Genomic DNA, 72,089 nt, shown 5'->3' with positions numbered 1-72,089 from the left:
GAATTTTACCAAAAAAAGAGACTAATCATTTCAGCAGGATGATAGAGATCTAAACTTGGTTATACCTTGTAGCATAAATGTTAAAAATGTACAGCAAAAATGACAGAAGTACAAGAGAAAATTGATAATTCACCATAATTATGGGCCATTTTAGTACATAGTCCTCAATATTTGATAGGTCATATGCACAGATAAGTAAGAATATAGAATATATGAATAATAATAGCAAAATCTTGCCTGATGGAAACATATGTCACCCCAGAATTGGAGAACACACATTTTTAAAACATATGTAGCATTTATAAACATTTATTATATACTAAATTATTAAATAAGCTCCAATGAATTTCAAAGACTTTTCATTATAAATAATGCATTCTTGGACCTCAGCACAACTGAAAAAAGATAAATTGAAATATCTAAATATAGAAATGAAATCTATCTATCTATCATTTTTGTAGAGAGAGAGAGAAAGGGAGGAAGATAAAGGGGGAGGGAGAAGGTGAAAATAACTAAGCAAATAGTGACAAAACCACCCTTTGAAAATAAAATGGTTATCAAAATTGAAAAACCGACGGAATCTATAAAAAATATTAGTGTTTATAAGAGAAAACATGATTATTTTATATAAAATCAGTATTATAAATTTGATTGTATTTTTATACAAGAGAAACAAAGTTAGAAAACACAATCTTAAAAAGACCTATCTACAATATCAAATATGTATTTTTATACATAGATAACTATATAAATATAAATATAAAAATATTTTCTAGAAATAAATCTTTTAAGATACATGCAAGTGGTAAATCTTCACGGGAAGATATTGAAAACTAGGTAACGGGGTTAACAGGTAATAAAGAGACAAACCAGGCACCTAGAATCAAATGTTCACTGTAATAAAAATACAAGTTTTCCTCAAATTAATCTATATATTTAGTTAAATGTCAATCAAGTGTTCATGCCCCAAAGTTGTTTTTTTTTTTTTTTTTTAGAAATCTGATAAACTAATTTAAAATGCATATGGAAAGACAAAGGGAAAATTCTAGCTAAGACAGTCCTGAAAAAGAAGAACAAGGTAGAGGGGATATAAACTAGTTAACAAAACTAAAACATTTATTTTGTTAGTAACTTAGCAATTTACTAATTAGTATTTTATTGGTTCAAAAAAATAGATGTATGGAATAGAATGAAGATACACAAGGTAGAAAATGATCTATGAAGAGTTGACATTATATTTGGATAGTGAAAGATTTTAGAATTCTCCAAATATTGTTGTAACTTACAGATGGAAAAAAAGATGCACTTCTATATAATATAAAAGTTAGTTTTCATGAATCAGGGACTTAAATGAGATAGGTAAAAAAGTGTTAAAAGAGTTAGAATTATATCAAAGGGATACATTTTTACGATTTTGTGATATGGAATGATTTCAAAGATTAAAAAGTTCATTGATAAATTTAATTACAAATTAAATTCTATTTTTGTTAGTCAAAAAATTCTGTATTGAGAGCTTCCTTGGTGGTGCAAGGAGGTTAAACCTCAGCACTATGAAGCTATAGGCAGCCACTGCAGCACGAGTTCAATCCCAGGCCAGGGAGATATACACATGGCACAGCAGACCTCTCCTGTCTCTCCTGCTGCTCCCCTCAGCAGTTATTTCTGTCAATCTGCCTGTTCTGCTCCCCATTCTCTCTGATGAATCCTCTCACACCCCCCGCCCCATATATCTGGCCAATACCCACCTCTTGTATGCATAAATAAATAAAATAAATCTTTAAAAAATTTCTGTATCAAAAATAAAAAACAAGAGATGAATGAAGGAAAGCTCTTTCAACACATAAAAGTAGAACATTATTAGTATAGATGGAAAGACATGGGCAGGCATTAAAATCAGAACTAACTACAAATGACCATAGCATGTAAGAAGATGCATAATCTCATTAATTAATAGGTCTCAATTAAAACTGAGACATGAACTCAAGTTTTACTCACCTGACTTTATACACATCACTGGAAAAAATATAAATTTGTATATTCTGCCAGGAGAAAAAAAATAAATTGCTCTTGTCAAGAGCTAAAGAGGTTTTTGACTGCCTTCTCAAGGGAATTTTGCATAGTGACTAGCACCACCTGTTCTGTGGAGGGTCAGATAGCTAAAGTTTTAGGCTTTGTCCACACGTGTTTCTAGTATATATCTTTTTAAAAATCCCTTAAAATGTTAAAAGAAATCTTAGCTTCTATGCGGTACAAAAACAGGTTTTTGGCTGTTACTGGATTTGGCCAACCAGCTGTAATTTATAGATTTCTGACTAACAGATCCTCCAAGGATTATTTGATTCTGCTGGGGTGTGTATACTGGGTTGACTGTCTTTATACCATGCTATCTTACAGCCCTGAAAAGGTAGCCCTGGTTGGAAACTGACAGTAATACAAATGCTTTAGCTTAGGAATTAGTAGACAACTGATAGCATTGGAAATGATTCTTGTTTAAAACAATGCAAAATGAACTTTTTCTCCTGACAGAGATATTATTGATTTCCATTTAAAAGATAACCCCAAACATTACTTTTTTTTTAATCTAGGCCAATCAAAGTTGAGACTGGCCAATATAGTTTTGAAAAAAGACCTATATTTTTGCAAATCATTTTGGGAAACATTTTTATTATCTAGAGAAATTGAGAAAGCACATGATTCAGGTGTCTTTTTCTAGATACTCTAGGAAAACCCTACATATGTGTACCTGGAGATGTGTGTAAGACTTGATAGCAGCAATGTCTAATCATTGTCATAACCCTCCTCATCATTAACAACAACAACCTGAGAATCACACAAAACTCCATTGATGGGAAAATAGATAAAAATATTTTAATACTTCTAGAAAACTGTACATATATACATATATTATAATATATACATATATTATACATATACATATAATATATACATATACACATATATTATAATAGGCTGTAAAATAACTGCCTCTGAACAAACCAATATGGATGACTTAGAAAAATAATGTTGAGTGAAAAAGCAAGCCAGTCCTGTGCAGGATTGTGAGATACAAAGAAAACAAAAGCTATGATGATGATTTAATTAAGGACGTTATAGTTCAGTGGGTAAGAGAAATGCAAATAAACATTTTCAATATTACTTGATACTTTTCATAATTGAGTTAGATACAAATTTCATATGGAATATATGCTAGGGCAACATTTTGTCATTGAGTATATTAGAATGCTTCCTCATTTAATAGATTTTTTATTTATTTGATTTGAGGAATCTACCAGATAAAGGAGGGGATGAGGTTATTAAAAATGGAGAAAATTCTCTATGTCCAAATATTCTATGAGATACATTGCATTTTTTTAAACATTTATTTATTATACATACAAGAACTGGGGTACAGGCCAGAGGTGTGGGAGTGAGAGGATTCACCAGAGACAGAGTGGGGAGCAGAACAGGCAGACTGACTGAAATACACTGGTGAGGGGAGCAGCGGGGGAGACAGGAGAGGTCTGCTGTGCCATGTGGGTAGCTCCCTTGCTGACCAGAAGTCAAACTTGTGCTGCAGTGGCTGCAGACAGCTTCACAGTGCTGTGCTTAACCCCTTGCACCACCATGGAGGCCCCCAACATTGCATATTTTGATGTGTTCCAGTGGTTGCAGAAATACAAAAGGGATGGGGAAGGAGTGGAGAAGGAGAGCCCTTTCTTGATAGAAAACTGAAAGTTAGGAACCATGTAGTGAAGAAATTTGTATGTGCTCAAACCGTTTACATTTTTTCCCACACAACAGAGAGTCAAAGTAGAATTTGTGGGGGGAGCTTTAGGGCAGAGTTGTGCCTTAGGATCCTGTGTGGCACTGATGGAAATAGGAAGCATGCACAGGGAGGCAAGCAGGCAGGCAGAAATGTACTAGAAGTTTCCTGCAATAATTCTTATGATAGATGTTGTAAAAAGGAATTAATGATCGAAAACAAGTTTTTTGAAGTGGAATCCCCAGCAATTAAAGAAATTTGAGTTTAAAGTGTAAGGAATGTGGATAGATTCTTCCAGCTTTGGGCAACGAGATGGCTCTGACTTCACTGAGACAGGGACATTTGGGAGTGGTGGTGAGTTGTGAATAGGATGTCTCACATCTTGTTGAAATTAAAGCATTTCTCTCACATCATAGAACATAACAACGGAATGTTTATTGCTTCTGACAAATGTCGCAAAACAGCTAAATATTTGTTATGAGCCAAATGCAAAAATTAACTGTGATGATGAGACAAATCAGACTCAGAAATATTGTAACATCAAATCTCACTCACCAAGCAGCTTTTTGATGGACTATAGTCAACTGAAAATTAAATTTCAGGACATGAAATTGACCTTGTTCTCCAGTTAAGCTGTTCCATGTGTTCTGATATTGCCAGGCAGGAAAGTCCCATGAGGACAGGCTGAACTTCCCCTCAACTCAGCTACCAAGATGTGCTCATTCCCCATATCCCCAAGATGGTCCTGTGCTCCATCCTAACAACCTTCCGAAGTTCCTGTGTTGGGGCCTCCCTGGTGGCACAAGGGATTAAGCACAGCACTGTGAAGCTGCCCAGAGTCTCTGCAGCACAAGTTCGATCCCTGGCCAGCCACAGAGATATCCACATGGTGCAGCAGATCTTGCCTCTCTTGCCTGCTGCTCCCCTCAGCAGTTATTTCAGTCAGTCTGCCTGTTCTGTTCCCCACTCTGTCTCTGGCAAATCCTCTTACCCTCCCCACCTCTGGCCTGTACCTCAGTTCTTGTATGCTTAAATAAATAAACAAACAAACAAACAAACAAATAAATAAATAAAGTTCCTGTGTTGACAATGTATATAGACAGGGAAGGAAGAGGGCTTACAGCACACCTGTGTGGACATTTGGCATTCACAAGCCTGGAACCAGCTTTGGCTGAGAGGAAGGCTGTCCATGGCAAGCAGTTTGAGGTTGACCATTGCCACATAGCAAGCAACATGTGCATCTGATGCCTTCCCTTTAGACCTCCCCTTGCTGTTCCTGTGGACACATGTGGCTCTGACTCAGATAAGAGCAGGGAGTTGAGTAACAGACAACAGCAGTCACAGGAAGATTCCAGATTGGGGACAAATTGTTCAGTCTTAGTTTACCTCTAACATAGTTACCTCTAACTCTCTGGTTCTTTCTGACTCTGACCTACGGCAAGTGTGCAGATTACAAATAGTCAAAACTAGGACAAATAAGATAAACAATGTAGCTCCTAAGCAAGAACTGAGTGGGAAAGTTTGATCTCACCTTGCTATAATCATATTCCAAATGTAATCAATTCCCAAATTCTTTGGGATTTGTCATGTTTCCAGAAGAGTCAAGTGAAAGAGAAATATCTTGATTTTTATACTCGAATGATTTCTACTTTACACCACATAACTTATTTGCAAAGATAAAGCTTGTCTTTAAGCCCAGCACTCTTAACCCTTTTCATCACACACTCATTCCTACCAATTCAGATTATTGCATTTACCTAAATTCTTTTAAGTCCAAGTGAAAAGCAAACTCTTTAAAATTCAACCTGATCTGGACTTGTAGAGGTGTGCACACTGGCAGATTTTCATGTACATTTCTATTATAATGTTTAAAATATTTGGATGCCAAATCTTAAAAAAAAAACTCATGGTTACAGGAGGTTTTTTATTTTATTTATTTTAAAGATTTATTTATTTATGCATATAAGAACTGGAGTACAGGCCAGAGGTGCTGGGGGTCAGAGAATTCACCAGAGACAGTAGGGAGCAGATCAGGCTGACTGACTGAAATACACTGCTGAGAGGAGCAGCAGACAGGACAGGAGAGATCTGATGCACCATGTGGGTAGCCCCCTGGCTGGCTAGGGATTGAACTTGTGCTTCAGAGGCTGCAGTTAGTTTCACAGTGCTGTGCTTAACCCCTTGCGCCACCAGGGAGGCCCAGCAAGTGCTTTTTAATGTAAAAAAAAGAAAAATCTTTTGAGTATTATTATGTGGGAATGTTCTTTCACAAAGGTTTGTTTATACACATGAATACATTGTAACTTTTAATATTAGGTCAGGGGCCTCCCTGGTGGCACAGAGGGTTGTGCACAGCACTGTGAAGCTGTCCACAGCCTCTGCAGTGGGAGTTCAATTCCTGGCTGGCAGCGGAGCTACCCACATGGTGCAGCAGACCTTTCCTGTCTCGTCTGCTGCTCCCCTGCTGCTCCAGTGTATTTCAGTCAGTCTGCCTGGTCTGTTCCCCACTCTGTCTCTGGTGAATCCTCTCACCCTCCCGTGCGCCTCTGGCCCGTAGCCCAGCTCTTGTATAAATAAATAAAATCTTTAAAAAAAAATAAAAATAGGTCAGAAAAATTAAACAAAAGTATTAAATCCATTTGACTACAGCAAAATTGTATGTAATTGAAAGAGAGCTCTATCTTTTTGGCTCCTATCAATTAAATTGTATTACTATTAAAGAGTTTCTATTGTCTGTAGTCCTATCTACCCGTAATATCTAGTGGTTTTTGATAAAGATAGCAGTTACATTTCCAAAGAACAAGAAATTCTTTCCTCTTCCCCTTTTTATGCCCCTTTGCTATTGCTCCTGGAGCTGGTGGGGAAGCAGAACCCACAATGTGTTTCTGCTGAAATCACCTCATTTCACACGCATAGATAAGGGATTGGTTCAGTCACATTCTTGCTGAAGTTGAGTATCAGTATCAGGTATTAAAATAGCTGAAGGTAATGGAGTCCATTCTCCTTCTTTTAAGCTGATGTTTTGCTTTTTACTCATTTGAAACTCAATGAGTTTGTTTCTGCTAAGGAATTCAGGGTCAGATTAATTTCTCCAGTGACTCTTTGAAGTAAGTGTTAATAAAAGTAAAAAGGGTTTCTCCATAAAGTCCAATTTTTCTCCTCTTTTAATATCCCCAATAAATTGCTAAGGCACAATTTCACATTCTAGCAGGGAATGATTAATATTATTCTAAGGTACCTCAAAGAGAAAGGGTCAGACTAGGGCGCTTCTCTTACCCTCTGCTCTCTTTCTCGCCCCATAAGTCACTTGTAGGCTCAGCCTTATCCTGGCCTGGACAAAACATCCTTATTCTGACTAGTCTCACTTAGTTCAATCCTTTCACCTTCATTACAGAAAGCCCACTTTAACTTTCTACATTATTGCTCACCTTGGGACCGTTCTTCATCTTTAATACACACATTTTGAACTTTCAGTTTTCTCTACAACACTATTCATTTACTGTGCAAACTCTGGACTTTCTCCCCCATTTACTTACCGAATAAAACACTTTTTCTTCTCATTTCCTCTCTCTTTCTACCATTTTTCTTTGATACTTTTCAATCCGTTCTTATGACTTCAGCTGTGATTTCATCCTCACAACTCCCACCCTTAGATCCATCAGCCCAATGTATTTCCTGAGTGGTAGAACCATTTTCCCTTCCAGTGTAGGAAACTTGACATCTCCACACTCCTGTACCATAGAAATGTTGTGGAATCAGCACTGTCCCAGTTGATCCAGGCTTGGCATATACTTGAATGGCCTTTAATGATGTCTTTATTAATTCCCATATAGTAAGTTGCCAAGTTCTAAAATTTTGTCTCCAAAGGAGAATTTGAATCCTTCCCTTGCATTCCATTTCCAAAACCAGCGTTAACTAGCATGACCTCTCACGTCTCACTTTTCCTGGATTTTAGACTAATTTTTTGTTTGTTTTTGGCTCTGTTAGGGGAAAAGGATGTCCTAAAGCTAATTCCATACAGGCTTTGTAGGCTCCACCCCCCACCCCAGGCCAAAGCCAAAAGACACTGGGAACTCCAAATCCCATCACCACCAAAGGGAAGGTGGCTGGGACCTGAGGGTGGGGTTAAGCAGCCAGGTTTGGTATAAAGCCAGACACGTGGGCTTTAGAGGGGATCCCCCATTTTGGCTCCCCGCCAGCTCACAGTGTGAAGCCAGCTCTGAGAGTGCCTTTGGGTTTCCAGGTTGGAGGATCAGGTAGGACACATTAAAGACTTTATTTCCCTATTTTCTCCCTGAGTTGTATATTTCCTTAATTCCTTTTCCCTTGTAAATAAACCTTTTATTAACCTTTTGTGTGTGCCTGCAGTGGAGTAATAATAAGTCCCTTTTAAGCGCGCGGGTGAGGACCCACAGCCAGGCAACCCATTTTATATTGGGGTTGCCCTATAACAGCTCTGCAGATAATTTTGTTTTTTAATTTTTACTTATTTACTGTTTATTTATTCTTTCTCCCTCTGACATCCTTGTGTCCCCTTGTCACTTTCCCTCCCTCCTCTCTCTTAACCTAAGTCCTCAAGATGTTTGCTGATGCACACTAGTTTTGGAAAGTGTTTGACATTGTCAAATTGTTATGTGAATGTCCAATATTTATTTTTATCATTTTGGCTTGCTTTGCTGCACATAATTCTTTCAAATTCCTTCCACTTTTTCTGAAATGACTTTCATCCATTGACATGGCTGTATACATACTATGTCATATTAATGGTTTGTATATACCACATCTTTTTGATCCATTCATCTGTTGAAGGAGATCTTGGCTGTTTCCATGTCCTAATCACTATAAATAAGCTGCTGTGAATATGGTAGAACATATGGGCATTTTTTTGTTGATGGTTTCATATTCACATGTGGGTTTCAGCCCAAGAGTGGGATTGCGGGATCATATAGTGTTTCTAGTTTTAATTTTTAAAGGCAAATCCTGGTAGTTTTCACTAATTTTTTCATCAGTTCACATTTTCCACCAACAGTATAATAGAGTTCCTTTTTCTCCAGCACTGGTTGGGGTCTGATATGTGCAGCATGATGTGGTATCTCACTGTAGTTTTAATCATCATCTCTTATTAGGATTATCTTTTGATCTCACATTTTATGAGGATTTAATAGATTTATATCCCTAGTACATTTATAACAGTGCTTATATAAAAAGCTCTTTATTATTAATATGAGCTGTTTTAATGCCATTTTGGCCAGGTTTTGGTATCAATATGCTAATTTCATAAAATACATTTGAAAGTGATTCTTCTTTTTCTGTGATCTGGAAATACTTTAAAGGGGGAAGAATTATTTATTCCTTAAGGATCTGAAATAACTCTGTTATGAAATCATCTGGAATCTGTACTCCTGGTTCGGGGGAGGGGATGATAGTGCTTTGACAACTTCACATTTTTTCCTTCTTCTTAAGGAAAGTTTGTTCTTCAGTAGTGTTGGCAAACTGCTTAAAATGTGTAAAAAAATGGTTGAGATGTTTCTTCTCTCTCCTTTTTGTCACATTAATATACTGTATTTAATTTTGTTATTATTAGGCTCCCATTAATTAATTCAGGAATATTGAGCCCTGGTGGCTCAATGGGTTAAGTCTCAGCACTACGAAGCTATTTGCAGCCACTATAGCACGAGTTCGATCCTTGGCCAGGGAGCTAACCCACATGGCGCAGCAGACCGCTCCTGTCTCTCCCACTGTACCCCTCAGCAGGGTATTTCAGTCAGTCTGCCTGTTCTGCTCCCCACTCTGTCTCTGGTGAATCCTCTCAACCTCCCGTACCTCTGGCCTGTACCCCAGTTCTTGTATGCATAAATAAATAAATCTTAAAAAAAATTTATTTAGAACTGGACATTTTCCAGGGAGCTGGGGTGAGTGTGGGTCAGTGAGTAGCAAATGAGACACTGTCATTTGTCTTCAGGAAGAAAAAAATGCAAAATTAGATGTTCTTTGAGGAGAGGGAGTTGCTCTTCCTCTTTCTTGGTGTCTAAACTGATAGATTGCTACAGCATAATACTAGGGTAGATTGTGATCAGTAGTCTTTATGAAAAATTTTGGCAATTTAAATGTAACTATATACATATATTGCTGTTTACAGGGGTTTTTACAATTGTTTAAATCAATGACCTACCATGCATCTTAGAATATACGGTAACTAAGTAACTTGGTAATTAAGTAAACATGGTTTAGGTTTTCTGAGGTATGATCAAGGGGAAAAACAGTATCATAGATTCTTCATTTTCCAAATAAGTAAACAAACAAAAGCAAGTTTAAAGCATCAACAGCTACAACATGCATGAAAAAAAATTAGTATGGCAATAAGCAAATAAATAAGTAATCGAGTCAGGGAAAGAAGCAGAATATGACAGGCATTGTGACATTTCCTTCCTCAATCCATCCTGTAAGTTCTGGGGGCGTGGGGTGAGTGGGGAGAGGATGGGGAAGACGAGTCAAATTTTAAAAAATCACTGCCTCTTACCTCTTCTTCCCTCTTCCTCCCACGCAGTTACCACAGTTTGAGGTAAAATGAGTGGATGAAAAAAATGACAACGTCAACTTAAAAGCAAATGTAAGCTGGTTTGGTTCTTTCTGGAGTTTGAGGAAGAAACTCTCCCATGCTATTCTCTTAGTCACTGGTGGTTGCTGGAAATCCTTGGTTCATAGACACAGTAGTCAAACTAACCTCTGTATCCATCTTTGTGTGCTTATCTTCTCTGTGTCTCTCTGTCCTTTTCTATCTCCCCCAAGGCAGTCTTATGGACTGTAGGATGCTTTTTGAGCCAGCATAATTTTGTCTCAATTTTTACCTTGATTATATATACAAAAGATTCTATTTTCAAACAAGGTCATATTCTAAGTTTCCAGGTGGAGATGAATTTTGGGGAGACATTATTCAATTTAGGATACTTACTATGTTAGAATATTAAGAAGAACATGAATTTAGTAACAAAGAAAATAACAAATAAAAGATTTCAGAGCTAAGGAAACAAACTAAGGGGCTTAATATAGAATTAATGACTACATTAGAATTATTAAATATTAGAATAAAAATATTAAAAAAAGAGTCTCTGAAAGGGAGGAAAAATTTGGATGATCAGAGCAACTTGATGTGAATGAATCAAAGAGATTAAGGTAATTAGAGGGCATGCAATAGATATGGAGAACAAGCAATTCCACAGGAAGATCTTCAATATACATGAATAAAATAAACTAGCCCTGGAATAGAGAAAAAATATTCATAGACAGAATAATAACTATTTTTACAAGAAAAAAGAAAAACTGAAACTACAGATTAAAAGACCCATCATGTTCTAGGAAACAGATGCAGGGTGTTCCCTCTGAAGAATGTCCTGAATTTCACCTGTACACCTATGTTTATTGCAGCACTATTTATGATAGGTAAAACCTGGAAACAACCCAAATGCCCAAAAATAGATGACTGGCTCAAGAATATGTGGTATATATACACAATGGAATATTACTCAGCAATCAAAAAAGATAAACTCATGCCATTCGCAACAACGTGGATGGAACTAGAAGGAATTATGCTCAGTGAAATAAGCCAGAAGGAAAAAGAAAAATATCAGGTGGTTTTATTTATAGCAGGAATATAGGGGAACCAAATAAGATATCAATGTAAATATATAATAACAGTACAAAACACAACAAAGCAAAAATGTACAATTATAAATCAGAGACACACTGCAGGGGAGAAGGCAGGAGAGGGATCAGAGGGAGGGAGAGAGGGAGGAGCACAGGGGACTGAGGTGATGGTGCACGGGTGCCTTGGCGAAGGAAACTATGGGGACTACACCTGAGGGGGTTGGGGAGAAGCAAATATTGTTTAAAAATAAACACTGATGTAAAAAATAAAAAAAAAATTAATGTTAAAAAAAATCTGAATTTCAAAGTGAAAGAATTCTATAAGAATGTAGGTGTAAAGAGACCACATTCAGGAAATTTCAGAATTCCTCTGATTCCATAGTGAAGCAACACCTATTGAGCTCTGAGGAAAGAATTAAATATTTTATGTAAACCTTGTTGTAATGCAAGCACAAAGGCAAAGGGTATCTTATTAAAAATGCAAAAATTTTAAGAATTATCTCACTATAGCCCATCTCTCCCACTGATTATAATGAAAAAACTCTGAACAACAAAACAAACAAAAATGGTATGAATTATTGAGGAGTCTGAAAAGAAAACAAAATTGATAGATTACAGTTGAGCAAAACTGGAGTGAAATACTCCACATGTATTGTTTCTTATTTATTTATGAGTTTATCTTTGTGGTTCTGCTCTAAGAAAAGTCCCCATAGAATTTCCCATGAGGCCATTTGGATTGATTTTTCTATTTACCTGGTTAGCAGAAATATGCTACCAAAAATTTCCTTCCCTTCACCCAAATTATAGTTATCATCATATTTATACTGCTATCTAAAAAAAAATTATAAATGGTGCTAAGTGATTAATTAAGAAATAGTATTTCCTAGCCAGATGAGGAGGTACATCGTAAGGATACAATTATGTATTCATATCACAAATTTTTAATTAATATAGGCTATCAGAATATTGGGTTAAAAGAGAAAAGATGATTTTTCTATTCCCAATAGGTGTTGAAGATTATTTGTCAAACAGCTAAGGAAAGTGCTTAATGAAGAAACACTGTAAACATTCAAATTAAAGGAAAGGATTCCAAGTATGAACACAATTATTAATATAGTTCAGGAAGCAATAACCTATACAAATTAAACAAGAAAAAGAAATAAAAGGAATAGGTACTGGAAGGAAAAAGACAGAGGAGAAAATTATCATTTGCAGATAAGCTGATCACCTACTTTGAAAATTTAAAAGAACTACAAAACTCCTCTTAAAAATTAATAAAATAAATTTTAGCTAAATAGCTAGTTGTAAAATTCATATATACAAAAGTCAGAACCAATGCTAATTCATTAATTTAAGTGAATCAATCTCATTAAAAATTTAGCCAAAACATTTTTGGGAGAATCAGACAAAATGTTTCCAGAGTATATTTATGACAGTAGACATGTGACTATTATAGGAATAATTTTGGAAAAGAAAAGTAATAAGAGACTAGTTTATCAGATAATAAATTGTGAAATCAAGTTAAAATTGATTAGCACTGTAGAAGAAATAATATAAGAAACATAATGAAGGGTGCCAGTTATAGATACAATGATTTATGGCAAATCAGTATATTTTGAAGGTAGTATGAATCAATGGAGAAAAAAATTAACCTATAAAAATTGCCTAACAATTTTGCCAGCAGTTTGGAAAATTTTAGTTTGGAATTTAATTTGGAAAAAATTAGGTTGATTCTTTGCTTGATATTAATATCAAAACATTTTTGGGCCTCCCCTGGTGGCGCAGCGGTTGAGCACTGGGATTCGAGGCTGCCCGCAGCCTCTGCAGCTCTGGTTCATTCCCCAGCCGCCAGTGAGGGTCCCACAAAAACAAACAAAGAAACAAACATTTTTTAGGTATATCAAAAATTTTAATATAAAATCATCAAATTTCTAGATGCAAACTTGGGTGAATTTATATGTAATCTCATTCAGAGATCATTCTAGGAAGAACACAAAATAGCAAAACTCTAAGTGACTTTGCAAAAATAGACTCTAAGCATAACTCTAAAATAAAAAAAAAAATAAAAAAAAAAAGGAAAAACCCAACAATGACTGACTTGGAAAAGTATTTGTAACAGATAATCATCTGCAAATGGTGATTTTTCTAAATTTACAAATGGCCACATTAAAAAATATATAGTAGAAACACCCTACAAAGTTGGTAGGTACTTAACAAAAAGAAATGTAAATGGCAAAAAAAACATGAAAAGAGACCCACTTACATTCATAATTAAAGTCAACAAAACAAAAATGGTGATTATTTTTTTACTTCCTAGATGAACAAAATTAAAAAGTTTTGACAAAATTAAATGTCAGGAAGAGCATAATAAACAAGATACATTTATCCACTGCTCCTGGGAATCTAAAATACACAAACTGAAGTTTTGGCAACAGATGTTCACATTGAAAAATTCTAAGATTCAAACACTTCGTATATTATGCAATTCATGTAGGTGTAGACATTCTCTGTATCCTTCCCCAAGCCTCTGAAAGACCCAAGAATCTGTTGTCATTTATCACTTCTGGGGACAAACACTGGGTATGAAATAAGAAGACCAGCATTTTCTTTTTGTTATATATAATTTTTTTTTACTGATTTTTTTTTTAAGTAATTAGCCAGCCCCCCCCCCCCCAGGAAAGACCATGCTGTCTGAAGGAATCCATTATAGAAATTCTCAGCAGCTACTTTGCATCAATTGTTCTGAATCTATCGGCCAGTAAAATTTGAAAGAGGAGTGAGGAGGCTCTAGTCCCCCAGCATTTGTGCACATGACCTTGATGAAGATGGAAGCCAGCATGGTGGCTTAGACAGCCAACTCCATTTGAACAATACCTCTAAAATGAAATATTCTTCTGTTAAAATAATCTTTCAGAGCCCAGTAGAGTTTTTGTAAAGTGACAAAGTCCAGTTTTAAGAAAATAGAGAGAAATAGTTCAAGAAGTTTAGAAGCATTTAGAGTTTTCATTCCACATTGAGACAGTATAAGGCTGCTAACAATTTCCTTTTCTTTCTGATTCTAAGTGACCGTTCCTTCTGAAATTAAATTGATACATAGGCTTGGGATTTTTTGACTTTAAGATGTGGTACTTGAGAACATATTTTTTTCATATTCTTGTCCTTTTACTTCATCCCTAGCTTTTTTGTCTTCTATTACAATTGAATTCCATCTACATTCTTTTGACTTACTTCAGAGCTACTACGCTGTACACTCTATTTAAATAGAGGCTCTGGAATTTGAAGAAAATTTCCTAAAAGATTTGGTGGGTTGATGTGCTTTAAACACTTATAAGATGAACTGAACCACCACCATCTCTAAGAAAGAAGTTATAATTGCTTGTTTTGATTACTTTTTCTTATTAGCTTTATTTATATTATAACAGTTTTTTTTTTTTAAAAAACCTAGTTTTTTATAACTTTTAGCTATAAAAAACACTTTGTATGATAATAAATGCTACATAGCCTTATGCTACCCTCCCATGCAATCCCTTTTTAAGATTTGGTACAATAGAAATAGTAAGGAGAGCAAAGAGCTTGTGACCTTTAAAGACTTGTGAATTTTATATGATTTTACTCTGGAATCAAGTTTAAGGTCCTCATTTCCGCTATATTTAATGCTGCCTGCCCATGCACTCTATATCACATTGCCTACTTTTATATTTTATAGTATTTATCACTCTCTGAAAATATATTTTGGTACAATTGTATATTACTTGTCTTGGTCACATAATTGGATGCAGTTTTCACATCAAGTCAATGGCGCTTAACCTTCAGAAACCAGGGACCCTGGGAGTGCTGAGAGTTTTTGGAAGTTGGGGAGTTTTTAGGGTGAAGAGGGGAAGGCAGACTGCAATCAGGAAGGCCTGTAGCTTGTAGGTATGTCTAGTGACTTTGCCCAAGGATATCTCAAACAAAGGTGCCTGAATCTCCAAGGCCCAGAAAATGGTTGAAATTTCTTCTGTTATTCTAAATAAATATTCACATTTGTATCTAATTTTGAGCCCAGGTTAGCTGGACTGATTCTCACCTACAAATCCACCATAGCTATTCTTATCAAGACTATCAATGGCCTCAGTAGTTAAATTCAATGACCATTGCCCAACACTCACCTAATCTGGCCAGCAGCATTTGAAATAATCATTCCCTTCTAGAGATACTGTGTTTACTTGGTTTCTAGAATATTCATTTCTTGTGGTTTTCTCCATCCCTTGTTGCTTTTTTCCAGTTTCCTTTGCTGGTTCTTCCTCATATTTATGAATTGTAAACATCGAAGTTCTCCTGAGCACAGTTTCCTGGCATCTATACCCTAACTTGCATGCCTTCATCGAGTTTCTGAGTTGAATCCATCTGTACAGTGAATGTCTGGTTGGCAGCAGAAAAGACTACTAAAGGCACAAACTTTACAAAGAGGCTACCTGGCTTTGAAACTTGCCTCTACCGCAGATTACTAATTGAAACATGGGCAAATTACTTCTCTGTGTCTCAATGCCTTCATCTGTAAATTGGAATAAATATAGTTCCTAATATAGGAGCTATAAGGAATATAAGGAATAACTACATTCCTTCCTATAGTTCCTAATAGTTTTGTGAGAATTTATAGTGCCAAATTTAACCTCAAAAACACAACTAATTTAGGTATTTATGTTAAAGGGAACTTGAGTAGTAACTAGTAACTAGAAGAGCTAAGAATCCAGCCAAAGGATGACAAGGAAATTCAGATAATAGCCACAATAATAAGTCACTATCATTACCTAGGAGGACAAAACAATACTTACTAAAAAGCTTCAAGGGGTCTCCCTGGTGGTGCAAGGGGTTAAACACAGCACTGTGAAGCTGTCCACAGCCTCCATAGCACGAGTTCATCCCCTGTCAGGGAGCTATTCACATGGTGCAGCAGACCTCTCCTGTCTCGCCTGTTGCTCCCCTCAGCAGTGTATTTCAGTCAATCTGCCTGTTTGCGACCTGCTCTGACTCTGAGGGTGAGGGTAAATTCTCTCACCCTCCCGTGCCTCGGGCCTGTACCCCAGTTCTTGTATAAATAAAAAATCTAAAAAAAAACTGGAGCATCTTCACTGAAGATGGTGTCAAAACTTCACCTGTTTCTTATACTTCTGATGTTAATTTAGTGAATCCTCTGGTGAGTCCTCTTGCCCCCTGCACCTCTGGCCTTGTATGCATAAAAAAAATCTTTTTTTTTTTTTTAAAAAAAGCTTAATTCTTAAAACACTGTGGAACTGCCATAGCCATGTGCATATAGATCAGCTCAATAGAGCAGAGAGTCCAAAAATAGTCCTTCATTTATGGTCAATTGAGTTTTGAATAAGGTGCCAACATATTTCAGTGGGAAAAGTAATTATCTTCAACAAATGATGCTGGAAAACTGGCTATCCATTTGCCAAAAAAAAAAAAAGTTAATAAACTTTATACTATATATAAAAACTAAGTTGAAATAAATCATACAGCTAAACTTGAAAGCCAAAACTATGTAACTTCTAGGGAAAAAAATTGGAGAAAGTTTTAGTGATGTTGAGTAGGCATAATTTGGGGAACACAAACCACAGAAGATTTGATTTCAACAAAATTAAAAGTTCTGCTCTTCAATATATACAGCTCTTAATAAGTGAAGGCAAGTCATAGACTGGGAGAAGAGTATTTGGTGTGTATATATCTGACAAAAGAGAAATATCCAGGATGTGATAAGGAGGCTAACAATTCAATAATAAGAAGGCAGATAACACTCAGCAATAAAAATAAATGAGTTACTGATACAGTGTGGATGAAATCACAAGAATATTACTCTGAGTGAAAGATGTCAGTCTGAAAGATTACATGCTATATAATCATACTTACTTGAAGCTCTCGAAGAGACAAATCTTAGCTCTAGGTACAGAGAGCAGATCTACCTGGTCCCATGGTGACTGTAAAATCAATGAGACAGAGAGTGGGAGAAATTTAGGGTGTGATGGAAAAGCATCCTATAGCTTGACTGCAGTGCTAGTAACATGTATATACACTTGTCGAAATACATCAAACTGAATAAAGTGGTGCATTTCATCGTTAATGAATTATACGTCAATAAAGTTGATTTTAAAAATGAAAAAGAATTTAATATGTGCAAACATGAATATTGATTTTTCCTAAAAATCTTTTGCTCTTACAGTCTTGCCCATTTCAAAAACATGACAAATTGATTTCTCCAGTTGCGCAGGCTTAAATAGTAGAGTCTTTTTTGAGCCTTCTTTACTCACTCCCCACCTCCAGTCCATTAGCATATTCTATCAGCTTTACTTTCATAATATAGCCTTACTTCACCTTCTCCACAGCCAATCTACTCCACAATGACAGGATTTTTGCCTGGATTATCATAGCAGCGTCCAGAGTGGTCTTTTTTCTTCTACTTTTGCCCCCTCCCTTCCCTTCCACAGTGTTTCTCAGTACTGTTCTGCTCATTCATTCAGAATGGGACGACTTTCTTACAGTGTCCTGGGGGTGGATGGTCATCATCAGCTCTTGTTATTTCTATCACCTCATCTCCTCCACTCTCCCCAATGCTCCCTGCACACCAGAAATGCCTAAATCCTTGCTGTTCCTAAAACACTCCAAGGACACAAGGATGTAGATCCAGGCCTTGACCTTGTTCTTCCCTGGGTGATGGTGCCAGTCTTGGGCCCCAGCCCCATTCCACTTTTGTGTACCACTCTGCCCACAAGTGTTTCTTCATGGCCACCTTCTTGGAGAGCCCTCACCTCCCTTCCATATGAAATAGCACCCCAATCATCTCCATTTCCTTTCCTTGCTTTATTTTTATCCTGAACCCATATAGCTTTCAGGTGTATTTTTATTTAATTGACCTTTTCCTTTTCTTCACATGGAATATAAAAGAATTGGTATGCTCAGTAATATAATATTTATTATTATTTATATATAACATAATTTACATTGTTTTTATATTATATATTTATACTTTAATATATTAAATAAATATATTAACACAATGTTTTCAATATATAAGCATTAATAAACATATCAAGCTAAATATATAAAATAAATTAATGGACTTATCTTTGTTATATAGTTTAGATTTTATAAGACATGTTATTTATTATAGTCTAATATATTAAATATTATTAATGTTAAACAAATATTCAACATATACTGAATGATTGGCTGGCTTTACTGTGGTATGGAAGCTTTATTTTTCCTTCATCATGAATCTCTATAACAATCACCTGTCTCCATTGTTTCTTTGAATTTCTTCACCAGAATCAGCAAATGCATGGTATGTATGTTGTCAATTCCTTCCTGGGCTTACTATAAAGAGAATAATCCAGTTGGATTTCTTTCCCATTTGCCATTCTGCCCAGTGAGGAACTCCAGGCAGTCATCGGTAATGGATTGGATTTGGCAGGAAATATAAAATCTGTTTGTTATCATGGATATAAATTCAAACTTTCTTTGGTTGTTGTTTTAGGCTTGATTTCCAAACTGATGAAGAAACAAGGACTCACAAGGTAACATGGAAATTTCATGTTCTTTAAAGTTTTTCCAGTCATGTTAGGAAGGGCCAGAGAGGCAGAGTGACTGTTAAGCACTGACTGCTACATATTTTATTAAGACCCTAAGGGGTTGATTTAAACATGTAACTTCCACTTTCCCTTCATCTATGCCGTAACAAAGTCTTAACTTAATTGAATCCCATCCATTCATAGTCTTCTGAAGTTTAATCAATCACAGATCTCAAAAACATGTATGGAAAGCCCTACAAATTGTTTGCTTCCCTGTTAAAATGCGAGCCCTCTGACAACATGGCCATGTGCCCCTCCTGAAATTAGATGAGACTGCACAAGGGAAGCAGGGCTTCCGATCACTTGCTCCAAGCAGCAAATTGATAACAATGGCCCTTCCAAGCAGACTCTGTTCTATTGTGTGTTCCTTTATTGTATTTTGTAGGTGTATTTTTTTTAGATGTTGTATTTGTTATAAATTGAAAATCTGTGGCAACTCTGCATCCAACAAATCTATTGACACCGTGTCTCCAACAGTATGTGTTCACTTAATGACTGTCACATCTGGGTAACTCTCAGTGTTTCAAGTAGCCTCTAAGGGTTCAACTGAAAGGAAGACTTTCATACCTTTCACTTTGAATCAAGCACTAGAAAGAAACCAAGTCAAAAGCTGAGCTAAGTCAAAGGTCACACAAATGGTAAGACTAATATGTGAATGATTTGAATGATAAGACAGTGAAATAGCCTTTTTTGCTGACATGGAAGAAGAACAAGTAGTTTGGAATGAAGATCAACCAGCCTTAGCATTCCCTTAAGCAAAAGCTAATCCAGAACAAGGTCTTAATTCTTTTCAATTGTATGAAGGCTGGGAGAGATGAAGATGCTACAGAAGAAAATTGGAAGTCAGCACTTGTTGGTTGGTTTGTAGGTTGAAGGAGAGAAACTGTCTCTATAACATCAAAGTTCAAGGTGAAGCAGCAAGTGCTAATATATAAACTACAGCAAGTTAAGTCAAGGTGAAGCAGTAAGTGGTAATATATAAACTACAGCAAGTTAAGCAGAAGCTCCAGCGAAGATAACTTATGAAAGTGGCTACACTAAACAACAGATTTTCAGTTAGATGAACAATCTTCCATGGGAGGAAGAAAACATCTAGGACTTTCACAGCTAGGGAGGAGAGGTCAATGCCTGATTCTAAACTTCAAAGAATAGGCTAACTCTCCTAATAGAGGTTGATGCTAACCAGTGCCTTTAATTTGAAAGCAAGGCTCATTTACCATTAAAAATTGTGCTAAATATCTTCTGCCTATGCTTTATCAATGGAACAACCAAGCCTGGATAACAGTACAGATGCTTACAACATGGTTTACTGAATATTTTAAGCCCTCTTATTGAGACCTACTGCATAGGAAAAAAAAGATTCCTTTCAAAATATTACTGGCATTGACAATGCACTTGGTCATCCAAGAATCTGATGGAAATGTACAAGGAGATGGACGCTGTTTTCGTGCTTGATGACACAATATCTATTATGCAGAATGTGGATCAAGGAGCCCTTTCAACTTTCAAGTCTTACTATTTAAGAAATGTACTTCATAAAGCTATAACTTTGGAAATACATATCTGTATAGATAGTGATTGCTCTGATGGAAAAAGTCAATTGAAAACCTTCTGGAAAGAAATAAACTTTCTAAATGCTATTAATAATATTTGTGCTTTATAAGAGGAGGTCAAGATGTCAAAATGAACAGGAATTTGGAAGAATTTTATTTCAATCTTCATGAGAACTTGGAGGCGTTCAAGACTTCAGTGGAGGAAGTCACTGCAGATGTGGTGTGACTAGCACAAAAAGAGAATTAGAAATGGAGCCTGAAGATGTATTTGAATTGCTGAAATCTGAAAGATAAAACTTGAATGGATGAAGAGTTGTATCTGTGGATGAAAAGTAAACTGGCTTCTTGAGATGGAAACTACTCCTAGTTAAGATGCTGTGAACATTGTCAAAATGACAACAAATGATTTAAAATATTACATAAACATGGTTGCTAAAGTAACTGCTTTAGGATATGAGACGACTAACTCTGATTTTGAAAGAAATTCCACTGTGGGGAAAATGCTATCAAACGTCATGGCATGCTAAAGAGATATCTTTCAGGAAAAGAAGAATAAATCTATGTGGCAAACTTCATTGTCTTATTTTAAGAAATTGCCACAGCCACTCCTACCTTCAGCAATCACATCCTAATCAGTCAGCAGTTATGAACAGCAAGGAAGACCATCCACCAGCAAAAAGATTACTCATCAAAGGTGCTGGTGATTGTTAGCAGGTTTCTCGCAAAAAGTATTTTTAAAGTACAGATAAGCATTTTTAAGGCATAATCCTGTTGTACACTTAATAGAATAGAATGCAGAGCAAACACAATTTTTATAAGCATTGAGAATGAATCCAAAAAGTTTGCGGGACTTAACTTTTTTGCAATATTCACTTTATTGAGGTGGTCTGGAATGCACCCCCCAATTACTCTGAGAGGTGCCTGTATTCTTAATGAGGTTTTTGAATGTAATGTAAGATATTTATTGTTAACAGGAGATCCTCACAGGGAGAGGAAAACCTTACCTGGAGGGAAAAATAAATATCAGGAAGCAGTCCATGCACTTTCTTCACATGCCTGGGACTCAGGAATTACTGTTTCCTGCATATTGGGAAAATATACAGGCACAAATCCTCTTTATAATCTCTGGTCGTAAAATTCTGGTGCTTGCTGGACAGGTTAAGTTTTGATACACTGAATACTCTCTTTACTTATCTTCAAAACTGACAATTAAGTAGAGAAGGAAGACACATTTTTTTCAGACTTTCAATGTCATATTTTTCCTTGTATAAATTCTCAAGATGTTCAGTCTGATTCTTTCAGGCAACTGACCACGTTTTCTGTACACATTCATTGATATACTACTCCAATTTTGAATATGCTGATATCTTTAGTTTAAGGAGTATCTCCCAGTGTTGGTGTAATTAAATTTCATATCTTCTCAAGTTTATTCTGGCCCAAGGGGAGAAAGTTACAAGGGATTTTCATTAACATTTTAATTAGCCTTTTGGTGGTTACTGACCCCTGATGGATTAATTTTTTTAATAGAACAAAGGTAGATCTGTTCATTATATTCACATGAACTAACTGCCTTTTCTGAAGTGTCCACAATTGCTTGGTGGTACATTAAAAATTTTTTTTTAATCTACTATTTCAGCCTTGAAGAATGGATAGAATGTTTTGACATCATTAGGAAACAATGGTAAATAGGCAAATGTTGCTTTTTAACATTGAAGAGTCTCATTTTATCTTTAAACTTAAAATATGTTCAGATAGTCCATATTCTGTAAAACTCAGTAACCATGAGTTTTAATTTTACTGGCATTTATATCACAACCTTTTGGGCTACTAAGATTGCATTATAATGAAGCTTATTGTTACTTAGTTTCTACCATAGTTTAAAATGGATAAAATAATTTTTGAAACATAGGGTTTGCAAATAAGGAAAGTTTAATATAATAGAGTTAGCAGTGAAGGTGGGCAACATTGTCTCTTCTGTTAGCAGCAAAATATGAAGGAATTTCACTGTATTTACTGCCTAGGTTCCCAGTGGTTTATCAATAGACAGGTAAGAAGTGACCACGTCTAATGCCCTTTTACTTAAGCTAGACAAACAGTTCATTTAGAATAATTGTACCTTTTATGTTTAACATGAAGTTTGAGGAAGGTATTTCATTGCCCTGAGCTCAGTGTCCTTTCTATAAAATGTGGTTAACTGTCTTTCAAGAATGCACTCAGCTCTAAAGGTGAAAACATGGATAGCAGATATTACAGTACTTAGTACATTATGTGGTCTCCTTGCTTAAGATGTTGTCAGTCACACTTGTTTCCTGCCTTTGCTGACTCCTATTTTTAGACTTTGCCCTGCTGTGCCCTCTACCCTTAGCCCTTTACCCAATTTACTCTTTTTTATCATTCAGGTCCCACCCACCAGGGAGGTAACTACCCAATCTAACCCCCATTTCTAATTTTTTTTTGTGGGACCCTCACTGGCAGCAGGGGAACGAATCGGGGCTGCAGAGGCTGCGGGCAGCCTCACAGCCCAGCACTCAACTGCTGCGCCACCAGGGGAGGCCCTCCCCCATTTCTAATTTTTGCAATATATCATATCACCTCATTTTATGATTCTCTTAGTCCTTATGACTACACATAATTACCTTGCTTTTCTGTTTATTGTTTATTTATGTTTTTTCTTTATAGAATTAAAGTTCTTCGAGAGTAAATGCATTGTCCATTTTCTTTTCACTGAATCCCCTGAGCCTAGAGCAGGGCCTGATATAAAATAGACACTCAAATGAATAAATGGTGATAGTCACTGTTTCTTTTAGTGGAGTCCACTGGCATGCTGAAGGAAAGGTAGAATCATCTTTCTAGTGTAGCATTTACAAGGCCAAAAATTAGTCAAGGGCCTCCCCGGTGGCGCAGCGGTTGAGCGCTGGGTTGCGAAGCTGCCCGCGGCCTCTGCGGCGCCGGTTCGATCCCCGGCTGCTCCCCGGCCACTGGAGGAGGGTCCCACATGGCGCGCAGACCTCTCCTGCCGCCCGCTGCTCCCCTCAGCAGTGTACTTCGGTCCTTCTGCCTGCTCTGCTCCCCGCTCTGGCTCTGGTGAATTCTCTCACCCTCCTGCGCTTCTGACTATACCCAGTGCATGTATAAACAAACAAACAAAAACTAAATAAATAAATAAATAAAAACATGCCTCTATTAAAAAAAAAAAAAATTAGTCAATAGACAACTTAGAACAGGGGAATATATTTCACTTTATTTGATTGAGCTGATGAAAAATAAAAATATACTAGAGTTAAAATATTTATTTCATTCATTCACTCAGTAAACCTTTTTAAGCACTGATTATGGGCTAAGGATTGGGCCAATTGATGAGGTCTGGATGCATGAGAAGCAAAGTTTATAATTTAAAAAGCATACAATCTAATTAGACATTAAGCCATTTATGCATTTAATCTGATGTCTTTAAGACATTTGTGCCTTTGATGTTATTAAAATGCTATAAAAATCTGGTGCTAAGGGATCCTGCAGAAGGAAGTCTAAGGTAAGCAATATTTACAATAGTCATTTGAACTGGACCTTCAAGATCAAGTGGAGGTTTACAAAACAAAGAAAAGAAAAGCAGACTCAAAGAATTCAGTCAGCATAAGCAAAGGCCTAGAATGTTCCTAGTAGTCTATGGGAACTGGGGATAAGAGAAGGGATTAGGGGTGCGGGTGGGGCAGCAGGGGTAGGTAGCCAATAGCTATCAAGGCAAAAGGAGCACAGAAGGGAGATACAGGACTGAAACAGTAAATTGGAATCAACAAATACCTTGCCTAGGGTTTTAGACTCTTAAACAGTAGGCAATGGGGAGCTAAATAGTTGTGCAGTTTAGAAAGGTTATCTTGATGACTGTGTAAAAGAGGATAAAATGAGGAGAGAGTGAGAGACATGTAAGGCTTCAAGCTGGAATTCTTTGTAGTTGTCTAGGAGATAAATGCAGAAGTCTTCAATCAGGGAAGTTCAGTTGTGAGACTCAGAGAGAGACGGATTTCAGAAAAATAAATGAGGTTGCATTACCAAATCAAAAATGATTCTGGAAATGACTAAGTAGATTGATAAATACTAGAAATATAAAGAGAAGAACCAGACCTCATTTTTAAGGGATGTTGAAATTGAGATGCCTGCAAGAGACCCAGGTTGATAGATCTACTGAGTAGTTTAAACTTCAAATTAACATTTGTTAGTTAGGATTATTTTCTGAGTGATCAGATGGGTAGATAAAATAGCGGATGTGTTGTAAACACTTGTGATTTGTATTGTGTGTGTGACATGGTAGGAAACATCAGCAACCTGTGCCTGGACATAGGTGCTTCTATAAATTTGTCTGGATACTAAAATAACTAGCTCTGGTTGTTAATTCAGAGATTTGTTTTTCTTACAGGGAATTAGGAATCTAATTCTACCTTTGACCTGGAGTGTCACTATGAAAACAACATGGTAATAATCGTTGATTAATTGCAGATGATGGTGAGGAACTAGGATGAGCACTTTCCATGAGTTAACTCATTTAATCCTCATTTTAGGAGGTATGTAAGATTATTATCATCTTCATTTTACAGAAAAGAAAACAAGGGCACAGGGAAGATAAGAAATTTGCTCAAGTCACACATCCAATCCAAAGTGGAAGTCAAATTTAAACCCTGAAACCCTGGCTCCAGAACAATCCCCACCACTAGGACACATCCTATAATGCATTTTTCATATCAGACCCTGTGCATCAGGCATGCCCCACAGCTCTGGGTGCAGGGTATTTTGGAGCCTCATATTTTTAACTCCTGTTCTTTTAACCACTTGATTCTTCTGACAGAAGGACTGTAAGGGACTCTATGAATGGACATAAATGAGATAATGTCCCTTCTAAGGACAAAGACAATCAAATACCCCCAAACCCTAGCACACATAGGAGACCAAACCAATGTAGGTGCTGCTAAAATAAAGTTCCACAGTTGCCCCAGAGAGGGGCATAGTCTGTGCTTTCTCTTCACACAGGCTTTTCTTTTGAATCCTACTCTTCCTGTAGTTTGCAAGAACTGATATATCTAACCAGAGGGGCCACCCAATCTGGATCCAAAACCACATGCTACAGACACTCACTGACCTGCAGTCTGGTTTCCTTTTGCTTCTAAATCCAACATGGCAACTATCAGGCATCAGTTGATTAGGATTCTTCTTAAGGAAGACTATACCTCCCAGAATAAGATGACAGTTGTTGGGCTTGGGGGTGTTGGCATGGCCTGTGCCATCAGTATCTTAATGAAGGACTTGGCAGCTGAGCTTGCTCTTCTTGACTTCATGGAAGACAAATTGAAGGAAGAGGTGCTGGATCTCCAACATGGCAGCCTTTTCCTTAGAAAACCAAAAATTGTCTTTAGAAAAGACTATAAAAAGACTGCAGACTCTGAGCTTGTTATTTTCACAGCTGGGGCATGTCAGTAGGAGGCAGAAAGCAGTCTTAATTTGGTCCAGTGGAATGTGAACATCTTTAAAGTTATCATTCTTCACGAGGTAAAATACAGCCCAAACTGCAAGTTTGTCGCTCACACCCTAGGATCAGTGTGTATGTCCAGCATTCACATCTTATGCATAACTCTTCCAAGCAATCTATTTTGTATACTATAGGAATCAAAATGTGCACATTGCCATGTAATGTAAAAAGAAATATCTACATATAAACAATGTAACCAACTACCCAAGAGATACCCCAACTATAAAACACCAAATAAACCTTCAACAGTGACTACTCTGTTGATTTATTAGGGAAAAACCTGACACCTGCAACTGTTAATCTCTATCAGAACCTGACATCAACTGATATCTACTTAGCCTTACTTTTATCTACCAATAATTCTCTAATTCCCCTAAATTCTTTTACTGTGTACCTTGGGGCCAGGATTCCCGAAGAACAGAGAACCAACACTCTTTATCTTGACTGGTGCAGGCACTCTGCTGAGTAGACGCTTTTCATCAATACTTCTGGGTCTGTTCGTTCTTTCTGTCCGCAGGCCGGTGGCTGACCTGCTGGGGCTGCAAACCTGATGCTAATTTCCTCTAGACCCATGAGCGGGGATGTGAGTGTTCTTTCTGCTCCATTGTCCAGGAAGCCTCATCTTTCACCTTCTGCCCCTCTGCCATCCCCAACAAGGTCAAACTTCTTTCGGCAGACAGCTTTCAAATATTTAGAGACCACTATGATATTGGGTGGATCTGCTTTCTCCAAGTTGAGAAATCTCACTGTACTTCAACTATTTCTGCCTGGGTATGGTTTTGAGTAACTTGATTGTCCTTCTTTAGATACTCTGTAATTCCTTCTACTTCCTTACAGCATTCATTCTACCATAGGTGGGGCCAGTTTTGATATCATTATAGAAAACTTTCTGCATTTGGGGGCCTCCCTGGTGGTGCAAGGGGTTAAGTGTCAGCACTATGTAGTTATTTGCAACTACTGCAGCATGAGTTCGATCCCCAGCCAGGGAGGTGACCCACATGGTGCAGCAGACCTCTCCTGTCTCTCCTGCTGCTCCCCTCAGCAGTGTATTTCAGTCAATCTGCCTGATCTGCTCCCCACTCTGTCTCTGGTGAATCCTCTCACCCCCTGCCCCTCTAGCCTGTACCCCAGTTCTTATATGCATAAATAAACAAATCTTTAAAAAAGGAAAACTTTCTGCATTTATTGTTTATATACATACAGCAGTTTGCATTTTTATGGATTTATTCATTTGACAAATATCTTTGTTTCTACGTTATACTCAAATTCTGAAATTTCTTAACCTAATAACCAAATCCAGACAACATCTTTGTTCGAAGTATCAGCGAAATAGCCATGTGTTAATAATATCAGTTATAAAAGGAAATAAATAAGAACAATGTGTAAGACCAAGGCTGAATGTTAATATCCTTTCTTTATAACTGTATTCTTCTGTCCTCAAACTAGCAACCTTATTTATCATCCACAGCAGGAATCATTACATGCAGTCAATTAAATATTAGTGTGTGTGTTGCGAGGGGGGTAGGTTAAGAACATCATGAAGTGAATTGCTAATTGCATAGGATATATCAGTGTAGAGAATATTCCAAAGCTCCAAGTCACTTTAAATAATTATAATTTAAAAAATGAATCTGAACTTCTCACCACCAAGAGCCTAGATAGTCCAAACTCCCCCAAATTCATAGACTCAGCTTCCAGCAATGACAATAACTCCAGCTCCCCCTCAGCCCCATTGTTCTCAACTCTACAGTCTACTCTAAGTTCATATTCCCACTGCATTCCACAGAGCCCTAACTCTTTCTTTCTGAATTTCCAAAAAAGCCTTTGTGTTCTTATCTCAGTCTCCTCTGAAGTTGTGAATTCACTGCCCGGCACATACTCCCCAAGATAAGCAAGCGGCTGTGCTTTCTCTGGAACAGTTCTGCTTTCTTAGCACTCTGGGTCCCTGCTGTCAATGGACTACCTCTCCTCAAGTTCAGTGACCGGTTCCCTGAAGGCCCATGTGCCCTTTCTCTTTGCCTTTGTGCTGCGCTCTCTCCTGGGCTTCTTCAGAACTGGAAGCCTGACTGCCGAGAGAGGGATTCTCTGCCGTCCCTTTTCTATGATTGTGACCTTTTCTATCACCCGCCTTCAGCAAGTCTCTCTCAGAAGTTGCCCAGGGTAATGTTCTTTATGGCAATGCAGTGTTTTACATTTTGTTGCCATTTTTAAGCTGAAGTATATTTTTAGACAAACTCTTACAGAGTAACTCAAAATAGTGTGGTGTGGTAACATCCATCTGAAGAGGTATGAACCCATACTGCTAGATTTCATATGGTGTTGGAAACCATGCTATCTCAATAAAAATAATACACTTTGAAAAAGAGACAAACTCTTAAAGATATTTAATATTTGCAAATTTGCATGTTGGGGGCGTAAGTTCTTATTTGGGTGCTCCCTATAAAATAGTGCTAAGCAGAGCATCCCCTGGTGACACAGTGGTTGAGCGCTGGACTGCAAAGCTGCCTGCAGCCTCTGCAGCGCCGGTTTGATCCCCGGCCACCGGTGAGAGTCCCACATGGCGCGCAGACCTCTCCTGTGGCGCCCGCTGCTCCCCTTAGCAGTGTACTTCCTCAGTCCCCGCTCTTGCTCTGGTGAATTCTCTCACCCTCCCGCGCTTCTGAGTGTACCAGTGCTTGTATAAATAAATAAATAAATCTATAAAATAAAATAAAATAAAATAAAATAAAATAAAATAAAATAAAATAGTGCTAAGCACAATACTTAAAACAGTGCCAAAGTCAGAACTCACAGACAGTGCAAAAGGGAGTGCCAAGGAGGGGTGACAGGTCACTGTCTACGGGTTCTCACTTGTGTGCTCAATTAAGACATCATGCAGGCTCAGGGTCCAACAACACTGGAGTTTATTTAAGGAGAATTGGGAAAGGAAAGACTTGCAGGTAGGATGTGAAGAAACTGCAATGGGGCAGTAGGGAAGCAGTAGGCTATTACTTTAGAAAATTCTTGATTCTTCCATTTATCTCAACCAACACATTACTGAGCACTGGGTTAGGTGCTAAGGGGATGATGATTAATTAGTTCCAGTAATGTTTTGATTAATTTTCACACCAAAACTATTAGTTTGTGGACCTGTAGGTATTCAACAACAATAATTCTTGTATCTTTTTGTCTCACCACATCCTCGCCAACATTTGTTGTTGCTGGTTTTTTTGATATGTGCCATTCTTACTAGTGTAAGATGGTATCTCATTGTGATTTTGATCTACATTTCCCTGATTATGAGGGATGCTGAACATGTTTTTCATGTGTTTATTGGACATTTGCATTTCCTCTTTGGAGAAGTGTCTTTTAAGTTCTTCTGCCCATTTTTTGACTGAATTGTTCACTTTGTTTTCATTGCGTTCTGTGAGTTCTTTCTCTATTTTTGATCAATCCCTTATCAGTTGTGTGGAGTGCAAAAATCTTCTCCCAATCAGTTGGGTATCTTTTTGTTTTGATTAATGTCTCCTTTGCTGCAGAGAAGATTTTTAGTTTGATGTAATCCCAGCTGTTTATCTTTTCCTTCACTTTCTTTGCTTTAGGGGATGAATCTTTAAAGATGTTACTGAGATGTGTGTCCTGTAGTGTTTTATCTATGTTTTCTTCTATATATTTTATGGTAGCTGTTCTAAAATATACTGCCCTCATTTTAAAAAAAGATTTATTTATTTATGCATACAAGAACTGGGGTATAGGCCAGAGATGCAGGGGTTTGAGAGGATTCCAGAGTCAGAGCAGGGAACAGAACAGGCAGAGTAACTGAAATACACTGCTGAGGGGAGCAGCAGGCGAGGCAGGAGAGGTCTGCACCATATGGGTTGCTCCCTGGCTGGCCAGGGATCGAACTGGTGCTGCAGAGGCTGTGGATTACTTCATAATGCTGAACTAAACCCCTTGTGCCACCAGGGAGGTCCTCTGCCCTCATCTTTGAGATAATCTAATTTCCATACATCTGACTATGGTGGTTTAATTGATTGCACAAGATCATCATCTCCAGAAGCTTTTTCATTGACCACAAGAGAATCCACTATCTGGTACATCAGTTGAAGCAATAATCAGGTTCACTAAGGCAGAGCTAGAAACTTACTGTTCGCAACCTAAATAATGGACCAGGAAAAAGACTAATTATAATAAAGTAAAAATCAAAATCAACAAGCAACTATAAACCAGAGACACACTACGGGGGTAGGGGGAGAAGGGAGTAGGATCAAAACAAGGGGGGTAGGAATTGTATGGGGACTATAACCAAGATGAAAATGCATATATTGTGCAAAAATGAAAAATAATGTAAAAAATACATAAAATTTTAAAAAAAGTAATAAAGAAGAGGGAAATCATGTCCCAAAGCACTTCTCACCAGACAGGTGACTAAGGGGAGTGACTTTTAAAGTTAACAGGGAGAGGCAAATTTAGGAACAGAAGAAGGGTTGGTTAGGGGCAGGGCTTCCTTTGGGTCCAATCCCACCTATACCTCTTCATTACATGTTTTCCTTTGATGCTCTTTCCTCCCAGTTAACTGTGCCACTCCAAGCTAGCTCTGACCAGTTCTGGGGTTCACCTTTTTGAGAAACAGAAGCTCCTGTGAAAGATTTGATTTAGAACAGAGCAACAACTGGAAAAACATGTGCTTAGTGGAATGTGAAATGTTGTCGTTCTTGCTCTGGGTAAAGTCTACTACAGAGGTTGTATCTAATTTAACTGTGATGCCAAGAAATGGACTTGCTTAGGCTTTTGCTTCCTGTTGCTGATGAGGTTGAATGGGTCCCTACAGAGATGGTCTGGGTTATTCTGATCTCGTTCCCAAGATCTACAAAAGGTAGGAAAACCCAGAGAGTGTTTACAGATTTTGCAGAGATTCTAAAAAAAAGTCTCATCTTCATAGCTATGATTTGCCCTGTTTGGAACATGATATTTTAGGACTGCACAGGGACAGTGAGGTCTTTATGCACTGATTGCCGAGAACATAGCACAGAAAGCATCACTTAATGCCATCCACTATCACTTACTGCCATTCATTTTTAACCATTGTTATGGTGTGTTATACCACAAATAGCACTTTGAGTCCTAGAAATAATCATCATTTTCTCTGTTTTTTTGGACTTTTAGGATCCTACATTTCAAAAACACCTTGTTAATTAATCTAACAAGTGTCTATTAGGCACCCTTTGCCTAATATGAAACATATAATCATGCAGTATCGAGGGCAATCTGTGATGCTGAATTATAAACAATTAGCTATCAACAAATTTATTTGTGAGTTATAATAATAAAGGAAGAAAAAGCTATGAAAATATTACACTGTACCATTCCATGAAGAAATTAATATATCTGCTGGGAAAATTTATAAAATCCTGTAAATAGCGATTCATGTAATTAGAATTATGATCCCTATTAAAAGTCCTCTTAGAGGAAGTTGTGTGTTCATAATTAGATTGAAACCATGTTTAAAAAAATTCTAAAATTATAATAAAATAAGAGGACTCAGAACATATAATATATATGATAGATACACACACACACACACACACACACATACCCCTTATGAGCTTAATTGTATTCCTCAAATCTAGATGACATCAACATCATCATCATCAACATCAACATCAAATCTAGATGTTGAAGGTCTAACCTCTAATACTTCTGACTGTATTTGGAGATGCAACCTTTAAAGAGGTGATTAAGTTAACATGGAACTTTTAGAGTGGTCCTTAGGCAATTTGGTTGGTGTCCTTATTAAAAGGGTATATTTGGACACACACACACACACACACACACACACACATGAGTGTGTGTGTGCACAGAGAATGACCATATGAAAGGGTAGCAAGAAGGCAACTATGTGCAAGTCAAGGAGAGAGGTTTATGAGAAACAAACTTTTCTAAAACCTTGATCTTGGACTTCTAGTCTCTATAACTATATATAGCTATACATAGAGAGGAAAAAATATATATTTCTGTTGTTTAAGCCCCCACGATTATGTATTTTGTTGTGGTAACCCTAGGAAACTATTATATTAAGAAAAAGCAGCTACTAGGATGACAGAAAATTAAGATAGGGCTTTGGAAATATTGAAGGTAAAGGAAAAAGTCTGTTCTACTCACTAAACACACACGAATATAGTGCTTAAGAACATATCAATATGTAAAACAAAAATATTATTAAAACAATGTTTCGATTACCAAGTTTTTTGTGTAGCTACAAGGAATAGTAAAGATCATTAAGTATGACTTTCCCATTTTACATGGAAATTTTTTTTTTTTCCTCAGAAAAGTTTAGCAACTTGTCCAGTGTGTCACTCAGCAAGCCAGTGGCAAAACCAGGGTTCGATTTGGTCACCTCCTGCTGCCAGACAATGCTGCTTCTCTGCTTGACTAAACTGTCCTGCAGGTTTCTTCCAATCAACATGAAGCAATCTCCCATTTACTGCAGTTTATGCCCATTATTTGGAGTCATTTTTCACTGAAACAACATGAAACAGTGAACCCTATCAAAGCAGTTTTACTCAGTGTGGGTGACTTTCTGAACGGCTTTGTCTAGCTGTCCTGTAAAGAAGTGTGATACAAAGGCCAGATGATAGAAATAATTTTCACCTAGAAGAATTTGCTTAACTATTCATGTTCAGGGATTTTTTCCCTTTCTTGTTGCAGAAGCAAACACAGCTACAACCATTTTACTTATACCCTCTGCCTCCCTTCTTTACAAAGAGATGATTGTGAAACTTTGACACAATTACTTAAATACATGTGTGTGGGGGTGGAGGATTTGCAAATCAAATCACATAGTTCAGCTAAATATAGCCTTTGTCAGGAGAAGTAATTTGTGAGCAAATCAAAATTAAGGACTAGAAACCACTGTGGACCATGAAAATAATATCTGCTGTTCTCAGGGAATTTTTATTTTTTATTATTTTTTTAAAGATTAATTTATTTTTATACAAGAACCAGGGTACAGGCCATATGTGTGGGAGGGTGAGAGGATTCATCCAAGACAGAGCAGGGAACAGAACAGGCAGACCGACCCAAATACACTGCTGAGGGGAGCAGCGGGCAAGACAGGAGAGGTCTGCTGAGCCAATTGGGTAGCTCTCTGGTCAGGGATTGAACTTGTGCAGCAGTGGCTGTGGACAGCCTCATAGGTTGAGTCTTAACCCCTTGCGCCACCAGGGAGGTCCCCTGCAATCATGTTTTATACTTCAGGACGAGATCTTGTCTGTAGTTGAATATGTTGCTCAGCATTTTGAACTTAATTCAAGTATAAATTGTCCTCAATTTTATGTGCATGTCTATTTGCACCTGTATATGTGTGCATTAGTGCTTCTTTGTATTTTGCTATGTCTCCATGTGGACATGTGTGTTTAATTTGACCCTAATAGTATTTTTGAGCTTTTCATTGGTATGACATATACAAAATATTGGCAATGAAAAACATAATCAAAATTCTAATAGCCTCATTTTCCTATTTGAAAATAAATGTGCTGAGTTTGGGGAACATGGAATATCCTAGGCACGTGTGACTTAAACTTGTGTGTGTGTGTCAGGGGGTACACATGTTCTCTTAACAGTAGCAATCTATTGAGTAACTATTGAGTAACCAGTTACTATTGAGTAACCAATAATTAGAGTAGCCCAATGAATATAAATGTCTAGGAAATGCTCTCCATCTAAGTACAGTCTTTAAAGCTTAGTATTCTGCCATCAGGAAAAAAACCCTTAGAAGGTTTATGTGATACCTTGTATTCGGCAGTTCTTTATTTCGAGTACACTGTGTGACAGACAAAGGACCAGGTGCTAGATTTTGAAGGTGAATAAAAAGTTACATCTGAATAAATAGAAAAGCCTACTATCAGTAATGCTAAGGTGATAAGGTTGTAGAGAAAAGCAAAGTATTGTAAAGGGAAGCAAGTAGAGGGCAAGTGAATAATTTAAAGCAGTGTCATTAGTTTTCTCACTTCTGGGTATTTACCTAAAGAATACAAAACCATTAACTGGAAGAGATAGATGAGGTCCCATGTTCACTACAGCATTACTCACAATAAGCACAAGCTGGAAACAATCTAAGTTCCTATTTAACAATGACTGGCTAAAAAAGATGTGATCCAGGGCCTCCCTGATGACACAGGGGTTAAAGACAGTACCATCAAGTTACTGCCAGTCACTACAGTATGAGTTTGATCCTCAGCTGGCCAGGGAGCAACCCACATGGCACAGCAGATCTCTCCTGACTCACTGCTGCTCCCCTCAGCAGTGTATTTCAGTAGATCTGCCTGTTCTGCTCCCCACTCTGTCTCTGGTGAATCCTCTCACCAACCGCACCTCTGGCTTACACCCCAGTTCTTGCACGCATAAATAAATAAATCTTTAAAAAAAATGTGATTCATACACACAAGGGAATACTACTCAGCCACAAAAAATAACAGTCCTGCCATTTTCAACAACAAGGAAAGACCTAGAGGCTTTTATGCTTAGTAATAAAAGTTGATGAGAAAGACAAACATCCTATTATTTTTCTCCTATGTTGTATCTGAAGAAAAACAGATGAACTAAATAAAAAATAAGCTTTTAGACTATAAGACCAACTTGTGGTTACCAGAAAGGAAGGGAGAAGGGGTGTGAGTAAATTGAGTTAGAGGGGTCACTTGTGTGGTGCAGGACTGAGGTGGACTTTGAGTAGTGAACTTAATGTAGCATCTGCAGAGGTTGCTTTATAATGATGCATACCTGAAGCCTATATAACTTTATAATGTAATGTCACTTAAGTAAAAAAGCAACAACAACAAAAATAAAATAGTGCAGCCAGGGTGGTAAGGAGCAACCCCTAAAAATGTCTGTGTGAAAAACAGTCCTGGCAGAGGAAAGAGGAAGGAAATGACTGGCATGTCAACGGACAGGGAAGCCTTTGAGCCACAGCAGCCTGGGCGGGAGAGGAGGAGGCATGAAATTTGCTAAAAATCATCTTTTTTTTTATGACCATTACCTGCATTGGCTAGAAAGACAACTCACATGGCTTTGATTAAGTTCAATGAGTAATGAGACTATAAACCACAAAGGAAGTGACTGAAGGAATGAAGAGGCTGAAGGAGGTGACAAAGAGGAGAAAATGTCAAGTAGGAAGGAGACAGTAATGCGGGGACCATAGTGTTTAGCACTTTCTAATCTCTTCTCAGCAATTAGGAGTGAGAGAGCAGGGGGAGAGAATTGGAAAAAGAGTGTGTTTTGGTTTGATTTTTTTTTTTTGCCTTTTTTCCTTTTTTTTTTTTTTTAAAGATTTATTTATGCATGCAAGAACCAGGGTACAGGCCAGAGGTGCAGGGGGTGGGGGTAGGGTGGAGGGCAGGGAGAGGATTCACCAGAGACAGAGCAGGGAACAGAACAGGCAGACTGACTGAAATACACTGCTGAGGGGAGCAGCTGGCGAGACAGGAGAGGTCCGCTGGCCATGTGGGTTGCTCCCTGGCCTGCCAGCGATTGAACTTGTGCTGCAGAGGCTGCAGACAGCCTCACAGCGCTGAGCCTAACCCCCTGCCCCACCGGGGAGGCCCTGCCTTTGTTCCTTTTAATGAGAGGTACTAGGACGTGTTCTGATGCTGATGAAAACAAGTTGGTAGAAAGGGAGAGGCTGGTGAAGAAAGGGCAAGGGTGGACGCATGAAGGATCAGTGCTGGCAAGATAAGGGATGGGGTCAGGAGAGGCAGGATGGGCAGAGGAACAGGCTGGGAGTAGATGGAGGGAGTGTGAAGGTGAGGGGCAGGGAAGTCTGTGGATGAAGCACAGGGTATTAGCTGCAGCCCGTGGTGAGTGCAGGAGGAGGAGGGCGGAGGAGAAAGGAGAGGTCTGAAATGTTTTTCTAGGGGATGAGAGAGGTTAGAAAATAAAATCCACAAATTTACAGATGTGATTGATATGATCGAATGATTCAAGAATTGGGCAGCATCCCATCCAGGTACTGAAAGGGCTGACAGGAAATGAAGGGTATTTATAAACAGAAAGAGGGAGGGACAGGTTATTAGCAAATGAGAAGATTAACTAGCCTTCTCGCAGGGGAAGGAAGGGGGATCTTATCAGGCAGACGACTTGAGCAGAAAACTCCACATTGATTGGTTTAGGGGTTAATACTCTGGGGAGAGGTTGAAACTGCAATAGCTGTTAAGTCTGGGTGGGGTCCCTGCATGAAAGAGTCTATTTTGGGCTTGTATTTTGTATTTATTGTAACAGACCACATTCTAATGAGGCATGGATGAAATTGCAGGGTCCTATGGAATAGCCTTTTGCAGTCATAAATCATGTGTTTAAAAAGAAATAAATCAATATGGTTTGTTTTACCTTTTTTTTTGGACATGCCCACACCAATTTTCAGTTTTCCGTATTATGTAAAAATAAATCCTGGCCTCCCTGGTGGCCCAAGGGGTTAAGACACAGCCTATGAAGCCACTGGCAGCCTCTGCATGGGAAAAATAAAACAAATAAATTTCATAATGGAAAAAAAGCAAAAACTCTTTTAAATTGTTTATTTTTTTCCCACAGAATACAGTATGCATCTTGTTCATTTCTCTATGAGCATTAATTAATAAGAATTTTGGTATTTAGTTAACAGTAAGCTTTGTTTTCTGAGTAACTTGAGGAACATTACCCTAGGCCTTGTGAAGAGAATAACATTCTTCGTTTCTAAAAAAGCACACACTACAATATAGCTATTGTTTTTTTGGCATTCCAGCAATGAGAACTCTTGATTAACAGATACATGTACCTGCTGATAATACAGTGGTACTGGAGACATTTAATCTTAATTATGGAGCTTTGAGAAATTTTGTAGGAATCAGAGAAAGTACTAGGGTCTCCAAGGTGATTTTTTTCCTTATTTGTCACGTATACATATAGGAAGCCTTATTCATTCTTGCATTAGCTGGCATTTCCAGTTCTCACATAAGGCCATCTAGCAGAGAATTTACATTTTGCAGGTGTTTTCAAAGAAGATTATGTCAAAGGAGAATCATGACAGCCAGGAGGAGCTCAGAAAATGTCGAGCTTGTTACTTTCCTATGAGAAGAGAAAGGACCTTGACCTCACAAATGAGCAACAATTATGCCTTTGTACTGTGTCACTAGATTCCATTAGATGTATATCTTTGTTTCTTCCTCACAGGCTCATTCCTCAAAGCTGACAAATTTGTTACCATATTCTCCAGGGTTAGCAAAGAAAGTACTTTTAAAAAAATTGCTAAGCAGAAGGGGATGGAAATTTTCCTTTTTCACTTTATGCCACAAGGAGCAAATCCAAGTGAGTAATAGAAGTTGACCCAAAGGAAGTTTGATCACAGTTCAGACTGAGAAGCAAGAATGAGAATGAGGAATAGATCTAAATGTCCCTTATTCGGAATAAGTGTTGAAAACTGCAAGTTATCTTTGAAAATCTTAAACACAACCCTCTATTGCCTTCCCTGTCACTTGCTCGGCACTGACCAGTAACTTTCTATATTCTCACACCAGCTCTGCACATCAGTCATATTTAAGCTTAGAACTGTGAGCAAAGTGAAGGAGATATAGTACATATTCTAGGATTTCATCAATTTTTTTTTTTATCTCCTAAACCTCTTCTCCCCCCAATAAACTGATCCAAAGGACAAGTATCTTTACTTTACTTTACTGACACATTTTAATAATGAGGCAATGGATTTCCCTTTTATTTATTTATTTTTTTTGAGATTGCAGAGTATGCTTTCTTTATTGTGACATTTCTGAGTAATGTTTTTTTTTTTAATATATTTTATTGTTATATTCCCCATACAATTGCAGCCCCCCCATTCTGACCCCAATCCCTCCCCTCCCGCCCCCGCCCCCCCCAAAAGTGTCTCTGGTTCATAGTTTTCTGTTGATTTTGATTTTCACTTTCTTATAGTTATTCATTTTCCTGGTCCCTTATTTAAGTTTTCTAGATTCCTGCTATGAGTGAGACCATCCGGTATTTTTCTTTTTCTTTTTGGCTTATTTCGCTGAGCATGATCCCTTCCAGCGCCATCCATGTTGCTGCAAATTGCATGTGTTTATCTTTTTTGAATGCTGAGTAATATTCCATGGTATATATGTACCACATCTTCTTGATCCAGTCATCTATTTTTGGGCATTTGGATTTCCCTTTTAAATGTGCAGGGATTAGTTTTAAAGAAAATTAGGTCATTTCCTATAATTAATTGCTGCACATATTTGGAAATAAGACTTTTTAAAAAAAAATTTATTTATTTATGCATTCAAGAACTGGGGTACAGGCCAAAGGTGCAGAGGGTGAGAGAATTCACTGGAGACAAGTGGGGAAAAGAACAGGCAGACTGACTGAAATATACTGCTAGGGGTGTTATAGGGCAGCCCCGATATTGAACGGGTTGCCTGGCTGTGGGTCCTCACCCACGCGCTTACAAGGGACTTATTAATATGCCACTACAGGCACACACAAAAGGTTAATAAAAGGTTTATTTACAAGGGAAAAGGAAATAAGGAAAATGTACAACTCAGGGAGAAAATAGGGAAATAAAGTCTTTAATGCGTCCTACCTGATCCGCCGACCCGGAAACCCAAAGTCCCTCTCAGAGCTGGCCGGACGCTGCGAGCTGGTGGAGAGCCAAAATGGGGGACCCCTCCAAAGGCCACGTGTCTGCCTTATATCAACCTGGCTGCTTAACCCCACCCTCAGGTCCCAGCCACCTTCCCTTGGGTGGTGATGGGATTTGGAGTTCCCAGTGTCTTTGGCTTTGGCCTGGGGTGGGGGTGGAGTCCACAAAGCCTGTATGGGATTAGCTTTAGGACATCCTTTCCCCCTAACAGGCGGACCAGTGGTCAAGACAGGAGAGGTCTGCTGTGCCATGTGGGTAGCTCCCTGGTGTGCCTGGGATTCCACTAGAGCTGCGGACGCTGTGGATTGTCCCATAGTGCAGTGCTTAACCTCTTGCGCCACCAGGGAGGCCTGGGAATAAGATATTTGAAAATTATTGGTGGGGCCTCTCCGGTGGTGCAGGCAGTTGAGCGCAGCTCTGTGAAGGTGTTCACAGCCTCTGCAGTGCAAGTTCGATCCCCAGTGGGCCAGGGAGCTACACACATGGCGCAGCAGACCTCTCCTGACTCACCTGCTGCTCCCCTCAGCAGTGTATTTCAGTCAGTCTGCCTGTTCTTCTCCTCTCTTTGTCTCTGGTGAATCCTCTCAACCCCCCCCCCACACACCTCTGGCCTGTACCTCAGCTTTTGTATACATAAAATAAAAATAAATCTTTAAAAAAAAATTAAAAATTATTGGCAGTGTGTTCAAAACCAACTACGGAATCAATACACTCTACTTTTTGGGTATAAATACAGCAAAATTAAGCAAACGAATGCATTGTTTCCTGTTAAGTAGTTAAGGTTCTAAAAGTGCTGTTATAATTAATCTCTTTTCTTTTTTAAATTCAGGTAATGTTGGTTTATATTCTTGTTTGTATTTTGGGAGTATAGGATTATGCCTTCAGGAGAGGTTACCATAGCACTCCCTCTACCAAAGCACCCATATTCCCCCATAATAGTTCACTGTCTTCCCTCTCCACTTTGTGGTCACCCCTCCCCCCTACACCTCTGAATGTCTCATTTCTATAGTCTGCTTTGAGAGACTAGTAATTAACAATTAAGTTTGACTTTATCTGACCCATTGTCTGGTTTCATTATTAACCTTAAAAACATATGAAAACAGGGCCTCCCTGGTGGCCCAAAGGGGTTAAGTCTCAGCACTATGCTTCGGTCAGTCTGCCTGTTCTGTTCCCCACTCTGTCTCTGGTGAATCCTCTCACCGCCCCCCACACTTCTGGCCGGTACCCCAGTTCTTGTATGCATAAATAAGTAAATATTTTTAAAAAAACCATAAGAAAGCAGTTACAATTCTTAGAATTATTTGTTCTGTTGAGTTCAAGATTTAGTTTAGTTTTATTTTTTTTTACCTCATGACCCATTTCTCTCAACCACCCCACTCTCTGCGCCCACTTCTGTTCTCTGTATCCCTGCGCTTAGTTTTGCAGTTGTTGGTGGCGCGTTTTAGTTTTTGACTCCACAGATAGGAGAGATCACGTGGGACTTGTCTTCAGCTCCTGGGTTTTTAGACTGGTAGTATTGGAGGGGAGGGAGGGAGCCAGGGGAAACGGAACTGGTACCAACCAAAAGGAGGGGGTAAAGCCCAGCTTTCTAAAGGTGTGGTTAATTTATTGGTGATTGGTTAAGAGGGTGGTCCCCAGGGAAAGGGGAGGTTCCAGGTTCCCTGCCCCACCTTAAGGAAGGTGGAGCTGGGCAGGGAGGTGAAGCTAAAAAAGGACTGAGAGAAGACCTGGCTGAGGAGAAGTGGAGAGAGAGAGAAGAAAGGCTGGAGGAGGCACCTGGAACAAAGAGATATGTGAAGAAGCGGCCCTTGCTTCTTGCCCTTGGATTTGTGCTGGGAACTTGGGGGACATGAGAGGAGACACTTGAAAGAGACAGAGAAGTAGGTAAGAGACTTGTTGGGGGCCTAACAAAAGCAGCCTTTATCTTGACTTGGAGTTTAGTTTTGCTCTCTCTTTTCCTTTCAAGCTTGCCTGGCCCTTTGTGCCCCTTTCCTATGGTCTCCACCAGAAGGTGCCTTAGACTTGTGGAAAGATTTTTGGACCTCAGCTGCTCTGCTATGGGCTGAACTGTTTGGCTGGGCATTTATCCCTGAGGGGATGGATGACTTTGGGTGATTTAGAAACTATCAATATATTCTTTCTTTTCTCGCTATTGCACACTAATTGTATTAAAGTTATTTTCTATTAAAGGTCTTACGCACTACAGTATGTTTTCTCTTGATGCGGTGGATGGCAGAAACCATTTAGAGTGCACAGAAATCATTTAGATTGCCCTTCACCCTGCCCTCTAACAATTGAAGCCACATTTGCCTCGAGGCCCCGAGGTGTCCAACAGGAGGTTGGAATCTAGTGAAAATTCCAGGATGTTGTCAGTGCTTGGTTGTCAGATCATTTGCACTATCCTCCTATGGGTAGACAGATTGATCAGATCCTCGGACAGGAAGGACCAGTGGAATAACCCTCTGTCACTGAGGGTCAGTATAGGAGTGAAACCAGAACACTAGGTCAGAAAAAATTGAGCATAGGAACAAAGGCAGAGAACAAGGCCTAGAGATTGCTCGGGGTGGTGGCCAGGAAGACCATAACTAAGGGGCCAAGTCCTTGTCTGCAGTTGGCATTGCAGGAAACATGAGGAACAAAGCAGGAACCCGGAATTTCTAGATTATTATAATAACACAGATATTAAATCACAACTAGGCTAAGTGTGAACACCAAACAATCCCCCCCCCCTTTTTTTTTTAATCAGAGCATTTTTTGTTAAGTTACTTTCGTTAAGTTACTTTTGCAGAGAGATACACATTAAGGGCCTCTTATGATCCGGAAACTTTAAATGGCACCATTTCTCTAAACCTTATGTGTTCTATTTCCATTTTATAAAAGAAAAACTGAGGTTCATAGAAGTTAAATGAGTTACCTAAGGTGACAAGTTAAATTGTGGAACTAGGCTTCAGAACTGAGGATTCAAATGGCTGTGATTTTCCACCATGCCATATGGGCACTTTTATCTGATAGTTTTTGCTGGTCTAATTTTTTCCTGCACCCAGGATGCTCAATTAATTTTGTTCATCTAATTTGTAAGAGTTACAAACAGTTTTCCACTGTTTTGATATTCTGTGGACTGGAATGACAACTCAGATGTCCTTGAAGCAGAAGCATCTTTGTCTGTGTTCAGACTCACGGAAACTAGTACCCGAGTCACATGGCTGAGGCCCAGGGGTTGGTGCCTCCATACTTCAGAGCAGCTGACAAATTACTCACAGCTGTCTGGGGTTAAAGAACTCATCTCTGAGCACTGACACTTTCGCTTTCCTTTTATAAAGAGCCAAGTGTGCCTCCTTTTCTTCTACACTTGTAATGATTGCTTTGCTTGGAAATTGTCCCTGTCCTTGCTCTTTTGGCTCACTGGTATTTCCAAACTCGCATTTTTCTCAGACTTAATGTCCCTTTATACCCGTGACAGAAAATATTCTCATTCCACCTAAACCTTTTTGGATGACTGAAAAGAAGAGATACCATTACAACTCTGTTCAAGCAAGATACTATACCAGTTAGAAATGTTTCTCTATTATTGCATTTAATTGGAATGGGTGGCCTATTCACACTGGTGGAAGAAGAAAATGACTTGTGCTTTCAACACAGAAGTGTATGTGAATTGCTTAATGAATATGACTTATCTAGAGATTGGGGTTAAACAATTCCAGTGGTTTTGAGTGTTGATTTGAGGAATCTAAAAGAATACTAGCTTATATATGGAAATATATTTAATAGATAAAACAGAATTTTGAAAGTGCCAAGTCTGCTGAACAAATATACTAGGTCCTGACTTTATTCTCACCCAAGTGCTTGTACCAATCTTGAAAAGCTGCTGATGTAAATACAAATTTACAAAAGTAATATTTAAAAAGCTGGCATTCTCCCAGAAACAAATGCAAAAATAAGAAAATGCTTTTAGTGTAATACTTTTCCAAAGAAAGTGTTAACATTTGGCATCTTAGCTGCATAAAATGGAGTGTTTTTGATGCTGTTTAGATGATTGTGATATTTAGTGCCTGATGTTTCATATTGGGGGGATGTATAGTCTAAAAGAATTATACCTAAAAATTCATTATACTAAAGAATTTTGGTAAGTTTTGGAGCCATAAAGGAAATAAGAGAAAATAAATTAACTTAACAGTAAGAAATCTTTCCTAGGGTCTTTACCAGGTATAGCTGTTTCATCAGATGACATGTGGAACATTTCTTTAAAACTCCAAGGCAGAGTGAAATAACTTATCCACTTACCAAAAGAGTTTCATGTCTAAATTATGTCTTTTTCAGAAATCATACTCTGGGAGACAATGTTTCTAAATTTCCTTTTTTTCTAAAATTGCCTTTAATGGTCCTGAAATTTTTATTGGATTCTTTTCAAGTCATTCTTTTTCTTAAGAAGATAGGCAGTTGCTAAGTTTACATGTACTTTGTCTGAGTTTCCTTATCTTGATAACTGGGAAAACCTACTTTTCACTTCTGATAATCTTATCAAACTAAGAGAGAGCATGGCCTGTCTCCTGATTATCCAGAAAGGGGGAATGTCCAGGTGATTTTAGGCCATTTACATTATCTTGTGAAGAGAAAGAGGAAGCTGTCTATTAAAGACCATTTGAGTGCAGTACTATAAATTCTTTAGATTTTCAGAGGCAGTTTAAGGACTTGGGGAAACTTCTATCCACAAACACACTTTCTCAATGACTTTTGTATCCCCCCAAGTCTCTCACTGCATTTATATATTTGCTCAAACATGATCAAAGCATACCAAGGACAGAAGTCAATTGAAAAGGAAGTGGTTATCCTCAAGTCAATCCAAACTACTAACTTAGTGTTATAAATATTTAAAAAATAAATATTTATAAATATATGTACATAAAATATGTATAAATATATGTAAAATATTTATGTATTTATATAAAATATTAATATAAATCCATACATATTTATAAATTTGTATTTATAAATAAATATTGAAGCAGTAACTATGGAAACAAACTAACCAACTAACAAAAAGTGTTTCTTGGTGCAGAAGAAACATTTATGTCCTTTTTAGGCTCTGATGAATTGGGGAAATTTACCTTACTCTCCCTTGGAGAGTCACAATCTATAGTTCTAAGAGGAAACACAGAGGGGAAACCATTTTAATGTCATTTTATCTGACTTTTTGAATATCCTCAGTGCATAGATCTATCTTGGAATTCTGCTAACGATATTCTCTATATTGCACCTAAGTGAATGTTTATTTTTAAAAAATTTCCCTCATCACCATCTCTTTTATCTCCTGTATCTTTCCCTCTACCTTCACTCTTAACCCTCAGAGACTTCATGATGTTCCCTGGTTTTTATATTTTGCTTTATTGAATCATCTGTGATGTAGATCCAGTATTTGTTTTTGTCTTGCAGACTTGTATTATTGCACATAATTCTCTCCAACTCCCTCTATTTTGTTGAAAATGGTTGTATTCATCTTTCTTTATGGCCACATAGTATTCCATAACATGGGTATACTTCATCATCTTCTTCTTCTTTTCTAAGTTTTATTTTATTATTTATGCATACAAGAGCTGGGGCACAGGCCAGAGGTGTGGGGGGTGAGAGGATTCACCAGAGACAGAGTGGGGAACAGAACAGGCAGACTGACTGAAATACGCTGCTGAGGGGAGCAGCGAGTGAGTCAGGAGAGGTCTGCTGCACCATGTGGGTTGCTCCCTGACCAGCCGGGGATCGAACTCGTGCTGCAGAGGCTGAGGATTGCTTCATGGTGTGTTGCTTAACACCTTGCACCACCAGGGAGGCCCTACTTCATCTTCTTGACTCAATTATCTAATGATGGACATTTAGGTGGAGGGAATGCCAACTTAATCTTACCTTTCAGAGTCTCTTTTAAGAATTTTAGACCAGAATACTAAATTAATTTAACAAAATATGTTCCTATTCAACTCAGATGACTCTGTTAAAGTGTTCCTGTTAGAAGTAGTTATAGGAATCTGACTTTCAAAGGAGGACTTTGTTCAGTTCCAAGATTATAAAATTAGGAAAGAAATGCACTAATACAAGCAGTATTTTCTTTAAAAAGCACACATGGGCAGAAAGATATGGCTAGGTACCTAGTCAGAGAACAGATCACCCACCTTTTAAATAATATGACCATTCTGAGCAAGATCCCACCTATTGTGCCTGAGTAGTTATTAGTAATGTTTTCTTTTACTCTAAAAAATGTTCTGGTATGGATACTAAATTGCATGGTCATGCTACTTATGAGTCTTCTAAAAATATGTTAAGTGTGTAACTTTCAAAATATGTTAAGTGTGTTACTTTCACAATGTTCTGAGAGTCTCTTAGGGGTGCAGTGAGGTTAGGGTAAGAATTAACCTAAAATATTAAGACCGCAAATAAAAATTGAGAGGGAAATTAATGAAAATACTATTAGAGTAAGTCCACTTATCAAATGATAATAAGACAATATGGTGGGATTTTGGGTAAAATTTAAAAATTTGATAAAAAGTTAACAAATAGGGACTCCCTGGTGGTGCAAGGAGTTAAGATGCAACCTATGAAGCTGTCCACAGCCACTGCAGCATGAGTTCAATCCCTAGCCAGGATGCTGCCCACATGGCACAGCAGACCTCTCCTGACTCACCCACTGCTCCCCTCAACAGTGTATTTCAGTCAGTCTGCCTGTTCTTTCCCCACTCTGTCTCTGGTGAATCCTCTCACCCCCCACACCTCTGGCCTGTGCCCCAGTTCTTGTATGCATAAATAAATAAATCTTAAAAAAAAGTCTTTAAAAAAAGTTAACAAACAGATTAGAGGTAGGGGAGATTTGAAACCTTGACTATGCTTGCCAGTATACTTTGAAACAGTGATTTAAACACATTATTTCTGAACAAATGAACTCTTACTTGCATTTATGAATTTGTATATAAAGGTAAATGAAGGCCTCTCTGGTGGCGCAAGGGGTTAAGTCTCAGCATTATTAAGTTACTGGAAGCCACTGCAGCACGAATTTGATCACCAGCCAGGGAGATACCTACATGGCACAGCAGACCTCTCCTGTCTTGCCCACAGCTCCCCTCAGCAGTGTGTTTCAGTGGATCTACCCGTTCTGCTCCCCACTCTGTCTCTGGTGAATCCTCTCACCCACCGCACCTCTGGCCTGCACCCCAGCTCTTGTGTGCATAAATAAATAAAGCTTTTAAAAAAATAAATGATTTAATCTTTCTCTTCTGATTCCCCAATCTCAACATTCATTCAGGTAAGCTAGAGATTGGTATGACTCAGGTACATTACAATTTTTGTTCTTGGGAGTTCTGGGTTCTGCTGTCCTGGCTACCAAAAGAGTTTCATGAGATGATTTCTTTGCCAAAAAATGATGATCACCCCATGAGTCTTTTGGACAGTTACTCCATTCCTAGTCAACTTCTTCATGTTCTGGAAAAATCAAACTCTCCTTTAGGAGAACTAAGTCTTGCTTTTGGTTTAATTAAAACACCAAAGATAAATAAACATTGTAAGAACTCTTGCTCTTTAGTTATTTTCTTTTATTGTCATATGCTCAAAGAGGGTCATAAAAATGTCTATAGATGTGGCAGTTTTCTGAAATTAAATTTGTAAGGTGTTTGCTGCAGGTATGCTGTATTTTCCTTTCAGCCCATGTTGTAACTATTTGAGAGCTTATTTAATATCAGAAACTCATGTTTGATGATGACCATGACTTTAACTCTTCAAATAAATACAAAATGTCCCTGAGGATGACACAGATGTTCCAGAGCTTTTCGGTATTTTTGATATAGGGGTTATCTCTTGGGAAATTTGAGCTCAGCTGGTTTTATAGATGTGTGGCTTTATGTATTAGATTCTCAGTGTTAGCTATAGGTCAACTTCAAGGTCATAAAGACTGCATTGGTGGACCAAATTGACATCTCTTATAAAATGGAAGTTTAAAAAGTCTGCTCACCCAACATGCTATATGGTGGATTATGGGTGCTTCGATATTGGGCATAGTGTGGTAACATACATTTGAATAGGTGTGAACATATACCCCTAAATCATATGCAAGGCTGTAAGCCAACATTCTCTCAGTTAAAGAAATGCAGACAATAGTTAAAAACAAAGAAAAACAAAAATAAGCAAACACCAACATAGCAAAAATCTAAAAGAAGTTATTTCTAACTCCTTCCACTTCCCCTGCCAGACCACATCCAGATGGATAATAGTTGTCAACCAGCTTAACTTTAAAATGAATCTTGAGGGCCTCCCTGGTGGCTCAGCAGTTGAGCGCTAGGCTGTGAAGCTGCCCACGGCCTACATGGCGCACAGACCTCTCCTGCTGCGCCTGCTGCTCCCCTCAGCAGTGTATTTTGTAAGTCTGCCTGTTCTGCTCCCCACTCTGGCTCTAGTGAATTCTCTCACCCTCCCGTGATTCTGACTGTACCCAGTGCTTGTATAAATTAATAAATAAATCTTTAAAAAAATTAAATAAAATAAAATGAATCTTGAATCTTAATCTCTTTTGCCAACTGCCATAGTACCCATCCTGTCTTTTCTTGTCTAGACTATGAGAATAGTATTGGGCTCTGTCATTGGACTCTACTTTTCCCATTCCCAGCACAACTTATGCAATTTCACACGTGTACTTTTTAAGACATTTTAACTGAAAAAATGGACATGTAGGAGAACTATCTACTTTCTGTGCACCATCATGGTTCATTGGATCCAATTTTACATTTTAGTGTCTTTTGAAAGCAATTCTAGGTGTTTATAAGGGCTGATAGATGGCTTTTATTTTTTAGAGGGGCCTTCCAAAGGACAAACAGAACATTTACTTGCTTTTTTTTTGAACATAGAATAAAACTCATTCTATCTTGTAGTTTTATCATTTGAGTCAAATGACTCTTAAAAATCTAAGATAAGGACTTGAAGTGATATTTGTCTCTTATCGTCAAATATTTTGTTATTTCATCATCCTAGGGGCGATTATTTTTCATCTTTCATTCCTGTTTTTTAAAAAAACTTATGAGAAAAAAATGAAAGGGAAGATGTTTCACAGTTACATGAATCAGAAGATAAATGAAAAGAGACAAGCACTATGAACACTAATGGTATTATTGAAAATTATTATGTAAGTGAAATCTCAGACATGACCCCTCAAACCATGATATTCTACATGAATTTTTCCGAAATCAAGAGTAAATGTACTAATAACACATTTACCCCACCACCATCTCTTGTCCTCCTTTGACCCTTTCAACCTCAGAAACATTACGTCATTGATTAGTGTCTATTCATTTTTGTATTTTGTTTTTTCTAATCATCTGCATTGTAAATTCCATTACTTGTCCTTGTTATTCTGACTTGCTTTAGATGCATGATTCCTTTGAACCCCTTCTGTTTTCTTTAAGTGGCAATATTTTGTCTTTCCTTATGTCTGAATAGTATTCCATTGTATTGATATACCGCATCCTGTTAATCCAGTCCTCTAGCACCAGAAACTTGAGTTGTTTCCATGTCCTAGCTATTGTAAATCATGCTGCAAGGGTGTGGTTTTTTTTTAAAAAACATTTGATGTCACTTGCCTGTTGAAGCACTTAACACTGTGACCAGTATATATTTAAAGAAAATTCATCCCTGGTGGTGCAAGGAGTTAAGCACAGCACTGTGAAGTTATCCACAGCCACTGCAGCACGAGTTCAATCCCAGGCCATGGAGCTACCCACATGGCACAGCAGATCTCCCCTGTCTTGCCTGCTGCTCCCCTCAGCAGTATATTTCAGTAGATCTGCCTGTTCTGTTCCCCACTCTGTCTCCCGTGAATCCTCTCACCCCCCACACCTCTGGACTGTACCCCAGCTCTTGTATGCATAAATAAATAAATCTTAAAAAAAAAAAGGAAAAGAAAATTACTACACAGTTATTTTATGTATCACTGGACAAGGAAAAAAATATTATGAAATAATGTTTTTTTGTTACTAAATTAAACTTTTGCTTTTTGTACCTATACTTCTTTTGGGTTAATTTTATTGGAATTTTATCACTCATGTAAATGCAAAAGGAGGAAAAGATAAGCTGTAAGAGTTGACAGTGACAATTATGTCACAACTGCTGTAATCCATTGAAATGTAAATGTAATGTAATGTAATGTAATGTCAGAATTGTTAAAAAGTGAAAACTGTTCACTAGGATTAGTGAAATATGGTGAATACTCACCATGTGATTCAGTAATCACAATCCTTACTATTTAATCAAAGAAGATGAAAACTTGTGTGGACATTTATAGCAGCTTTATTCATAATCTCCTAAACTTGGAAGCAATCAGGATGTCCTTTAGTAGGTGAAGTGGTAAACGAAAACTGTGGTACTTCCAGACAATGTAATATTATTCAATGCTAAAAAGAAATGACTATTATACTCTACTTGTACTCCCAGATAGAGAAAGATGACTTGTGAAAATCTCACAAGAATTAAGTGGGGATTTGCAACTGTATATTTTCATAGCCACGATACAAATTAATTCAATAATTAGTTGTAGATTGAAGGACTGAATAGGTACTTAAAAGGCATGTTCACTAGATAGTTTAAAAGAAATGAAAAAGTTTTGGTACTATATTTTCAATGTTTATTGTTTGTAAAATATTATTTTTTAATCAACTATAGCCTTGAGGACTCTGCAGACAGTATATATTCCCAGTGCTTTATAGTTTATATATCACATCTCCACTTATTTTATTCTATAATCTATCTAAAACCATATGAGGAGAGGTGCTGTTTTATATAAGGAGAATACAGAGATGAAGTTTATGTATTTTACTAAAATTCTTCTATGAACTTTGACTATTTGGTATCATAGAACCTTAAGAAATTTTTATATAAATATATATATATATATATGAATATATGTATTGTATGATCTTTTACAAGCAAAGTTTTTATTTTTAAAAGTATTTTGTTAAGATTTATTTTTATTTATACAAGAACTGGGGTACAGGCCAGAGGTGCAGGGGTTGAGAGGATTCACTGGAGACAGAGTGGGGGAACAGAACAGGCAGACCAACTGAAATACACTGCTGAGGGGAGCAGCAGGTGAGTCAGGAGAGTTTTGCTGTGCCATGTGGGAGATTTCTGCTGTGCCATGTTCAATCCCTGGCCAGGGATTGAACTTGTGATGCAGTGGCTGTGGAGAGCTTCATAGGTTGCGTCTTAACCCCTTGTGCCACCAGGAAGACCCCAAAGTTTTTATTATTTAAAAAATATATATTTAAAATTTATTGTCTCCAATTAAGCAGAGTGATATAGTGGGAAAGAGTTGGATTTGGAGTTTTAATCCTGATTCTGTCTTATGTTAATGTTGTGATCTTGTGTTACTTATTAAACTCATCAAACCTCCTTTTCTTGCTTAGTAATCATAACCATTATTCTCTGAAGTTACTTTTAAGACTACATGAAACACTATAGTCTTGAGCAGAATCAACTTCTCATCAGGATGACCCTGTACCTATGCACCTTGAGTAACTTTCCTAACCTTATTAACAAATGACAGCCTTTGTGAGATAATCAATTAATGATGCTCTCTGTGGTCTCTGGGAGAGAGTAAAGTAACTGATTCCTACCTAGAGCTCCATGTTTGCAGCTCTGAAGTCATGAGTAAACAGCAAAGAAGGCTAATCAATTGTAGACTTGGGATGATGCATCATTTAGACCCTTCAGGGAAGTCTTGGAGCTTCATTTTTCTTCCTCATGTCTCTGAGAAACTGGGTAACCTCAAATCCTTCTAAACATTTATATTATCTACCACTAGTCTGGTACTTCAGCCCACTCAATCTACTGCAAATGGAACAAACTTAAGCCATTAAACAAATCGAACAATTATAGAACACACTGAATTCTATCTTGAGTTTTGTCTTGCTGATTAAAAACTCTCTCATTGAGAAGGAGGTTTGTTGAAAGAACTGAGATATATTTTTTAAGAACAGTTAATAGAAAATTCCTTCTATAAATTATTGATGGTCATGAGAAATTACAGGTGAAGTTTCAAACTTCAGTGGAAATATGACAGTGGTATTGCAGAATGATAGGATTATGAGTGATTTTTCATCTCTGTTGCTTTGTGCTTCTATATTTTCTTCAATAAAAATAAATATAGTGACACAGGAACAGTTAATCAGCCTATCAATCAATCAATACATGTGGAAGAGAAATATTGTTTGAGAATTCTTTTAGGATGAAATGAAAATACTTTCACTGAACTCCCTGGCATTGCTTTTGATAGAAGAAAATGTTTTTGTCCATCTATGTTCTGAGCTTTTTCTGCTCAGAAGTTAGATTTTCTTTTCCTGAAGCAGCTCTTTCTGCCCATCCAGGGATCTCATCAGCACAATCTGTAGGATTTGTATGCAGCTGGCTTTCCTTGTTTTTACTGTTGAATGGTAACTTATTTCTTTCCAGCAATTTTTTTTTGATTGACCCAAAATGGGTGCAGATGTGGTAAGCACATGATGAAAGTTGTTGAATAGTATTTTCACCCTCAAGAAAGAGCTGACATAAGCAGTTTTGGATTGAGTGGATTCTTGATTTCACAGTGGTCTTCTGAGACTGGTTCTGTTGCCAGTGATAACAGAAACCAGGAGAGACCTTGGAAGATAAACCACAGATTTACTTAGTTCACAAGAACTGGTGTTCTCATGTGTTTCTGGGTGTCTGATCTTGAGAAATACAGGGGTATAAAGTAAGGTTTTGATGCTTGAAATTGATACTAGGGTCTAAATTTTGTGATATGTATGCTATTTTCCTGTATATTTTTCAGTGCCTACTTGTAGAAGTCCACTGCTATTATTTGTTTATTGACACTGAAGATAGGGGTTTTTTTTTGTGTGTGTGCTAATTACTGAATTACTTTCTGTTAGCTGTGCAGTATATTGAAAAGTTATTCAATGGGGAGTCAAAAATCAACATATTTCATCTTGTTTTGTGAAATGAATTTACATTGCAAATGTAATTCTGAAATACAAGGACAATTTTATCTTTTACCTAACTCTTACACACAGTGGTTAATCACATTGCTCCTAAGTTATTTTTCAAAACTTATGGAGATCATGTTAGTAAACAGAGTTAACTTGACTGTACTTCTTTTATCTGTGGCTCAAAATTATTCATTCCAAAGATTCTCAGAGAGAAAGCTTTTGTTTTCTATCAATGAATAGCTTACCTTGTTAAAAAAAATTCCTGGGGAAAATGTTTATGTAGGGTTCTTTCTTGATAGAGGATAATCAAGGAATTGATTGATGTACATTTCCTTATATTTCCTTAAGTGTCTAAACATCCAAGAACCAGACTAATACACTTATTCATTCACTTACCAGGGAAAAAAAATTTATTGATGCTTACCATACACCAGATGCTTTGTTAAGGATCAAGAACTCAGTGACTAATTAGAGAAAAACAACCCCTGATATCATATTGTTTGTAGGATAGAGTGTAGATGAACAAATGAGAAAGGTTGTATCTAGATTTGGGGGAAGGGAAGCTGACAGAATGTGCAAGTGTTTGTATGGGAATGAGGACATGAGTACTGGGGTGGGGGGGGGCAGGGGAGAGCCTTATCCAGGAGTGCTAGATAGTTAATGGTTTAAGCCTACATTTGGAATGAATTAAAATAACAATAAAAGCTGGTGGAAACTCACTCTGTGATAATCATTAGGCTCTTACAACTCTGACAAGCTTACCGGCCAGTTCCAAAGTTTGCTTCTTGGAACACATAAAAAGAATTTAATAAATTTTCCCTTAGGGGAGGAGAAAGTTAATAGACCATGAAAAGGGTCTAATTTACCTCCCAGGATTATATTACTCAGAGTTAAAATAGGGCAATTAAGATGCAGATGCCATGTTTAAAAGCTCACAAGTATACTGGTACAATTCCAAATCCTACAGAGAGCACTAGAGTTTGTTCAATGCATGGAAGCTTTAATATCTCAATGACCTCACACCTTGGTTTCAGGTAAAAAGGCAAAGAAACAAGTAAGACAAGTAATGACCAATTCATTCTCTGGCACAGTTTTCAATATATTAGATTATTTATTTTGGCTAGTGCAACAATCAAGTTCACGTTGTAAAAGGAAAACCAGATGATCTTTATAAAAGAAAAAAATCTTGCCAGCTCTAGATGAATGAGTCATAGTGACTGCATACTAGTGAACCACGTTCTAAGTTCAATTCTGAATCCCTAGACGATCTACTTTTGATTCTTAGGCCCAATTCCTCTAATTTTTCGTTTGGACTGTTACATCTCAGAGGTCAGGTAGACCTTCTGATGGAGGTGGTTCGAGGTGCCATGATGTCCCCTTAGCATTTTGTACAGTGATCCAATCCAGTTTCAAAACACCCTAACATTGGAAGGTTTTACAGATCTTCAAGATGCTTAAATTTAAATTCAAGGACTAGAGCATGGATCAACTTGATCATTCAAAAGACAGATGACCCCTCCAACATGGTCCTTCCAATTTGGGATTTATTCATTCAGAGGATATTTACTGAACATTTATTATGCACCAAATATTGTTCTAGGTATAGTGGAATGGCTGAAAGCTTAGACATATTCAATCTGAGCCAGGTCAGTATCATGAAAACAATTCCATGAATTTCAAACATGGCAGAGATCATCAGAATTTTGGCTATGTCACTAGGTAGCTGTATGTACTTGCACAGACCTCTTGTCCCTGATATAAAGTTTGCAGTTCTCACTCTCCTCAACTGTGCACAACAACTACTTTCACTAGACTGAAAAAATAGGATGACACCAGGGAAGCAGAAGAGGGAGCTGCCTTGTGAGAGCTCTAGACTGTGTTGTTTACTTGCCAGGTATTATCTTCAAGGGTCAGTCAAATCAGCAAGCAGCCTAAGATACAGGCATACCTGTGAGGCAGTGTGAACTTAGTTCCAGACCAATGTGATAAAGGGAATGTAACAGTAAAGCAAATCACATGATTTTTTTTTAACTTTCCACAGTGTTTCTTTGCACCAAGAAATTGTTCTGGAACTTATAGCCATGACAACTGGGATAAAAGTCATATAAAAATTATCTTTGTAGATGCCTTTTATAGAGCTTATTTCTCATTTCTATTTGTTGCTTTGCTTTTATCAAGTGAAAGTAAACATCAGCTGCTATTGGTGGTGTTGATTGGGATAGCTCAGTGAAAATGAAACTCTGGGTCTCTGTTGTCCCTGTTATATTTTACTATGAAAAGGAAATACATTTTGTGTTTTTAAAATTATTTTTAAAAGGCATTGTATGCATATGGTAAGAGAGTAAATGATATTAAGAGACTATTCCTTTTATTTAACACATGGCAGCATACAGTGTTTATATCTATGTACTTTGACTTTGTTGCCAAATAATATGCTTTAAAGATTATTCCACATTGGTGTGTAAAAATTCATATTTTATTATTTTAGTGATTATTGTAACTTAATTCTATTCATAACAAATAAATGGTAGCCTTAATAATATGACAATCAGAGAAAAAGTCATCTCACATCAGAAATTATAATGTTTTCCTGGTGAACACAAGATTGTTATTTTAACAAATATAAGTTAAATCAAACAATGTGACACATAAAAATAGATAGAATCCCCATAGACTAGGAAGGTACAGTTTAATATTGAATGCAATAAAACTATTTAAAAGTTCCATTCCTGGATTGTGAATCTTTGTGGTCAAGTGTCACTTACAATCACAGAGTTTTCGTCAAGAATGACTTTTGGGATCACTTAATAGAGTGGTTTTAAAGAGCTGATGTGTGTATGTGTGTGTGTGTGTGTACATTTTTCTTGAAAGGTAAACTTATATAGAAGTATTAAAATGTCTTGTTGATTCAGCACATACTTTGAATCTGAACTATTGAGAGCATTTAACCTTATTGCTTACAGCAATCTTAGAGATAAGTACATTATCATAATTATTTTATAGATGAGAAACAAAAATGCATACTCTGTAAATTCTGTGGTCACAGGTGTGGCACATTTTTTTGTGTCCTAGATATGAAATGACTAAATGCCAGTGGTCTCAGAGCTGCTCTCCCTAGTCCTTGAAGTGTTTCCTTCAAATACTTCAAACACTTTTTTTTTTTAAAGATTTATTTTATTTATTTATACAAGAACCAGGGTATAGGCCAGATGTGCAGGAGGCTGAGAGGAGTCACTAGAGACAGAGTGGAGAACAGAACAGGCAGACTGACTGAAATACACTGCTGAGGGGAGCAGCAGGTGAGACAGGAGAGGTCTGTTGCACCATGTGGGACCCTCGCCGGCTGGGATTGAACCGGCACTGCAGATGCTGCGGATAGCTTCACAGCGCGGTGCTCAACCACCTGCGCCACCAGGGGAGGCCCCACTTCAAACACTTTTAAAGCAAGTTTTTGGAATCCTCACAGCATCTATGATACGGTTAATAAGCAGCTACCACACATTGGTGTAGCTATCCCAGTTTTGAAACTATTAGAATAATTCTGAATGCTCAGCTAATAACCCTATGGGACCTAGCTGCCCTGAGACAGTCAGGTTGTTAAGGGCTGAATTGTGTTCTCCCTCAATTATGTAAGTGGAAGTCCCAGCACCCCAAAATGTCACTTTATTTGGAGATAGTCTTTAAAGATATCTTTAGAGCAGGACATTAATATATGACATCCTTTTAAGAGACAATAAATCTCTTTCCCCTCCCCCCTTCCTCCTCGCATGCATAGAGGAAAGGTCATGTGGCAACACAGTGAGAAGACCAGCCAAATGCCAACCAAGGAGGGAAACCTCAGAAGAAATCAAATGTGCTGACACCTTGATCTTACACTTCAGCCACCAGAACTGGGAGAAAATAATTTTGGTTGCTTTAGCCACATGTTTTGTAATGGTAGCCTGAGCACACTAATGCTCTGGTCCTCCTCATAACCTAGAAACCAAAAGAGTTAACACCTGGCACACAGCAGAGGACCTCCCTGAGGGAACTGGCTCTGGTTGGCTATTCCATGTAACTGTGGCCTCTTCATGAACATTTTGCTTGTTTTCCACAAATTATGCTGCCATGAATTTTCTTGTACTTATGTGTGTATGTTCATCTGGGACTCTCTGTTAGTATGCACTTCTAGAAACGAATTGCTGGGTAGGTAAATTTAGAAAATAACTACATGAATTTAACATTTTTCATAAAGTATTTTTAAAAAATTCATCTGGCCAAAGGGACATTTGTGAATGTCAGTAATGTACTGGTGAAGTTCATTCTGGCTTCTTGACATTGTTGGTAAATTTAGAAAATAACTTCATGTGTTTTCTGCTTTTATAAAATATTTAAATAATTAATTTTTTAATTTTTAATTTTTATTTTAAAGATTTATTTATTTATTTATACAAGCACTGGGTACAGTCAGAATCGCAGGAGGGTGAGAGAATCCACCAGAGCCAGAGCGGGAAACAGAACAGGCAGACTGATGAAGTACACTGTTGAGGGGCAGGAGAAGTCTGTGCCATGTGGGACCCTCGCCGGGTGGCCAGGATTGAACCAGCGCTGCAGAGGCTGCGGGCAGCTTCACAGCCCAGCGCTCAACTGCTGTGCCACCAGGGGAGGCCCAATAATTATTTTTTTAAATTGTTATTGAAATAATATTATTTTAGGGCCTCCCCTGGTGGCGCAGCAGTTGGGCGCTGGGTTGCGAAGCTGCCCGCAGCCTATGCGGCGCCGGTTTGATCCCCAGCTGCTCCCCGGCCACCGGAGGAGGGTCCCGCATGGCTCGCAGACCTCTCCTGCTGCCCGCTGCTCCCCTCAGCAGTGTACTTCGTCAGTCTGCCTGCTCTGCTCCCTGCTCTGGTGAATTCTCTCACCCTCCCGCATTTCTGACTGTACCCAGTGCTTGTATGTATAAACAAACAAACAAACAAATAAATAAATCTTAAAAAAAAGAAATAATATTATTTTATATCTGTATTCATATTTTGACAATATAGGATTCCTTGCCCAGGTGCAGTCACCATAATACTCCCACCACACCTTCCAATAGTCCATTGTGTTTTCTTCCCATTCCCCTGTTTTCTCCCTCCACATCCCACCCCGCCCCCCACTAAAAGCCAAAGATCTATGGCTAGTTTTCAATGGTTAGTTTTAGAGTTTGTCTTTGTCTGACCCTTTGTTTGATTTTTCTATATTCCACATATAGATGACACCATCCATTATTTATCTTTCTCCTTCTGGTTTATTTTACTTAGTTTAAGCCTTTCCAACTCCATCCATGTTGTTGCAAATGGCATGAGTTTATCTTTTCTGATTGCTGAGTAGTATTCCACTGTGTCTATCTACCATATTTTCTCGATCCATTCCAAGACATAAACCTCAGAGATACTTTTACAGGTTCATCCCCAGCAGCAAAGAAAACAAAAGAGAATATAAACAATTGGGACTACATCAAACTGAAAGCTTCTGTACAACAAAAGAGACTGTAACTAACACAAAGAGACATCCTTGGCAGAAAATACTTGCATACAATACATCTGACAAGGGTCTAATATATAAAAAAAATTTTTTTTAATTCATCTGGGTAAAGCTACATTTGTGGAAGATGTTAGTACACTGGTGGAGTTCATTCTGGCTTCTTGACATTAACAATTACTTGGCCTTTCAAAGAAAAAATGTCTCAAAGTAGAAAATATTTCAAATGCATTAAGTGGAAGGAGTTTGAAATATTCTATCACCTGATAAATATAGCCAAAACCACAAAGTATGGAAATGTCTGGACACTTCTGGCAATGTCTCTGGGTGTGAGCAAGAGAGTCCCATTGCTGAGAGTAGAGGCTTACTGGGATATCTTTCCCTCAGGCACCCACAAAACTTATCCATGATGACAGTTTACATTATATTTGTTCCTTTGGGAATAATTACTGTGCCTCCATGTGAAAAGTTTCTCATTCTAAAGAAGCAGGATCATCCATCTTATCACTGTGATATGGTTTTGCCAGATGCCAGCTGAATTAGCAAATGGTATTCAATACACACATTCATCAATTCTGACTAATGCTTAAATAAAATCATAAGGATATATCTGTAGAAAATATTGTCGGGCTTTCAACATATTTTCAAAATTGTCTAGACAGATATATGGTTCTCTTAGTCAGTTAAAAAGAAATTCTCAAACTTGAGTGTGTATCAGAATCACCTGGAGATTTTGTTAAATACAAACTACTGGGCTGCACCTTAATCTAACTTTTAGATTAAGTTAGGTGGAACCATGGTTCTGCATTTCTAATAAGTTTTCAGGGGATGCTCAGGATATGGAAATCACACTTTGAGGATTGTTGTTCTTGACAAGTATTTTTTTTTACAAAATTTAATGCACATGTGAATCACCTGGAGATCTCTTAAAAATGCATACTTGGATCCAGGAGGGGCTAAAAAGTCTCTATTTTGACAAGATACTGGGTGTAGCTGATGCTGCTGACTCATAGACTGACTTTAAACATCACGTTTCTGTACAATATATAACATATGTTAGTTCATAGATAATTTTTTTGGGGGGATGTCCTGATTAAAAGAGAAAGATAAAAGTGTGGACTTTACATACTCTCTCTTAATTTCTCTGTCAAATGTTAATAGCTGCTTTGATACTGACAGATCTTTAAATATAATTTGGCCTGTCTTTTCAACCGAAAAGCAATAAATTTCATTCATTTTTTTCCATCTTCCAATTTTGCTGCGGTCTAGTTTGATAGATTTTCAACTACATGTTAACAAATAGAAATTGTACACAAGACATTTTTGGTCATTGAGACCATACAGGTGAAGAAACTGAGGTGGAATAGGGAGGTCACTTAGACACAAAGCCCAGGGCAAGTAGGCCGCATCCTGTGCCATTGCTTAGGAGAGATGTTATGGTGGGGTGTGTGTCAGGGAGGGAAAGAGACATCTCTTCTATCTTGTGATGTTGACAGTGTTTTAGGAACAAGGTGTGGCCTTGCTAGAAGTTTGTGGTTCACTGTGGGGTGATTACCCATGAACCTAACTTCCTTTGCTCAGAGCTTCCTGTAAAGAAGCAATGCCTCAGTTTCCCAATCTTGGTCAGTCTTTAGGAAGGAATTCAGATCTTAATCAGAGAGTCCAAGATCCATTCCTCTGTCTTACATTTCATGTACTAGTTTACATCGGTTCTTTTGGTATCACAGGGCCACAGAATCTCAGATGAGAAGAGCCCTAAGAGTTATCCGAGCTTTTCCCCTCTGAGATTGTGACTAATAAAACTCACAAGAGAAAGGTTCATAAACGATTTTTAAGATAACATTTCCAGCTATCAGAACACTTATAACCAAAATAGGAAGCTCGCTTAACTGCTAGTAAGACATCTCGGAAACTGAACGAGAAGTGTGATAACCCCGAATTAAGTTAGATTTGGTGGGGATAGGGGTAGGGGAGGTGAATGAGATGTTTTGAGAGAGATTTCACCCAACTAAGGAAGAATCCGAGAACAAACTTGTTCCCCTATAAATAAGGGACTATAGTCATGGTTCACAGGTAAAATTGGTGGTGGGGATTTTACAGGGACTACACCTAAAAGGAGGAAGGATACAAGCATACATTGTACAAAAGTGAACAATGATGTGAAATATGTGTGTGTGTGTGTGTGTGTGCGCGTATATCTCATTGTAACTGTTAACTTAGATTTTCTGAACTGACTGTAGACACCAAAATTTTATCTACTTTTCAAGTCTCCTTCTCAGCCTGCATGCCACACATTTCGGTTTGGAAAACACAGCTGACATAACCAGCAAGTTCACTCTCCCAGCGGGGTGACATCTCTTTTTCTCTGGAGAGTCTCTGCCTGTCTCCTGGAAAGGGCAGAAGACCCGGGTTAGATTCAGTCTGTCCTGATCTCGGCACTGGGCTTTGTGCCCACAGTCCACTCTCTCTGCGTGGCTTAAGAGGCAAACACGCAGGAAACCTTCTGAGTCTCACGCCATAAAGGAGTCAAAGTTTTCATGGACTCAGAATAAAGACTAACCTGCCCTATTGCAAAGAATGAGTTATACACTTAAAAAATATATTACTTTAAAACACTGTGGGAAAATCTCTAAATCTCTTTTGACTTAAAAAAGAGTATTAAGACTTAAAAGACCAAGGCCTGCAGTTCTGTCTTTGTTATTCTTTTTAAAGCTATATAACCGGAGACCAGCACCAGCACACAGCCCCGGCCGCCCGGTAAGGTTGCGTGCGGAAAGCGGCGCGGATCCGGACCGGATCGCAGCTGCCCAGGTCCCCGCGCCTGCGACCTAGGCTTGCGGGGAGACGGCGGAGGCCCTCCCTGAGTGAGCAGGAACAAGGCGCCCAGGCAGGGGAGCGGGATTCAAAAGGCGCCATTCCCGCGCCACTGATCTGGGCTACAGCCCGCGTCCTGGAACTGAGGGCTTTGGAACTGAGACCCGGGGCACGAAATTAGGGGGAGACTGCGGAGGCCCTCCCTGAGTGAGCAGGAACAAGGCGCCCAGGCAAGGGAGCGGGATTCAAAAGGCGCCATTCCCGCGCCACTGATCTGGGCTACAGCCCGCGTCCTGGAACTGAGGGCTTTGGAACTGAGACCCGGGGCACGAAATTAGGGGGAGACTGCGGAGGCCCTCCCTGAGTGAGCAGGAACAAGGCGCCCAGGCAAGGGAGCTGGATTCAAAAGGCGCCATTCCCGCGCCACTGATCTGGGCTACAGCCCGCGTCCTGGAACTGAGGGCTTTGGAACTGAGACCCGGGGCACGAAATTAGGGGGAGACTGCGGAGGCCCTCCCTGAGTGAGCAGGAACAAGGCGCCCAGGCAAGGGAGCGGGATTCAAAAGGCGCCATTCCCGCGCCACTGATCTGGGCTACAGCCTGCGTCCTGGAACTGAGGGCTTTGGAACTGAGACCCGGGGCACGAAATTAGGGGAAGACTGCGGAGGCCCTCCCTGAGTGAGCAGGAACAAGGTGCCCAGGCAAGGGAGCTGGACTCAAAAGGCGCCATTCCCGCGCCACTGATCTGGGCTACAGCCCGCATCCTGGAACTGAGGGCTTTGGAACTGAGACCCGGGCACGAAATTAGGGGGAGACGGCGGAGGCCCATCCTGAGTGAGCAGGAACAAGGCGCCCAGGCAGGGGAGCAGGATTCAAAAGGCGCCATTCCCGCCCCACTGATCTGGGCTACAGCCCGCGTCCTGGAACTGAGGGCTTTGGAACAGAGACCCGGGGCACGAAATTAGGGGCGTGGGTTCCCCACGACGGTGGGGCACAAGGCAGACACAGCACCCCAAAGCCGTTGAGGTGTACCCTACCATCCCCGCTCTGCTCCCTGTCCCACGGGGTGGAAAATCAGCTCCCCAAGGGCTCTAGGAGAGATCTCTGGCACCACCTAGCGACTTGAAGCCAGCAGAGGCTCCTGAAGGAGCTAGTGGCCAGCTGGGGAGTTTGCCCACACCGGGCCCCTTCCGAACAAGTAGTCTGAGCCCACAGGGAGAGCGAGCACCCACAGCCGGGGCAGACCAGGTGCACAGAAGAGTGTGCCTGAGACCAGACACGCAGGGAGTGTGTCCCACATCACCATTTTAGAACAGGGACATTTCTTCAGTAAAGACTACCTGCAGAAGGCTTCCTCAGGAGCCAGAGGTGAGCGGGGGAAGTTCGCCCACGCCAGACACCCTCTGGCCTGCAGTCCAAGCCCAGAGGGGAGCAGGAACCCACCGCCGGGGCAGACCAGGCGCACAGGGGAGTGTGTCCCTACATCGGCATTTTAGAACAGGGACCTTTCTCCAGTAAAGACTGCTTAAAACTGACAGATGACTCCTGGAAGAACCAGAGGGGAACAGAGAAGCCCACCCAAGATGCCGGCCAGTCCCAACTACACAGTGTCCCAACGCATACGGCAAATTAGAAAACAGACAGTAGGGAAGAGAAGAACCACACGCAACCTAGCAACTCTCCAGAGAAAAAGCACACCACAAAAAGAAAGCCAGCCCCCAGATTGCAAAGACAATAACTTGGAAGAATTTCTGAGCCTTCCAGAAAGAGAATTTAAAATTGCCGTGATTAAAAAACTAACAGAAGTCATAAAGGAAAACAATGATAAGGGAAAAATAATCAACGATCAGAAGAATGCAATTGAGTCCCTAGAGAGGGAAAACAATGGTCAGAAGAAAGAAATTGAGTCCCTAAAGAGGGAAGTAAAAGAAATGCAGGAGATCAAAGAATTAATGGAAGAACTAAAGAATTCTGGGAAAAGCAATGAAAGCAGAATAGATGAAATGGAAGAACGAATAAGTAATCTTGAAGACATAGAAATAAAAAGAACCAAAACAGAAAAGGAAAGAGAAGTATGAAGGAAAAAGAACGAAGAAAGACTTCGGGAACTATCTGACTCCATGAGGAAAGGAAATATAAGAGTTATAGGAATACCAGAAGGAGAGGAGAGAGATGTAGGAACAGAGAAAATATTCAAAGAGATAATTGAAGAGAACTTCCCAAATGTGAAGAAGGAGCTGAAAATTGATATACAAGAAGCAAGAAGAACACCAAACTTCCACGACGAAAGGAAAAATACAGCAAGACACATAATAGTAAAGCTCCCAAGAATCCAGGACAAGGAAAAAATAATGAAGCTGGCAAGAGGGAAGAAACAGATAACATTCAAAGGAAAACCAATCAGGCTGACATCAGACTTCTCCGAAGAAACACTACGGGCAAGGAGAGAGTGGAGGGACATAGTCAACAGACTCCAAGAAAACAGATGCCAACCAAGAATACTCTATCCCGCAAAGCTCTCCTTCCTCTTTGAAGAAAGAATATGGACCTTTCCAGACAAACAGAAACTCCGGAATTTCATTGCAACTAAACCCCCACTCCAAAAAATACTACAAGGAGTCCTAAAGCCAGAACCTCAGAGGGACGAATAACAATGAAAGAAGGCCAAAAAAAAAAAAGTTATTAAAAGAATAAATAAATAAAATAAAAGGAAAGACAAACACAATGGCAAATACAGATGTTAACATATCAATAATAACTCTGAATGTAAATGGACTAAACTCTTCAATAAAAAGACACAGAGTTGCAGCCTGGATTAAGAAACAAAACCCAACCTTTTGCTGTCTCCAGGAAACACATTTAGCTACAAAAGATAAAAATAGGCTCAAAGTTAAAGGATGGAAAACAATCCTACAAGCAAATGGACCAAAAAAGAAAGCAGGAACAGCTATACTTATATCAGATAAAACAGATTTCAAACTCAAAAAGATAAAAAGAGACCCCAAGGGTCACTACATTATGATCAAGGGGACAATACTTCAAGAAGAAATAACACTCATTAACATATACTCACCAAACGAAGGAGCACCAAAATATATCAGACAACTGTTGTCCTCTCTGAAAACAGACATCAGAGAAAACACATACGTAGTGGGAGACTTCAACACACCACTATCAACAATGGATAGATCAACAAGACAAAAAATAAGTAAAGAAACCAAAGCTCTAAATAAGGACCTAGAGCAATTGGGCTTAACAGACATCTATAGAACACTAAACCCCAAAAAAACGGAGTACACATTTTTCTCAAGCGCACACGGATCATTCTCCAGGATCGATCACATACTGGGGCACAAGACAAACATCAACAGATACACCAAGATTGAAATCATATCAACCATCTTTTCTGACCATGAAGGCATCAAACTAGAAATAAACCATAAAAAGAAGGCAAGGAACTTTCCTACCTCATGGAGATTAAAAACCACACTACTGGAAGACCATTGGACTAATGAGGAGATCAAAGAAGAAATTAAAAAATTTTTTGAATTGAACGACAAGGAGGACACCAATATCCTAAATGTATGGGATGCAGCAAAAGCAGTAATAAGAGGAAAATATATAGCAATAGAAGCTCACATCAAGAAACAAGAAAGAACGCAAAGAAACAACCTAATCTCCAAGCTCAAAGATCTAGAAAAAGAACAACAAAAAAACCCCAAAACCAGTAGAAGAAAAGAAATAATAAAAACCAAAGCAGAAATAAATGAAATTGAAACTAAAAAAACAATCCAAAAGATCAATGAAACCAAGAGCTGGTTCTTTGAAAAAATCAATAAAATAGACAAACCCCTAGCCAGGCTCACAAAGGAAAAAAGGGAGAAAGCACAAATAAACAGGATCATCAATGAAAGAGGAGAAATCACAACGGACACAGCAGAAATCAAAAGAATAATCAGTAACTACTATGAACAGTTATATGGAAACAAGTTCAACAATCTAGAGGAGATGGACAAATTCCTACAACTCTACAATCACCCAAAGCTAGATAAAGAAGAAATAGAACACCTAAACAGACCAATTACAATTAGCGAAATTGAAATGGTAATAAAAAACCTCCCCAAAAACAAAAGCCCAGGACCTGATGGATTTACAAATGAATTCTACCAAACATTCAGAGACGAATTAGTGCCTATCCTTCACAAACTCTTCCAAAAAATTGAGAAGGAAGGGACAATACCAAACACGTTTTATGAAGCCAACATTACACTAATACCAAAACCGAACAAGGACAACACAAAAAAGGAAAACTACAGGCCAATCTCCCTAATGAACACTGATGCAAAAATCCTCAATAAAATTTTAGCTATCAGAATCCAACAATGTATCCATAAGATAATTCACCACGACCAAGTTGGATTCATTCCAGGGGCACAAGGATGGTTTAACATCCGAAAATCAATCAACGTTATCCAACACATCAACAAAAAGAAATATAAAAACCATATGATAATATCAATAGATGCTGAGAAAGCTTTCGACAAAGTGCAACACCCATTCATGATAAAAGCCCTTGAAATTCTTGGGATACAAGGAACATACCTCAACATCATAAAGGCCATCTATGACAAGCCAACAGCCAGTATCATTCTCAATGGTGAAAAGCTGAAAGCAATTCCATTAAGATCTGGAACAAGACAAGGATGTCCACTCTCACCATTGCTTTTCAATATAATACTGGAAGTCCTAGCCAGGGCAATAAGACAAGAGAAAGACATCCAAGGAATCCAAATAGGAAAAGAAGAAGTCAAACTATCACTATTTGCAGACGATATGATATTATATATAGAGAACCCCAAAAACTCCACAGAAAAGCTAATTCAACTCATCAATCAGTTCAGTAAAGTGGCAGGATACAAAATCAACACGCAAAAGTCAGTAGCCTTCCTATACACAAACAATAAATCTGAAGAAGAAGAAATCAAAAAGACCATCCCTTTTGTTATTGAAACAAAAAAAATCAAATATATGGGAATAAATCTAACAAAAGAGGTAAAGGACCTATACAAAGAAAACTATAAAACACTGTTAAAAGAAATAGAAGAAGACACAAAGAAATGGAGAGACATCCCCTGCTCATGGATTGGAAGAATAAACATTATTAAAATGGCCATCCTTCCAAAAGCAATATACAGATTCAATGCTATTCCAATCAAAATTTCAATGTCATTCTTCAAAGAAATAGAACAATTATTGATGAAATTCATATGGAATCACAAAAAACCCCGAATAGCCAAAGCTCTCCTGAAAAAAAAAGAAGGGAATGGAGGCATCAGACTCCCAGACTTCAAACTATACTACAAAGCCATAATCATCAAAACTGCATGGTATTGGAACAAGAACAGACATACAGACCAATGGAATCGAATAGAAAATCCAGAAATAAACCCACAGATTTATGGTCAACTAATCTTTGACAAAGGAGCAAAGAATATGCATTGGAGCAAAGAAAGTTTGTTCAATAAATGGTGCTGGGAAAACTGGGTCGCTACATGCAAAAGAATGAAGCTTGACCACCACCTCACACCATACACAAAAATCAACTCAAAATGGATTAAAGAACTAGACATAAGACCTGAAACCATAAAATATATAGAAGGAAATATAGGCGAAACACTACGTGATTTGCACATCAAAGACATCTTTACAGACACATCACCCAAAGCAGTGATAGTGAAGGCAAAGATAAACAGCTGGGACTACATCAAATTAAAGAGCTTTTGCACAGCAAAAGAGACAATAACAAAAACAAAGAGAAACCCCACCAACTGGGAGAACATTTTTGCACCCAACACTAATGATAAAGGACTGATCACAAAAATCTGCAAAGAGCTGATGAGACTCAACAACAACAAAGAAAATAATCCAGTCAAAAAATGGGCAGAAGAGCTTAAAAGAAACTTCTCTGAAGAGGAAATGCAAATGGCCAACAGGCATATGAAAAAATGTTCAACATCACTTGTCATCAGGGAAATGCAAATCAAAACTACCATGAGATACCATCTTACACCAGTGAGAATGGCACATATTAAAAAAACTAGCAACAACAAATGTTGGCGAGGGTGTGGAGAAAAAGGAACTCTTCTGCACTGTTGGTGGGAGTGCAAACTGGTCCAACCACTGTGGAAAGCTGTGTGGAGATTTCTGGACCTACTAGACATAGAGCTTCCATATGATCCAGCAATTCCACTCCTAGGTATTTACCCAAAGGACACAGAAACATCAATTCCAAAGAACACCTGCACCCCTATGTTTATAGCAGCACTGTTTACAATAGCTAAGCTTTGGAAACAACCCAAATGCCCAAAAATAGATGACTGGATCAAGAAGATGTGGTACATATATACCATGGAATATTACTCAGCATTCAAAAAAGATAAACACATGCAATTTGCAGCAACATGGATGGCGCTGGAAGGGATCATGCTCAGCGAAATAAGCCAAAAAGAAAAAGAAAAATACCGGATGGTCTCACTCATAGCAGGAATCTAGAAAACTTAAATAAGGGACCAGGAAAATGAATAACTATAAGATAGTGAAAATCAAAATCAACAAAAAACTATGAACCAGAGACACTTTTAGGGGGGCGGGAGGGGAGGGATTGGGGTCAGAATGGGGGGGCTGCAATTGTATGGGGAATATAACAATAAAATTTATTTAAAAAAAAAAAATAATAAAAAAAAAAAAAATAAAGCTATATAACCAACTCTTGACAGATATTAATATGTTCAAACTTAATATTTTCCTATGTGCGTAATAAAAATGTCACCATTCATTGTTTCTTCATTCATTAATCACCCATTTATTCAGTGAGCATTTATTAACTCCCTACAATATTGTTCTGTACCCACAATATTAGATACAAGGGGCACAAATCCAATGCCCCTGTTCTGATATGTGCATGGGGGGACATAGGTATTCATTTTTTCACTCACTTATTCTGACAGTATTTATTGAATTCCATGCTCCAGTCAGTGAAGCACTGACAAGTTTGTACTTAAATGGCGGTGGCATGGGTGGTACAGAGGGAACAGTGAGACAATAAACAAGTAACCAAGAAAATAAGATCAGTGGTTGAAATAGTGGCTGGAAGGTCTTAATGCCAAATATTCCAGGATGAGGGAGAAGGCTGGGGAATCCAAGGGTTCCCATGAGGACAATGGGAAGAGGGAAGTGATACAAGATAAGATAGTGCAAGACTGGTGTGTGACATCAAGAGGGCACGGGAATGTGAAGCTTAGTTAGGGGAGTTTTCAAAGAGGAGTTGGCTTTTGCAAAGAGTCCTTGAGGGTAGGACCCTGTCATCATTCATCTTAGGTCCTTTTAAGACTCTTGCCTAAGGAGCTTGGAGCAAGTGAATGGGAAGGGAGCTGGCTGTGGAGTGGAATAAAGTTAGGGAAAAGCTGCCTTCTTGTAATTTTATGCATTCCTGACTGAAAATGTCCCCCCCCAAAAAAAAAATTCTATACCTAGAGATACAACTCTCTAATCATTTTTTCTGCATCATTAGACATACTTGGGCTCAGTACTTTTCGGTGTTCACAAATTATAATTAGTAAAGTGCGTTTGTGAGATTTTCATATGTATCATTTTCACATGTCTCTCAGCCAACTGTCTCCTTCCATGTCTTTTTCCCGGCAGTACCAGGGTACAAGTTGGGCCACAGGAACCAGAGCTCTTCTCTTTCTTCTTCTTTTGCCTACCTGCCTTCTGTGTTATATATATATAGTTTCGCCCGGCCGCTCAGACCTGCCCCTCAGACCCAGTATCTAGTCCAAGAGGGCTGCATGTAAGTGTGGGCAGGGAATATGGCACCTCCCCTCTTTATGGAGCTGACTTTGTAACAGATTCTGATATTTTAAGTACCCAGGGGTTTTATACCATCTTTGCTCAGGATCTTACTATCTTTTTTAGGTCTTCAGCACATGTGGGGTTTCATGGGTTAAAAAATGAAATGGAATGAAGTTCCTATAGTTTCATCCTAAACCATAGGATATATTCAAGCTTCTCTTTCATATTCTGCAAACATGAGTCCAGATTTTAAGACCTTGTTTGCCTCTATCCTCATTTTTGTAACCAAGAACGAAGTTAGTGTTGTCTGCGCCTACCTTTAACAGAAATGGGTGAGGGCATTATGATATAGCTTTTATAATTATTTAAAAATGCATTTATCTATATTTCCTTACATTCCTTTGCAGCCACCCCCAAAACAGAAAGAACCAGTAACTGAACTAAGGTTATGCAGAGATTCCCCCCCCCAAAAAAAAATAGAAAGAAAAAACCCTTAGCTAGAGGATTTTTTAGTTTGGTATTTTCAAGAATTGCAGTAGTCTTTGTGTTCTTTAAAAAAGTAATTGCATTCTTTTTTTTTTTAAGATTTATTTATTTATTTACACAAGCACTGGGTATAGTCAGAAGTGCGGGAGGGTGAGAGAATTCACCAGAGTCAGAGCAGAGAGCAGAGCAGGCAGACTGATGAAGTACACTGCTGAGGGGAGCAGCGGGCGGCAGGGGAGGACCCTCACCCAGTGGCCGGGGATCGAACCGGCGCTGCAGAGGCTGCGGGCAGCATCGCAACCCAGTGCTCAACCGCTGTGCCACTGGGGAGGCCCAGTAATTGCATTCTTAAGCATAAGCTAAGATTAGAAAGATATATATTTTCTTTCATAATTACTCTTTCAATAGAAAGATTAAAATAATAGCACTTTAAATTGAACTCAAAATTATTTTTGCCAATTTTTCAGAAGCCATATTTCTTGGCCTATCTTTTCTGTACCCATTTGAATTACTTTTAAAATTCCAAATTCATCAAGTTCCCCAGAGCTTCCCTTCATGAAGATGGGAGAATTTTCCAGTTAACCCCGCTTAGTGGTTGAAATTGCTGAAAGCAATTTGCCAAAGGTTGCACCTGAATTAATGCAGTGAGTGAATTACATATTACTTTTTAAAATTCAAGACACAATGCAACCTTTTCAGTTATTCAGGGCCAGCGCCAAAGTAGAGTGGAGTAAATGATGTGACACGTGGTCTGAGGAGAGATGATGAGAGACACTCATTCCATCCCCCTTTCCTTTCTTCCTCCTCAGGGCCTAAAATTTTTCTATTAGACTTTGTGTCTAGAAGTATGAGAATAAAATATAAATTCCTACTTAGGGGTAAAATGCAAAGCAATGATTAATCTATAACTCCTTGTGGAAATCCATTCCTCAGATGGCTCAGTGACAACTCAGCGGTGGGGAGAATAATGACAAGCATTTTACTTATGAGAATGATGGAAAAGCAACAGTCCTGATTTTCTTATCCAACATGTATGTGCAGGATTGGGAGTTTCAGTGAGAAATAGGACTTTTTACGTAGGCCAGGGGCGAGGCCTCCTGGATGGGCTGTCAGAATGGAGTCTTCCAGAATATCTTTCCATCTGTACATTTGGCCCACCTAGCAGTTTGCCCTTTCTGACTTCTAACCCAGCCTCTTTTATTTATTTATTTATTTATTTATTCATTCATTTATTTATTTATTTATTTATTTATTTTTGTGGGACCCTCGCCAGTGGTCAAGGGACGAACAGGCGCTGCAGGGGCTGCGGGCAGCCTCGCAACCCAGCGCTCAACCGCTGCGCCCCCAGGGGAGGCCCTAACCCAGCCTCTTAATGAATTCCTTCTCTCTTCAAGTTTTCAAGTGCTGCTTATTTCCAGATTCTTCTCCAACCTCAATTTCCTACCTGCCACCCCAACCGCCGCCATTTTAATCCTTTATTAGTTTAGTGCTTCCCCTTCTACCAGAGCAGTGCATGTGGGTTTTATGACATCTTTGGTCTGAAGTTCTGTCCCTAAAACTTTGTTTTGCCTAAATTATTGCAAGTTACCTAGTCACGCTTCTGCCTTCCTGTGGCTTACTGCTTTACTCCATTCCAACATTTCCACCAGTACTCAAACAAATCAACATACAAATACACTCCCACTCCCAATCCTATCCTATCATTCTTAAATAAACTTTTCTGGTGTCTTATCACCTTAGTGGTAAAATTCCAAACTCTTGGAATATGAACTATCCAAGAGTTCATCAGCTGTCTCTGGTACAAACTCTAACTCCTCACCTGTCCCCTAGAAACAACTTGTTTTTCAGTGTCATCATACTACTGACAGTTCCAAAATGTGTATTAACTGTTCATGCTTCTGAGCCTGAGAGTTTAATTCAAGTAATTCAGTTTCTGCCTTCTACCACCCTATATTCTGAAGGATTTTATAGTCTAGAACTAATTGCTTCATGGTAGGTTCCTACTCTTTCTTTCTTTCTTTCTTTCTTTCTTTCTTTCTTTCTTTCTTTCTTTCCTTCTTTCTTTCTTTCTTTCCTTCTTTCTTTCTTTCTTTCTTTCTTTCTTTCTTTCTTTCTTTCTTTCTTTCTTTCTTTCTTTCTTTCTTTCTTTCTTTCTTTCTTTCTTTCTTTCTTTCTTTCTTTCTTTCTTTCTTTCTTTCTTTCTTAACAAATTCTTAATATAAACATGAACATATATTTGCATACACACATATACAGACAAAGGTTGATGAGAATTAGAACTAAATTTCAGAATTTCAAAAGGAATTTGTGGACATGCCTTAAAAAGCTATTTTTTTTCACTTTTAAAGCTCTGAAGAGTATCTCTAGTACAATAGATATTTATCATTTTATTAAGTATTCATTGTGCTATTCTATCTTAATGTGGTAAAAACAACCCAAATTGGTTTTAAGACATTAACATTCTTCCACTGAGTGCAAGATTAACAGAGTGAGCATTCAAGGCATCTTTTCTCTCCTTAGCTAAGGGTGGAAATGTGACTTAAATTAGGCCAATGGGCATCTTCTTCTGATGCAAACTGTTAAGCAGAATAAAGCAAAATGTTAAAAACTGATTGGAGCTTCCTCATCGTTTGGTGACTGATCGGCTAACTGGTCTAATTCCTGATGCTCTAATGCTTGTGATTTTTAAAACCTCGCACAAAATTCTTTTTGGTTCTGTGAGCTACCTTTATTTTTCCCCATATTTCCCTTTGCTGCTTATTTTATCTGGAGTTGTTGTCTATGCTTGCAACCAACCCAATCTGATATCTCAGGCTGCTTATGTTTTTTTGTATTTTGTTTTCTCAGAACAGAAAAACAATTGAAACATAAGTAAAGCAAGAAAAAATAACTATAGCCCATATGCATTTTATGACCTTAGATGCATTGACAAAACTTACGCTATTTCAAATGAAAGTTAATTTTTATCTCTTTGAAGTCTATTCAAACACAAATATACTATCAAATGCTATGCCAAACTAACTAAATCTTTTCCTGGTCCTAGGAAAGTTGGACTGCCAGGAAGCTAGTAACTGGATTGTGTAAACATCCATGGGACTCAAAGTCCCTGACTACGACATGCCAGGTGTTTGGAATATATTTTATTCTGGATTATTTTCAGTCAATATAGGGGAACAACATCTGATCGTTTGTGGGAAGCATTTTCCTCTGGGATACTTTGGAATAATGACAATAATATCATTTTCTTAAGGATTTGGAAGGCTATTACTGACATTTGTTCAGAGAATAAAGATCAAGTATTGGTTTTTCCTGCGACCAGCTGTTATAACACAGTTGATGATGTCAACTTTTTAAAACTGGAATAGTCACTTATTCATCTTTTGAAAAGTGGAAATAATCCTTAGTATATTTTTAAAATTCCTTTTGTACCGAATTCCTTGATAGTTTTTTCCCAAGGGCATGTATTTTTTCTAAGTAGTTATGGCATCTATTTTAAAGTAATAATAAAATGTTAATAATGAATTAATTTGCAAGTATTTTATAACATATATTTTTTACTATATCAATATGGATTTACCCCAAGCCAGTCCTTGTTAACATATTAATGAGTTTATTTTCTTTGTTATATATATTTACACATTTATTTTTCCAGGTGATCCCAGTATGTATGTATAAACTTATTAGTATGTGACAGAAGTGGGTAATACAGGAGTTTATAGATTATTTATGGCATA

Source organism: Talpa europaea, assembly GCF_964194135.1.
Source record: "Talpa europaea genome assembly, chromosome: 4".
Lineage (NCBI taxonomy): Eukaryota > Metazoa > Chordata > Mammalia > Eulipotyphla > Talpidae > Talpa > Talpa europaea.
Note: the sequence above shows the minus strand (reverse complement) of the source record.